This window comes from Schistocerca piceifrons, chromosome 2, assembly GCF_021461385.2.
Source record: "Schistocerca piceifrons isolate TAMUIC-IGC-003096 chromosome 2, iqSchPice1.1, whole genome shotgun sequence".
In the NCBI taxonomy this organism is placed as follows: Eukaryota; Metazoa; Arthropoda; class Insecta; order Orthoptera; family Acrididae; genus Schistocerca; species Schistocerca piceifrons.
Genome location: NC_060139.1, coordinates 942,331,690 through 942,403,778, shown reverse-complemented (window position 1 = coordinate 942,403,778; position 72,089 = coordinate 942,331,690).

Below are 72,089 nucleotides of genomic sequence, written 5' to 3'. Positions count from 1 at the left end.
TCTTTACTACTAGCCGAACATTATCTTCACAATTTCATTCCATTTTTGCCATATTTATAGCTTTTACCGTACCATCCACAATCCCAGAAAAACATGAAATTCTATATCCGTGTAAGAAGACGATGAGTAACAAAATATAACACGCATATATAGTCTAAATTAGTGATTGCAATGAATAGGTCGTAATATTAGTGTTTCAAAATAGAAACCTTCGAGCGCTAGTATGCGACACACAAACTTTTGAAATAAATGTTCTTACTAACAATAATGTTCAGGAAAATTGCCAATACCTTCTATAAGCTGATACAAACAGGACAGAAGGCAGCAATAAATGTGATATATTTTTCACTTGATTAATTTGATATACACTCCTGGAAATTGAAATAAGAACACCGTGAATTTATTGTCCCAGGAAGGGGAAACTTTATTGACACATTCCTGGGGTCAGATACATCACATGATCACACTGACAGAACCGCAGGCACATAGACACAGGCAACAGAGCATGCACAATGTCGGCACTAGTACAGTGTATATCCACCTTTCGCAGCAATGCAGGCTGCTATTCTCCCATGGAGACGATCGTAGAGATGCTGGATGTAGTCCTGTGGAACGGCTTGCCATGCCATTTCCACCTGGCGCCTCAGTTGGACCAGCGTTCGTGCTGGACGTGCAGACCGCGTGAGACGACGCTTCATCCAGTCCCAAACATGCTCAATGGGGGACAGATCCGGAGATCTTGCTGGCCAGGGTAGTTGACTTACACCTTCTAGAGCACGTTGGGTGGCACAGGACGTGCATTGTCCTGTTGGAACAGCAAGTTCCCTTGCCGGTCTAGGAATGGTAGAACGATGGGTTCGATGACGGTTTGGATGTACCGTGCACTATTCAGTGTCCCCTCGACTATCACCAGTGGTGTACGGCCAGTGTAGGAGATCGCTCCCCACACCATGATGCCGGGTGTTGGCCCTGTGTGCCTCGGTCGTATGCAGTCCTGATTGTGGCGCTCACCTGCACGGCGCCAAACACGCATACGACCATCATTGGCACCAAGCAGAAGCGACTCTCATCGCTGAAGACGACACGTCTCCATTCGTCCCTCCATTCACGCCTGTCGCGACACCACTGGAGGCGGGCTGCACGATGTTGGGGCGTGAGCGGAAGACGGCCTAACGGTGTGCGGGACCGTAGCCCAGCTTCATGGAGACGGTTGCGAATGGTCCTCGCCGATACCCCAGGAGCAACAGTGTCCCTAATTTGCTGGGAAGTGGCGGTGCGGTCCCCTACGGCACTGCGTAGGATCCTACGGTCTTGGCGTGCATTCGTGCGTCGCTGCGGTCCGGTCCCAGGTCGACGGGCACGTGCACCTTCCGCCGACCACTGGCGACAACATCGATGTACTGTGGAGACCTCACGCCCCACGTGTTGAGCAATTCGGCGGTACGTCCACCCGGCCTCCCGCATGCCCACTATACGCCCTCGCTCAAAGTCCGTCAGCTGCACATACGGTTCACGTCCACGCTGTCGCGGCATGCTACCAGTGTTAAAGACTGCGATGGAGCTCCGTATGCCACGGCAAACTGGCTGACACTGACGGCGGCGGTGCACAAATGCTGCGCAGCTAGCGCCATTCGACGGCCAACACCGCGGTTGCTGGTGTGTCCGCTGTGCCGTGCGTGTGATCATTGCTTGTACAGCCCTCTCGCAGTGTCCGGAGCAAGTATGGTGGGTCTGACACACCGGTGTCAATGTGTTCTTTTTTCCATTTCCAGGAGTGTATTTTTGACTTGATTATGGCAGCGACAAGAAATCCCAATGTAATGCCTCTCCTCCAGTCATACGTAGTTGCATGAAGCACAAAACGCTACAACAATGTAATACAATATACTATAACGGCAAATTCTGTAAGAAAGGCCGACAATGAATATAGACTTACTTAACTTCTGACACTCTTTAAATAATCTTAAGTCTGCTTCACTATTAAATTATCAAATTTAAAGATTCTAAATTATTCGTTATTTCAGAAAAAGTACAGAACCTTATACTTCTGCGTAGTTAATGGTCAGTCCGCAGCTCGTGGTCGTGCGGTAGCGTTCTCGCTTCCCACGCCCGGGTTCCCAGGTTCGATTCCCGGTGGGGTCAGGGGTTTTCTCTGCCTCGTGATGACTGGGTGTTGTGTGCTGTCCTTAGGTTAGTTAGGTTTAAGTAGTTCTAAGTTCTAGGGGACTGATGACCATAGATGTTGAGTCCCACAGTGCTCAGAGCCATTTGTAGTTACTGGTCATCTATATATATATATATATATATATATATATATATATATATATATATATATATATATATATATATATATATGTATATATATATGTGTGTTTACTTTTTGTGTTATTTTCATTGTAATAAAAAAACAAGTTCGAAGATTGCAGGTTCACTCTCACTCGACCATGAGGCAGCAAACCAGTGTGAGCCACACAAGTTATATAAAATATCATGAAATGTATAGTTCGTATTAAATATTTAGAAAAGTTCAGCGATTACAATGCGGAAACATTTCACCCATTTTAGCAAAATCGTAGTAGCGTGTAGCACGACCCATTGCAATCTCCATTCTTTTCCCTCCTTTTTTTAAATTAGAACTCAAAGAATAGTAGCAGAATCAGAGATATTAACACGCGCTCTTGCGTTATCCACTACCACGACATACAGTTTGACAGAGAAAATGTGAGATATAACGAGACATTACGCAGGTCATAAAAGGCGAGTGAGTTATTCACTAGTTTTCAAACCTAACGGATCTCCTATTTCTAAAGTGAGGAACTGGTTCTCTGGTCGATGTCGATTTAGACATAATAGATCAATGAATAGGGCTTGAGAGGGATAGAGAAACGCGAAACCTCGAGACAGATAGAGAGGGTTGGACGTTTAAAATTCAACGAATGTCTCCGCGTCAACATTTTGAACGGCGGAACTGCACTAAGGGCAACGTTGGGGTGAATGCGACAGAGAAGGAGACAGACTCAGAGAAGGATGAAAAAGTTACAGTGGTGGCGAGATATTTTGTTTCGTCACTTTAAACTCTTCCACCCACACTGTTTAGGGCACATGAAATGTGTCGCCAGTGGATATGCTCACTTCTGGTTGCACAGGGTAAGTGTAGAGACGTGCTCATCAAAGTACTTCTGCGTGGCATTGGAAGCAAGGTACTAGGCTACTTTCGTTTGCGATTCTTTCGTGTTCAGACTACTTTAGTTTTGTGATTATTTCGGGATCGATTACGTTTATTTTAGCTCAGTTATGTTAAGGAAACGTTTCGTGTAGGAATTACGTTTCACAATAGTTATTGGATTTTAAGAGTGTCATAGGCTTTTAGTTCCGTGTTAGGCAATGAAACATCCGTGCTCTGTCACCAGTGTTTTACAACAGTGAACAGTAATAGGTGTATCTGTGAGAAATGCGAGAGTGTAATATATTTTTTTTTTCATTCATTATTCATGGTTACCGTACCTCAGTTCCTTCCCAAAAGACAGCGTCTTTGACATTTTAATCGGCTTTTAAACTATTGTGTGTTAAATACCCACTTGTTCTTGTTGCAATGTTCTGATTGTGACTGTACAATGTGTTCTAAACCAGTTAACTTGTTCTTGAAAAATACAGTACAAGGCGTGATGAACAAGTTAATTTTGTCCTGAAAAATAAAATACTGGCTTTTTTAAGTATGAAAGTACCTCACCATTAATGTGGAGAAATCCCGAGCACTCCCTAGTGTTCACCCACAACACAACTTGAATAATGTGAAAGAGTAGGAGATACCGCTCAGTATTGAGTCATGTCAAAATTAAGTTATGTGCAATGTATAGGAATGTTATATGCACTCCCCCACGTTGTCTTCCGACGCTTGTTTGCTAATTTGTCGTATTCCTTTGCGCGACGTTAGGTTAGTGTATACTGGGTCACGATTTGCTTGTTTCATCCGGATCACTAATGCGATAGGCAAGGAAGCTGACGTGAGGGAGTAAAGAAAAAGCAGAGAGACATTTCCAAATGATGAACAGTTCCCGTACACCGTTAACGTCCTTCGAGATTTATAATTGCAGTCTGCTTTCTGTGCAACTTGTAGACGGTACGTATTCCCTGTCTTTTGTGCCTGCTGCCTTAAGAATTTGAAAGAGTGTCTTCTAGTCAACATTGTGAACAGCTTTCACTAAATCAACAAAGGATATAATCGTTGGCCTGTCTTTCGTCAACCTACCTTCTAAGATAAATCGTAGCATCAGTATTTTCTCTCCCGTTCGTACATTTTTCCGGAATCTTCCCCAAGGTCGGCTTGCACCAGTTTTTCCATTCATCTTTAAATAATTCGTGACAGTACTTTGCAACCATATCTTATTTAATCGGTTGTTGGATGGTGTTCAAATCTGCCAGCGACTGCTTTCATTGGAATTCGAATTATTACATTCTTCCTTAAGTCTGAGGGTATTTATCCTTTCTCGGATTTCTTGCATACCATGTGGCATAGTTTATTCATAGTACGTTCTTTTAAAAGTCTTAATAATTCTGATGGAAGGTCACCTACTTCAGACGACTTGCTTGGGTTTAGCTTTCAGTGCTCTGTCAGATTCTTATAACGGTATTATACGTTTCAACTCACCAATCACTTCCTCTTCCTTTTCCACAAAATTGTTTTTATTTTTATTTCCCCTTGTTTCGATGAGGACTGCTCTTTTAGGACCTTCTTGCTTCGCCCATCATGGTATATTTAGATTCCATTTGTCTGCTACGTGGTCCCTAATCTTCTATCTTTAGTTAATTAATAATCTCACTACCTTGTGTTCCCCCAATTTACTCTCATTCTACCTCAGGTGTGCGCCGAATATACTTATCTTACAATTGTGCTTCGCCGGAAGAAAGACACTTACCCACGCGTTTCGAAGACGTCGGGTCTGGGTATCAGCTATATTCGTTGATTCAGCTGCACGTGTAACGTGTAGTCTTGAAGTTACGTACTTGCAGTTACCAGATACCGTCACAGACCGTCCGGTTTTCCTCATAAGGAAAGTTGTCTGTCAGAACTAGGAGACTGCTCTTTTGCCCCTGCGTTCCTGCAACCTATCTAACGTAGCTGATTCGCTGGTGGCATTTTCTGCCGCTTGCTAGTGACCTTGGTATTTATGAAATCGTCTTGTTCACCAAAACATTTTTTTCAGAAAACCAGGAAAAAAAACTTAGCAGTGAATAAACATTACACAACTGAAGGATTTCGGTCAAACTGATTTCATGGTATGTATCATCTGGAAGCAGAGTAGCCTAAAGTAACATATTCGAATACGCTACAAACCAGCAGCAGGCGATTCAACGTAGTGCCGCGGCTTTCCTCGTGCGCTGCAAGGTCGTGTATATTGTTTCTATGTTACGAACACGTGAGACCGTGGTACTACTTTCAGCTGTTGCGGACGGACGTATCAAGTGACAACCAGCTTGGGCGTTGCGATATTCGGCCCACTTGAAATTTTACACCACCGCCAAGCAGTAGAGCGAAGTGTTTCGTTAATACCATCTGAAAATAAACCTTTTTCGCCTACTTTGTGTTGGACATCTGCTTCCGATTTTAGTTTAAGTAGGTTGTTTTAATAAGCTCAACGCACGCACGAAAAAATCGTTAGCCCTTTACAGATGGCATTGCGATCGAGTCACATGCTTAACCGGGCGCGCACTGTCTCTACGTCATTAACAATCAGGGAGACATTTACGTCTCAAGCGGACATTGTATGGAAACATGGGTAAATGTAAGGACATGAGAGAGTGGCAAAAAAGGGTAGTTGTGTTTGGCCGTGCCTATGGCCATACGGTGTGAGAAGTTGCTGGATTTGTCGGTGTTTGATCGCCGCGGACTGTTGAACGTGTTTACGAGCAGTGGTGTAAAACAATTGGCCACGAAACATGACGTCGAAATTGTGGTCGGAAAAAGATCCTGAGTGGGAGGGTCTGGAGACGCGTTTGCACGTGGAGTCTGAATAAAATAATGTCCAGATCTGATATGAGTTGTTGTAGATAGTGCATGAAGGTCCACACCAACCTGCTAGTAAGACAACGCTCCGACGTGAACTGTATGCAATGAACAAGTCAGTGAACTTCCAAGAGGCGATTGTTCAGACTGGCACATAAAGACGGCAGCAGCAAAGTTCTTCGGTCTGGAAGAATATGTGACCGGTTTTCTGAATACTCCCCCACTCTATTACATCTCGATTGGTCTGCTAAGTCACCTGACTTGAACCCCATAGGAAATCTGTGGAACATGCTGGAACAGTGGTTAAAACGTCGACATCAGTATCCTCGCAAATTGGTGTAACTGTGCGAGCAAAGCCTCAACGAGTGGACGTACCTGCACAGCCCTGTGGACTCACTTCCTAACTGAATCCAGACGGTTATCAATTTCAAATGCGGAATTACAAAGTATTAAATGATACTTATAACGATTTCTCTACGGGTAATTCTTTGTTGTCCGATAATCTCAGGTAAAATGTTTTACTATAACGCGCACGGAAAGTAAGTAAATATTGAAACAAAAACACTGGATAAACAGAAGAATCCTTATGCTTTTCGTAATCACGGTATGGGTTCCTTACGAGATAGGATTGACGAAGGACGTCGAACAAGTTCAAAGAAGGTCAACTCGTTTAGTATTATCGTGAAACAGGAGAGGCAGTACCATGGATATGAGCTGTGAGTGCGGTGGCAATCATTAAAACAAAGGTATTGTTGTTGTAGTGAGATCCTTTCACAAAAGCTCAATCATCTTTCTCCTAAAAATGTGAAAAGCAGCGCGGGGTAGCCGCTCGGTCACAGGCGCCTTGTCACGGTCCGTGCGGCTTCCTCGTCGGAGGCTCGAGTCCTCCCTCGGGCGCGGGTGAGTGTGTTGTCCATAGTATGAGTTAGTTTAAGTTAGATTAAGTAGTGCGTAGGTTTAGGGACCGATGACCTAAGTAGTTTGGTTCCATAAGACCTTACCACATATTTCCAAAAGTGAAAATATGTTATTATTCCCATTTACATAGGGAAAAATAAGACAATAATAAAGTAAGTGATCGTGTTCAGGGATTAATATTGGTGCTTCATTTCTTATTCATCCGTGAGTGTAGGCTATGGCGGACGTTAATTCCCACTTGCTTAACATTATTATTGGTTCAAATGGCTCTGAGCTCTATGAGACTTAACGTCTGAGGTCATCAGTCCCCTAGAACTTAGAACTACTTAAACCTAACTAACCTAAGGACATCACACACATCCATGTCCGAGGCAGGATTCGAACCTGCGACCGTAGCAGTCGCAGAGGTTCCACACTGAAGTGCCTAGAACCGCTCGGCCACCGCGGCCGGCAACATTATTATTACGGGAATTGCGTGGGGTTACCATACGTACTGATTTTCATGCTCTGTGGAATAATACTCCAAGTGTTCCGGTGAAGGACGTCTGTAATCTCGATATTGCACATTCTTGTGGGATTACTCAAGGATAATACAAAGTCAATGAAAAGCTCTCTCGTTTGATCTTCATTCCACGGCTATACATAAATTTACAATGCTTTGAATGTTTTACATGCATACAGCAGGCAGTAAGGCAAGTCAGTGTTGGCGAGTACTTTGACACTCTATTCGGGCTCTGAATATTTTCAGCGTGACTACTTCGTTTCATGTTCAGTTATGAAAAGGCGTTACGCTTACAAAATGGGGGCTTACATCATCATTGCACGTGATCTCCGTACATGACAGGTCACAACTCCAATTAAAGATTTCCCTGAGATATTAGGAGTGATTTAAACTTGCATTCATTTAAAAAAAAAAAAAAAAACGTTTCAAGCCCCGCTTACATTCTTCGTTGAGCCATGGAAGGTTTCCCTACTTCTGAATACATCAAACAAAACAATGTCAGAGCTAGTAAATTTTCAAACTTGGGTCAAAATCTCTTACTTATTTAATATTATTACTGGAGTTGTGTGGGGTTCCCTTATGTGCTGATTTTCATGCTCTGTGGGAATTATACTCCAAGTGGTCCGTCGAATTATACTCCATATATATATATATATATATATATATATATATATATATATATATATATATATATATATATATATATATATATATATAGGGTGTTTCAAAAATGACCGGTATATTTGGAACGGCAATAAAAACTAAACGAGCAGCGATAGAAATACACAGTTTGTTGCAATATGCTTGGGACAACAGTACATTTTCAGGCGGACAAACTTTCGAAATTACAGTAGTTACAATTTTCAACAACAGATGGCGCTGCAAGTGATGTGAAAGATACAGACAACGCAGTCTGTGGGTGCGCCATCCTGTACGTCGTCTTTCTGCTGTAAGCATGTGCTGTTCACAACGGTCAAGTGTGCTGTGGACAACATGGTTTATTCCTTAGAACAGAGGATTTTTCTGGTGTTGGAATTCCACCGCCTAGAACACAGTGTTGTTGCAACAAGACGAAGTTTTCAATGGAGGTTTAATGTAACCAAAGGACCGAAAAGCGATACAATAAAGGATCTGTTTGAAATATTTCAACGGACTGGGAACGTGACGGATGAACGTGCTGGAAAGTTGGGCGACCACGTACGGCAACCACAGAGGGCAACGCGCAGCTAGTGCAGCAGGTGATCCAACAGCGGCCTTGGGTTTCCGTTCGCCGTGTTGCAGCTGCGGTCCAAATGACGCCAACGTCCACGTATCGTCTCATGCGCCAGAGTTTACACCTCTATCCACACAAAATTCAAACGTGGCAACCTCTCAGCGCCGCTACCATTGCTGCACGAGAGACATTCGCTAACGATATAGTGCACAGGATTGATGACGGCGATATGCATGTGGGCAGCATTTGGTTTACGGACGAAGCTTATTTTTACCTGGACGGCTTCGTCAATAAACAGAACTGGCGCATATGGGGAACCGAAAATCCCCATGTTGCAGTCCCATCGTCCCTGCATCCTCAAAAAGTACTGGTCTGGGCCGCCATTTCTTCCAAAGGAATCATTGGCCCATTTTTCAGATCCGAAACGATTACTGCATCACGCTATCTGGACATTCTTCGTGAATTTGTGGGGGTACAAACTGCCTTAGACGATTCTCCGAACACCTCGTGGTTTATGCAAGATGGTGCCCGGCCACATCGCACGGCCGACGTCTTTAATTTCCTGAATGAATATTTCGATGATCGTGTGATTGCTTTGGGCTATCCGAAACATACAGGAGGCGGCGTGGATTGGCCTCCCTATTCGCCAGACATGAACCCCTGTGACTTCTTTCTGTGGGGACACTTGAAAGACCAGGTGTACCGCCAGAATCCAGAAACAATTGAACAGCTGAAGCAGTACATCTCATCTGCATGTGAAGCCATTCCGCCAGACACGTTGTCAAAGGTTTCGGGTAATTTCATTCAGAGACTACGCCATATTATTGCTACGCATGGTGGATATGTGGAAAATATCGTACTATAGAGTTTCCCAGACCGCAGCGCCATCTGTTGTTGAAAATTGTAACTACTGTAATTTCGGAAGTTTGTCTGCCTGAAAATGTACTGTTGTCCCAAGCATATTGCAACAAACGGTGTATTTCTATCGCTGCTCGTTTAGTTTGTATTGCCGTTTCAAATATACCGGTCATTTTTGAAACACCCTGTATATATATATATATATATATATATATATATATATATATATATATATTTATCGCTCTGACATTACATCGCTCTGACATCGTTTCGACTGATGTAATCAGAAGAATATAAGCGGGGCTTGAAACACTCTTTTTCGATGAATACAACTTCATAATCATTCCTAATATCCCAGCGAATGTGTAAGTGTAATTGTGACCTGTCACGTATGAAAATTACGTGCAGTGATGAAGTAAGACCTCATTTTGTAAGCGTAACTCCTATTCACTAAAGAACATGAAATACAGCAGTCACGTTGAACATTTTCAGGATTAGCATAGAGTCTCAAAGTACTCGCCAACATTGACTTGTTTTACTGGCTGCAGCCAATACGCATGCAAAGAACTCAAACCATAATAAATTTTATGAGTGGCTGTCGAATGAAGAAGAAACGAGATTTGATTGACTTGGTGTTATCATTCAGTAATCCCATTATATATATATATATATATATATATATATAATGTGTGTGTATGAGTGCCTATAAAAAATTTACAAATTTCAAGTGGTTAACAGGAAGGAGGAATCCGAGTATGTGGTATCATTGCTTGAAAAACAAAATATTTTGAGTTCGAGCCCCAGTTGGAGATAATCATCCAGCCAGTTTCAAGGTAACACACTACTGTCCATTAAAATTGCTACACCAAGAAGAAATGCAGATGATAAACGGGTATTCATTGGACAAATGTATTATACTAGAACTGACATATGATTACATTTTCACGCAATTTGGGTGCGTAGAACCTGAGAAATCAGTACCCAGAACAACCACCTCTGGCCGTAATAACGGCCTTCATAGGCCTGGGCATTGAGTCAAACAGAGCTTGGATGGCGTGTACATGTACAGTTGCCCATGCAGCTTCAACAGGATACCACAGTTCGTCAAGAGTAGTGACTGGCGTATTGTGACGAGACATCAATAAACACTTCCGGGCTAAGTTGCCGTGGTCGATCTGTAGAACTTCTTCTCCCTGACGTTTCGTTCTCAACTACGGAGAACATCTTCCGAGGTGAGTCAACGACTGGCTGCTAGGAGCTGGGGCCGCCGCTTATATGGATATCGTAGAGGGCGCCACCGCACGTCACGTGGCGTCGATGTGCAGCTATCTCTGGCTCTCGTCTGTTCTCTCGATTGCAGGCAATTGATTGTCACCTGATTGATGCAACGTCGACCGCCATATCTTATCCAATTTTAATCCTTCTTCTTTACGATTAAAATTGTATTGATGTTTGTGGATTTCAATTGCCTCTCTATACATACGTGTATAATAATGCGACGTCCTCGTTAGCACGCTTGTTTCACCAAATTTTATGTCGTGATCTCCATCCTTAAAAACATGTTCCGCTACTGCCGATTTGTCGATATGTCCCAAGCGACAGTTTCTTTTGTGCTCCGTCAACCGTGTATTGATGCTTCTTTTTGTAGTTCCTATGTAAACCCTGTCACAACTGCACGGAATTTTATATACCTCACGTAGAGACCATTTTCAGACCTACTAAGAAAATTAGTGAATGCCTAAGATCAACAAAAGATGCTCGTCACCCCCTAGCCACCCCAGGGGTATATAAAATTCCGTGCAGTTGTGGCAGGGTTTGCATAGGAACTACAAAAAGAAGCATCAATACACGGTTGACGGAGCACAAAAGAAACTGTCGCTTGGGACATATCGACAAATCGGCAGTAGCGGAACATGTTTTTAAGGATGGAGATCACGAAATAAAATTTGGTGAAACAAGCGTGCTAGCGAGGACGACGCATTATTATACACGTATGTATAGAGAGGCAATTGAAATCCACAAACATCAATACAATTTTAATCGTAAAGAAGAAGGATTAAAAATGGATAATATATGGCGGTCGACGTTGCATCAATCAGGTGACAATCGATTGCCTGCAATCGAGAGAACAGACGATAGCCAGAGTTTGCTGCACATCGACGACACGTGACGTGCGGTGGCGCCCTCTACGATATCCATATAAGCGGCGGCCCCAGCTCCTAGAAGCCAGTCGTTGACTCACCTCCGAAGATGTTCTCCGTAGTTGAGAACGAAACGTCAGGGAGAAGAAGATCTACAGATCGACCACGGCAACTTAGCCCGGAAGTGTTTATTGCTGAAGACACCGGCCATGAAAGCCTACATGGAATGTGACGAGACAGTTTCTCTGCCACCATTGACCAGACGTTTTCAATTGGTGTGAGATTTGGAGAATGTGTTGGCCAGGGCAGCAGTCGAACATTTTATGTATCCAGAAAGGCCCGTACAGGACCTGCAATATGCGGTCCTGCATTATCCTGCTGAAATGTAGGGTTTCGCTGGGATCGAATGAAGGGTAGAGCCACGGGTTGTAACGCATCTGAAATGTAACGTCCACTGTTCAAAGTGCCGTCAGTGCCAACAAGAGGTGACCGAGACGTATAACCAATGGCACCCATACCATCACGCCGGGTGATACACCAGTATGGCGATGACGAATACACGCTTCCAATGTGCGTTCACCGCGATGTCGCCAAACACGGATGCGACCATCATGATGCTGTAAACAGAGCCTGCATTCATCCGAAAAAAAGACGTTTTACCATTCGTGCACCCAGGTTCGTCGTTGAGTACACCATCGCAGGCGCTCCTGTCTGTGATGCAGCGTCAAGGGTAACTGCACCCATGATCTCCGATCTGATAATCCATGCTTCTGCACGCGTCGTCGAACCGTTCGTGCAGATGGTCGTTGTCTTGCAAACGTCCACATGTGTTGACTCAGGGATCGAGACGTGGCTGCACGATCTGTTACAGCCATGCGGATAAGATGCCTGTCATCTCGACTGCTAGTGACACGAGACCGTTGGGATCCAGCACGGCGTTCCGTATTATCCTCCTGAACCCACCGATTCCGTATTCTGCTAACAGTCATTGGATCTCGACCAACACGAGCAGGAATGTATATCACAGCATCTTCTTCCTGTCGGTTAAATTTCGAGTCTGTAGCACGTCATCTTCGTGGGGTAGCAATTTTAACGGCTAGTAGTGTATCTGAAATATGGCCCACATATTTACTTGAATGGTGAGCTCCGGATCAGCACAAGTCGACAATGCACCGAACATATGAAAACAGCTGTTCGCTCACAATATGAACGATCTCCCTTCAATAACGTTTGTGAAATCGTCGTTACATTGACTCAGCACTTACGGACGTTTAGCATGACTTTGGCATTTGCGGACCTCGCCCATGCTTAACCGTTAACCGCTCTGCAGAGTGGCTGTGGTCAGGCCTTTCTATATTTTTTCACCGATTTATGGATCACAGAATACTATCGAAAGATCCTACAGCTTCTGATATTACTTTGTATTTCAAATCTATTGTCAGAGCAGTGGCAGACTACATTGACTCAAATTTTTAATTGAGTTCATGCAACAGAAATGATACGAATAAAACTGTATGTAAACAGAGAATTCAGTATCAATAAGATACTGTGTGCCAAAGACTTGGTGTTATTTACCCACAGTCAAGGAATTTAGTATGTCATCATATTTAAGTAATTCCATTTTTCTGAGTGTCAATTTTTTAAAATTATTCTTTCGCTTGGCGCCCCGACTGTTCATGTGTAAGTCTAGTGTACAAAATTACTTTAATAATAACGATATTTGTACCTAAATGTGTTTGAAAATATTTATTCAAGAAACTCATATCCTTTAGCAGAGTGAAGATTTCTTTTCCACCAATTTAAAAAATTATCAGCCTCTTTAAAAGTTTGAATCGGGCTATTTAGCGGCTAAAACGGTCGTGCACCAGTCGTGCACTGTCGTTATACATTTTCTTATTCATCACAAAGAACTTGCTTTCTTACGAAACGAAATACGGTTGTGTTTTAATTATCATTTCATTATATGAGTATTTCAATAGCTTACGCGGTCAGATGCACAAGACAACGACGGGAGCCAACACTGAACATCGGCCTGATTCAAATAACAGTTCGCGATGCAATATTTATTCTTTAAAATCATTTTGAAGTAACTTTTATTCGCAGTTTCCTTTTCTTTTATTCTCAGTTCCATCGCTTTTGAAGTGTAACTTTTTTGTGTGACTACTTGTGAATACAAAAATTTCACGCAAAATATTTTCGTTCTTAACAGTCGAAAAATCATAAATCAATTTTCAGATCAATATAAAATATAGAAGAGAAGGTACGCTTCAACACCGTTATCAAAAATGACTGTACATAAAGCAGTATACGCATACGCAAATCCTGTCATGCACAAATGATGGAAGTACCCATATTTGGAAAGTAGTATTTATATGGGAATACGGAACACACAGTATTAGCATTTTAGGATACATTATCTGAATATTCTGGCCTACGCCTATAAGATGCTGGCATGCGAACATATTCGCGGTTTTTTAGAACAGAACATTCTAAATACTTTTAGCAAAACTATTCCGGGCAGTTCGTATACTTCTGTTGATTCTTTCCTCTGCCCATTTTCTTCGACTGACCAAAATTTTAAAAACCCATCCGTTGTTTTTAATTTGTAGAAATTGCTTTTCGGTGTGTTTATTATACGCTATTTATTATCACTATTATTTTTATTATTATTATTATTAGAAACGATTCTGCGAACATATTCGCGGTTTTTTAGAACAGAACATTCTAAATACTTTTAGCAAAACTATTCCGGGCAGTTCGTATACTTCTGTTGATTCTTTCCTCTGCCCATTTTCTTCGACTGACCAAAATTTTAAAAACCCATCCGTTGTTTTTAATTTGTAGAAATTGCTTTTCGGTGTGTTTATTATACGCTATTTATTATCACTATTATTTTTATTATTATTATTATAAACGATTATCAGGCCTACTCTTACACTTCCTCGACTAATTTTTTCCATACGATCTTAAAATCTATCTGCACTAGAGAAGTGCAGTTTCATAACAGCGCGTACCTGTCACAGAGTGAAGAATCCATTCTGAGAAAAATCAACTCATTAACTAAATCTACAACACGGTGATGAAAGGAAACACATGCACTTGCACACAGGTCATCGGTCCTTAAGCTTACACACTACTTAATCTAAAATAACCTAACCGCGCGGCTACCGCGCGCGGCCCTATGCACTTGTATTTAGATTCAGACGATTCCTGTTGTATTGCAGAAATTTATATGGGTACTGGTGAAGAAAAATGATATTCAATAAAGTATTAATATATTCTTTGTATCAGAATCGTTGCTCTGGTTTATGTAACGGTTAAAAAAAAAATTACTATCAGAGCCGGAGGACATATAACGTTCGAGTTATAACACTTAAGTTGGTGCTTTAAAAAACTAGCATTAACTATGAAGACTATCAAAATCTCTGCGTCATAAATAAAAAGTTTAGGAAACTAACAGAGCATTTTTAAGTCACAAATTAATTTAAGAAACTCTAAACTCAGAAATATTAATTTACCAGCATAATAATCATGACTTGGGCCCTAGAATACACATCTTACTCCTGCTAATTAGCGCTGGGCAAACGATATTCGCATTTGAACGAATCTGAGATCTTCCGGTACGCAGCTGAGTCTGATGCAGTGTCGAGAGGCATTCGAACAATCAAGTGACATCTGACTCACGTGAGAACAAACGATCGCAAGAAACCCAAAAAGTGCCAGAAGAAGGAGCTATAGCTCTGCTTGAATATGACAGTTGCGTCAAACACATATGGAAATGTTAGAAAAACCTACCACCGTACAAACTCCAGATGTATTTGTACTAATTGATAATATGTGTTTTTGTACAGTATTTATGGATGTCGCATATAAACATGTATGGCGATTTTTTATGTAAAGCTAATAGTCAAAGACGAAAGCATTGCCCATCAAAAATATTACTCGACTCTGAACCCAGTATTATATTTTTTTTCGGTTACTGGAAAGCGTAATAAGTTACCAAAAGAGTTGCAAATGAGTGTTTAAATACCTGTTCACATGTTAAAAAAGCATCTAAAACTTAGCAGTTTTCAATTAGCTTTAAATCCAGATCGTAACATCCAGGTCAAACAAGCAAAGAATTAATTGGGAATTGAATGTCTAACGAACAAAATAAATCGTATTATATTCAGTGTGAGAAAGGACAAGTTATTCTCTCACCTATTCTGCGCATACGGAAAAATATTAAATATTTTATTACAACCTGAAGCAACTTGAGCGAGACTCTAGAAAGTTAACGGCCTGAGCAGACATTGATGGAGCCTGGTAGGGCACTAAAAGCATGAGGTATATTTATGGTTCGTATAAATGGCATGTTGGGAGTTGAAAGCAACTGGCAGCGAGCCCATCCCTTAGTAAATCTTGCCGCACAGGCCCACAGCCGTACAGGGCAGACAGGGCAGGCCGTCGTTGAGACAGGCCTCCAGCAGAACAATTCCGAGCTACGTGCCGCGGTGCTAGCAGAAGCCTGGGCTGGGGGCGACAGACTGAAAAACACGTCTACACAGTGGAGCCGTAAACTGGGCATTGTGTGCAGAGCCTTGCATAATAAAAATTCACAAGTTTTCGCGTTCGTTGAAAAGTGCAAATAGGCCAGTAAACAACATAGGCTGGCCACCTCGGTTGTATAAGAAAATCCGGCGTCTGAGAAACGTTTAGAGACAGAATCTTTATTACACCTCATAGGTAGGACTAACAAGCTCCAACGCTCAAGAGATGTAGATAAAGATCTTTAAGATTGTGTCTGTTCGCTTGTCGCCGTGGGAAGCGACACGATTTCGGAGGAAATCTTCTTCCCCTTCTGTGAAAACTTAAAAAAGCCAAGTAATTGGCGGTTTCTTTTTTTTTCAGAGACACAGGTTTCTTAACTCTTGCGCTGATTCGACATGAGTTTATGCTGTCGTGCAGGAGGGGAGATTTCGCGCCTCTAGAGCTCTGTGATTGGCTCGAGACTGGGTGAAGACGGTGTCGTTCGTGCACTTTGCGGGAAAATGGATTTTTTTCTGAGATGATGTGAAGGACTCGGGTGCGGGACTTTGGTCTCTAGGCACTTCTGGTCGAAGCTCTGGCATGTGTGGTTCGTACTTGGGACCTGTCCTGAGGCTGACTTCACTTGCGAGTAGTTTAGACTGGGGAGCCTGTGGTGAAATTCTTACTGTACCGGTAGTGTCACTTCAAACGTCTCGGGCTGCTCGTTTGCCAAGGGCACACTTACTCGTTTTTGGTTTACCAATCTTGACGTTTGGTATTATTGTGCGCTCTGTCGTATAAGTGAGCCTGGCCCTTGGTATGCCCAGTGAACGGGTGTGTCACACACTGAAATCTACCGTGATATCAGGGCTCTGGTAGAGAGTAAATTGCGATCCGTCTGCCTGATCGCTAGACCATGAGATTTTTGCATTTCTTTCGTGGCCGCGATCGTTTCACAGGTGCTGCCTCCACGTCTTACCTCCGCCCCACACATCTCGCCAGCTGCAATTTACATCGCCACACGAAGTCTAAACATTCTGCGTGGTGTCTGTTTGTTCTATATCGTGTCTCTTTACCACTTCCGCGCAACGACGCTCTGAGCGTGTTTTTTAGGGAATTGACTAGTTTGAACCTGGGACCTGTTGCTGGTAAGGAGACGCCAGACCACACATGACATGTAGAATTCAGAAGAGTTCAGTGAGACTAGCGATGATATAACCAAAGACTTAATGATTTCAGCGTCAGCTCCACTGCACTCCCTGTAAAAGAATCTTAATACTAACTAAATTTAGTGGAAGGGGTTCAAGGCTTTCCTGTTTTTAGTTAGCTGGTAAAATAACGTCGAAAAAGCAGTTAAGTTTACCATTGGAAATTTTATTCTACTCAGAAAACATCGTTTATAAATTGCACTATTGATAAAAGGAAATGTTTTGATACAGGATGGTAAAAACCAACTGCGTTCAACAAAAATGTGAACGAATATTCCCTGAGTGGGTTTCCAAGTTCTACAATGGATCGAAGGATGACCTATGCCATATCACATCTATAATCTAGGTTTAAATTAAGTTTCACAAAAGAGAAAACTATCAAAATGGTCTACAGTGACCCTCAATTATCTTTAACTACTTATCTAACTTGTCGTAAATTACAGTGGCTGATGTGGCTTCTCAATAACTATATAACAGAAAACTCATCATGTTTCAGATTTTTACTTCAAGTGGCAAATGTGAACACCATGAGATTTAATTGACGATCGACACTAGTATTACGCAAAAAGGGGATGTAACAGATGAGACTTCTGCAGTTCTGAGTGAAGCCCTATGCGCTCAAAAATGCGGCATCGCGTGCGTTCATTACCTTGTCGGTGTTCGTCGGGGGGCGGCGGCCAGCGCAGCTACGCCCAGCTCTTCCTCTCGGAAACATCTCTCCTCTAACTTCTCCTTACTACAATTTACCGAAGTTGGTTTAAAAAAAAAAACTATCTGGCTGTGTTTTCATCTGACCAGTCAGGGTCTCAGTGTTAACCTTAAGCTCCGCCTACAAAAATTCTGTCTATCCAATGAGAAACGTTATACTTTTCGTGGTGGGGCAATGTTTTTAAAGTTTGCAACGTAACAGAGAAGCGAAAAAGTCTCACACTAAAACTTGCAGCTGGTGTGGTCCTTTTAGCGTTATCGTAAGATCTATACTGTTCTTCTGGAGGGCTCTATCTTTTAACATGGGCTGGGGGGCGGGGGGGGGGGGGGGTGGAGCGGTGGGGGGGGGGGGGGATGGTCCTAACGTAACAGAGACGCGAAAAAGTCTTACGCTAAAACTTGCGGGTGGTGTAGCCCTTTTTGTGTTATCGTAAGATCTATACTGTTTTTCTGGAGGGCTCTAGCTTTTAACCTTGGCTAGGGGGTGGTCTTGACGTAACAGATACGCGAAAAAGTCTCACGCTCAAACTTGCGGGTGGTGTGGTCCTAGCAGTTAGCTGGAGACGTGGGTGTCCATCTGTCCCTTATTGTAGGACCTTCCACCTTGACACGTTTCTGCTCTCGGCTTCTGTTCTCGTTTCTCCCCTCGGAACTGCGTCTGTCTCACGGTGGAAAGGTATGACATGCATTTAGGCATTCTTGTGTTATTCTGTGGTATTCCATTTGCTCATTCGTTACTCGTATTACTTTGGTTAATTTAATCTCACGATTTATTTGGAGCTATGTGACATATTACTGGATTTGATTATCATGTCAGGGTTTTCATGGAGGGTGTTGGATTTGCCTGACACCTTACAGAAGCAAACAGGGTAACGCACTGCCGCTCCAGCATTGTCAGGGTGTACAGATCTCAATCGCAACTTGCTCTCAGTTGCACCTATGTCGAGAAACTACAGTAGATTTGATCAATCAAAGTCTGCTCTGCGTCACATCAATTCAGATTGAGTTATCCACATTTTTAGGGCCAAAGTACTTGATTCACTTCTGCTCCCACGATCCTTGTCCATTGCAGTCTTAAACCACCTGTTACTTGTTTACGGAATTCAATCAATAACTTGTTTAGCATAATTTATGTCTGTTTTTTTCTTTTCAAAAATGAATGTTGTTAGAACATTAACATTATCCCAACGCAATCAATCATTTTATATAGCCCCTACTGGGTTACTTATCAAGTCTAACTGCGCATAAATAACAGTTGTGAGACCTGTTGCGGTGATAGTACCAACAGACGTCACTAGATCGCAGGACAAGCTAAAGCTCGAGAATTGGATTGACACGTAATTATGAACCTTTAGTACATACATTGTGATGACAAAACATGAAAACACGAGAAACACAGTTGCCTAATGCGTCCCACGAAAACCGTCGGCATTCGTAAGCAAACGCACCAGAGAGGCAGTTATGGCGTTTCGGTTAATATTGGAAGCAAGACATGTGGTGTCACCGCCAGACACCACACTTGCTAGGTGGTAGCCTTTAAATCGGCTGCGGTCCGTTAGTATACGTCGGACCCGCGTTTCGCCACTATCAGTGATTGCAGACCGAGAGCCGCCACACGGCAGGTCTAGAGAGACTTCCTAGCACTCGCCCCAGTTGTACAACCGACTTTGCTAGCGATGGTTCACTGACAAAATACGTTCTCATTTGCCAAGACGATAGTTAGCATAGCCTTCAGCTACGTCATTTGCTATGACCTAGGAAGGCGCCATTACCAGTTACTATTGATACTGTGGAAAATATACCGTCAAGAGCGAAGTTCACCATTTATGGATTAAAGTTAAGTATTCCACCAGCTACATCCGTTTTTTCTAAAGCCTAATTTCCTTGTCCTGTTCCAGACCTCACGCCAGCCTGCGTGAGCTAAAACTCGTGCCTTTCGGCTTCGTCTAGTAACACGGTGTTGGCTCTCCTGCCAACCCACAACATTGGCGACGAGGCAAAACCGCGTTCTTCTTTAAACTGCCCTGATTTACTTGTGTAATGGCTTCGCCACAACCTCCAGATATACCGTCCGAATTTTATCGCTTACAGAATCAGCAGACGCAGGCCTTACTGGATGCCATGGACATCTCGTCCAGGGTCAAAGGGCAATGGAAGACGATGCGGCAGCCGCCGCTCCACTGTTAATGAAGCCACAACACGCTGTTGCACCAACTTTTCGACCTTTTGATGCTGCACTGGAAAGCTGAACGGAGTGGTCACGCCAATTTGGATTCCATCTCGCCGCCTACAGAATTCAAGGTAACGAGCGGCAGCCTGTTTTGTTGACCTCAGTAGGGGTGCACGTGCACCGTGTGGTAGTCAAATTATTTCCCCGACGGGACGTAGCAGCTCTGTCCTACGACGAAATATTGTCTGCATTAGATTCATATTTCAAAGAATCAGTCAATGTAGTTGTGAAAAGGTATACCTTTTTTCGTACAAAACGTACGGCAGGTCAGACTAATCGGGAGTGGGTTGCAACCTTGCAAGGCCTTACTAGGGATTGTGCTTTTGAGTGTCAATGTGGACTCCCTTGATGGACATATTGGATCGGCAGGACACACTTGACTTTGCTCGGGAATCATTTGAAACTTCACCAGCCGTGTGTCAGGTTAACCGGCCCACCGGGCGAGCTGCATGGAGCAGTAAACAGCCCTCGCGCCCGGCCGCGCCGCTGCCACCAGTCTCTCAGCCACGTGTGCTGCGTAGGCAGGCAAATGCAGTGCTAAAATCATGCCCGCGGTGTGCTACTAGACATTCGCGTGAGAATTGCCCATCACGCCAGGCTATTTGCTTTTACTGTAATAAAAAAGGACATGTTCAGAGTGTTTGCTAGAAAAAGCTCAGATCGGAAACTGACAACCATTCCAAGCCCTTTGTTTCACGCCGAATTCGAACCAAGGATACTCAGGCTCGTGAAACTTCACCCATGGAAATTCATGTAGTTCATTCCACTCCGCTCAGTGCCACTCTCTCTAACAGTGACTGTGTTCGTCCCACAAATAGTGTGCGTCGACATCACTGGAAATCCCGTCAAGTCCCAAGTGATTATGTGCCAGTGTCAGTTCACGTTGCACGAGACAGTCGCTCTTGTCGTCAGCAGGGCAATAAACTTTTTGTAGACTTGGACATTAACGGCAAAGTGATACCATTCCAGCTCGATACCGGAGCTGCAGTTTCACTGATCAATCAAGACATGTACAAACAGCTGGGCACACCTCCGTTGCGTGCCGCAAATGTTAACTAGTTATTCTGGTCAAGATATCCCTGTGTTAGGACAGTGCAGCCTTCTTACAACATACAAAGGACAAACAAAACTTGTGTCATTTTACGTCCTTCGTTCTTCTTCAGTGGTGAACTTGTTTGGTTTCCATTTATTTCAGTTGTTTAACTTGTCTATCATAAATCAGGTCCTATCAGTGAACCAGACTGTGCTTTCAGACAGTGTTTCTCGTCTATGTGAAGAATTTGCAGACATTTCTGCACCGGGCCTTGGTTGCGCTAAGAACTATAAAGCACATTTGGAAATGAAAGTAAACGCGCAACCGAAATTTTTCAGAGCGCGCAATGTTCCCCACGCATTGCGTGATGAGGTCGCAAAAATAATTACACGATTTGGAATCACAAGGTGTAATTGAACGTGTGCAGGCTTCTCTCTGGGCATCACCCTTAGTAATTTTGCCAAAACCTTCCGGAAAATTGAGACTTTGTGTGGACTTCAAGGCAACAGTGAATCTGCAACTAGTGATTGCAACCTTTCCTTTACCCTGCCCAGGCGATCTTTTTGACAAACTGTGCCCGGGTAAATATTTTTCGAAGTTGGCCTAGCAGATGCGTACTTGCAAATACCGGTGGACGAAGACTCCCAGCGCGTTTTGGTGGTTAACACGCATCTTAGTTTGTATCGATTCAAACGACTGCCATTCGGGTGTGCATCCGCCCCTGCATTGTTTCAGCAATATCTACAAACTGTTCGTGCGTCGGTCCCTACTGCAGCAAACTATCTGGACGATATTGTGATCTCTGGAAAGACGGAAGAAGAACATTTAGCCAATCTCAGAACATTATTTCAGGTCTTGCAACAAAATGGTCACGCTTGTGGAAGGACAAATGTGTTATTTTTGCTCGCTATACGGCACGCTTCTTCCATTTCAGCTCCGCTTCATTGCTTACGCCGTAAAGGTGTTCCGTTCGTCTGGACGACGGAATACGAACGCGCCTTTCGCCAGTTGAAATCGGCGTTGCTTTCCAATACTTGCCTTACGCCATTCGATCGCCGAAAGCCCCTTTTGTTGATGGTGGATGCATCGGATTCAGGGATCGGTGCTGTGCTTGCGCACAAAGATGGATCGCACGATCGCCCTATTGCCTTTGCGTCCAAATTGCTCTCGTCTGCGCAAAGAAATTATTCACAGATCGAGAAACAAGCATTGGCTCTCGTATTTGGTGCTACAAAGTTTCATGATTTCTTGTATGGTCGTCACTTTACCATCATCACAAACCACAAACCTTTGACATCGCTTTTTCATCCGACCAAGCCTGTGCCTCCACGTACAGCGCAGAAATTCATTCGCTGGTCTATTTTCCTCTCGCAGTACCGCTACGATATCTTGTATCGGTCCACTGCTAAGCACGGAAACGCCGATGCGTTGTCCCGTTTGCCTGTTGCTGAGGATAGAGCATTCGATTCCTCCGAACTTGCTTGCACGTTCATTGATTCGGAAACCAATGACGTGGTCGAATCGTTTCCGATTGATTTTCGTCGTGTAGCTACAGCCACAGCTGCCGATCCTGTCCTTGCTACCGTTCTGCGTTTTGTTGCTACGCAATGGCCTTTTCTCAAAGTCACGGATCGGGGAGCCGTTAGTTCGCCGATCTCTTGCTCACCAGGAGAGACTTTTTGTACGACGTGGTGTTTTGCTGTCACGTTCTGATAATGATGATCAGTCCCGGGTCGTGGTACCACGTTCGTTACAGTCCTGTCTTACAGCTTCTCCACCAAGGACATTGGGGTATAGTGAGAACGAAACAACTTGCTCGTCAGCACTGTACTTGGTTCGGAATCGATGCCGCGATTACGAAAATGTGCACTTCTTGCATGGTGTGTGCCGAACAACAATCAGCGCCACCGTGGAAATTCTATGCATGGCCAAAAGCCACTTCCCCTTGGCAACGCTTACACATCGATTTTGCTGGTCCATTCTGAAATGCTCGATGGTTGGTTGTGGTAGATTCATTCAGTAATTTTCCTTTTGTTGTCCAGATGTCTTCCACGACGTCATCTGCCACCATCCAAGCGTTATCTGCTATCTTTTACATTGAAGGTCTTCCACAGACACAGAAAGCGTCGCATTCTCGGGAGGACGCGTTGCTGCTCTTTTTGTCCTCGTATCACTCTCAGCCCCGAGATGGTCGCTCGCCGGCTGAGTTGCTCCACGGTCGTCATCATCGAACCTTGATGTCTTTGCTACATCCGCCGCATCAGGTTCATGTGCAGCGGCAGACACCTGCTTTTGTTCCAGGCGACGTTGTCTACTATGGCCACTATCGAGGTTCACGGCGTTGGCTCTAAGGGCGCATTCTTCGCTGCCTCGGACGCGCTATGTATCTGGTTTTGGGGGCCTCTGGTGAAGTGCGGCGGCATCTCAACCAGCTGCGCCTCTGTCGTCGCATGGGCTCTGCCGCTCGCCGTCTGCTTTCAGTGACGGTGCCGTCCGTTCAGCGCCCTGGGGACCCATCTACTGGCTCGCCTCAGCCCCAGGTATTACCGACGCTGCCTTCCATTTTGCCCCCTGGCGACGCGCCGCCGCCACCGCCGCCGCTGCCGCCTGTTCTCCCGCCGGCGACGCCCGCAGTGGACGCGTCGCTGGAACCGCCAGGCGCCTCCCTGGGTCACGCGCTGCCGATCGCTTCCCGTGACCAGTTGTCCTCCGACATGGAACTCTTGCCAGCTCCGGACCATATGTCGTCTTCGCCCGTCGGGTGCCCCGGCCCGATGGAGGTCGACCCTTCGGCCCCTCCTGTCTCTCTGCGGGCGCATACACCGCATGTTGGCGTGCACCCTGGAGCAGGTTTTCAGGCGTTTCCTAGCTCCCCGCGGTCCGAATGGCAGGGTGCGGGTGGGACAGCCTCGCCTGTTGTTAGGCTCCCCGCCTCGTCGCATACGTCAACATGGGTCCTCCCCACGGCGGGCGGAAGCCTTATGCCACAACCGTACGTCGATTTGCAGTGGAGGAATGTGGTGTCACCGCCAGACACCACACTTGCTAGGTGGTAGCCTTTAAATCGGCTGCGGTCCGTTAGTATACGTCGGATCCGCGTGTCGCCACTATCAGTGATTGCAGACCGAGAGCCGCCACACGGCAGGTCTAGAGAAACTTCCTAGCAATCGCCCCAGTTGTTCAACCGACTTTGCTAGCGATGGTTCACTGACAAAATACGCTCTCATTTGCCAAGACGATAGTTAGCATAGCCTTCAGCTACGTCATTTGCTACGGCCTAGCAAGGCGCCATTACCAGTTACTATTGATACTGTGAAAAATGTACCGTCAAGAGCGACGTTCACCATTTATGGATTAAAGTTAAGTATTCCACCAGCTACGTCCGTTTTTTCTAAAGTCTAATTTCCTTGTCCTGTTCCAGACCTCACGCCAGCCTGCGTGAGCTAAAACGCGTGCCTTTCGGCTTCTTCTAGTAACACGGTGTTGGCTCTCCTGCCAACCCACAACAAGACACATGCATAATCCGCCACTGACAACGCTTAGTGTTGAGGAACGACTGGATTTAAAGCTATCTCTCCACAGGACTGGAAACGTTGAGTCTGTGGCAAATCAAGGTCCGCAGTGCCGGTTGAAGAATTGTCGGAGAGAGCACAGGTGATGTACGAAACCCCATTATTAGCAGGTTGTAAAGACTTCCATCGCTGGAAAGTTAAAACGTGGGGCTGAGTGTGTTATGGTTGCCGTGCGACGGAGTGACGAAATTTTCACTGTTTAAAGTAATAGGACGGAAAGTCCCAAGTTTTATTTCAGTGTTGCATGATCAGCAGAATCAATAATCTTGAAAAGACTATCCCAGCAGCAAATGACGTTCCTACTCGTTGATGAGTGTGACTCACATCGTAATAAACAGTGACTGCCGTTCTTTCCTTCGGATAACAGACTGGATGGATCAGTCAACTTTGTTCAGCGTTTTTTGAAAAGCAAACATCTGCAACATACCTCTGGCTTTAAAGCCGAGTCCAAGGCAGGAATCTACGAATTCAGCGACACTGTGACCTTCTCAACTGGGCCTGCTTAGAACTGCTCCCCGTGGGTAACAGTCCTCATTGCATCGTGTTGTCACACACCAGTGGCCACGACTGGTGACAGACCACAAGAGTTATTTGAATCAAATAGCTTTTAATGCCAGCAGATGAGCGTGTTAAGTTGTTAGGAATCTGTAAAAGCTGTAACTGTGTAAGTGCTGCTTTTACTTTATTGCCTTATGTGATGTATCCTTTCCCTGCAGTACGGACATCAGTTATTTTAAATTTATGTTCGAGAGTAAACCGTTGCTACCAGCAAGAAAAGATAAAATGTAGTTACAAAATTTGAAAGAAGGTTTCCTTACGGCATAAAGTAGTTCTGTAAGACAGAGGCTGATTTCATTTTCATAGAATAGTTCACTGCAGGCCAACATGTCGTTGGTGGAACGCAGCGATCTTGGTGACTCAAAACTGTGTTATTGTTAACTCTCAATGGTAAGAAATAGTTCACATAATAATAATAATAATAATAATCACTCTTGGACTTTGTTAAAAACATAGAGTTCAGGTTCGACTTACAAATACTGATCGCCTACGATCACTGCATCACTAAACTAACTACTGCCAACCAATTTGCAGGACAAGAATTAAACAAAACAAACTTATTTAGTGTGGGAATACATGTTTTCATACTGTGCTAGCCAAATAAAGTGGAAATAATCCAAATAACCTTAGTATTTAGGTCACAACCCAAGTTATAGGATTGATGCCACCTTCCGCTACCGGTGCTCAATGGAGGGGAGCAGCGAAGAATTTGTAGATGTTTCTCTCACAAATGTTTAAGGTACAAAAACTAACTTCTTTCACCCACTACTTACCTTCCGCAACGTGCATATAAGACTAACACATACACACATCTTTCCACACCAGAGCACTCTATATGAATAACACACTGTAAACGTTTTGTGAAATCCATAATGCAGTCCAATAAATGAATCAAATATTCTGCGAATTTGATCTAAATAAATAATTTTGTATTCGCTACTTTAGAGAAAGTAGCAGAAGCATAACTTCAATCGGGCGACTGCAGCACGCCCACGGGACCCATAGCACAAGGATCCGCTGGACGCCGAAGAAAGAACCGACAAAAAACATGGAAACTTTGGTAAAATGGATCATCTGTTGCAACCTCTCCTTATATTAAAATAATCAAAGTTGGTTTTCGATGTCATTTTGGCGTAAAGATATGCGAATCATTTCGCCAACTTTAGTAGGCCATGCTCTGTTCAGTGCTTCTGCGCACTCATAACGAAAATAGAGGCAACAATCGGAATTAACGATCACAGAAAAGTTATGTTATTGAATTTAAAATGACTTAAATTTATCGACACGTTCACTGAAGATGCGCTTTGCACACAATATTGAAAACTAACCGAATATCAATTCCAAGTCATATATAGATTTTCGATTTTTTCTATGGAAACATCTACACTCGCCAGCCACTGCCTCGAAAAACTTCTCAGAGCGAACTATTAAAACTTGTTGTGTTGTGTCAGTGGGTGTCCAATGGCATAAAAGTTCATCTGCAAATGTTATGTTTGCAAATTACTATCACCAAAATGAAACATAGCATTAAACAATGCCGACTGTAAGTATCAGTACCATTTAATCACGAAAGTCGACAGCGGGATAAGCAGACATATTAACAGGTCGAATTCTAGCGACCTACCGATTCAGTGCTAGCTATCGTAGCTCATTGAGTACTGCTGGGACATCACAATCGCATTCACCATGGAGCTGTATTTCGAATCGTCGTCATGCTACTTTTACCCGGTACGGTAGCTCAGCGTGTCGATTAGATGGCTGGCTGTCCTCTGTGTGTCATTTCACGTCTGTCGAGACCAAGTACGTAGAACAATGACGAGCAAACTGAGGTGAAAAAAAAGCTTTAAAATGCTTGACTCACGGAATCGAATCTCTGTCTGACCTTGGATTTTTCAGGTTGAGTTTTAACCTTGCCTTCACCTCTCAACGATGTTAGCAGGTGCCAGAAGCGACACGTGGTTCGGATTCCACGTTAAACTGCAGTTTCCCTTTACCCGGTTGGTTATGAAAACGCAAGTCGCTGAAGTGGCGTCTTATAGAAAGACTTGCACCACGTCAGCGACCCACCCTAAATTATAATAGTAATAATAATTTCTAGAGAGACGAGAAGCTAGGTAACTATGGGCTGTGGTGTTCTGCTGCGACTGGGGGAACAAACTGCAGAGGCACAAAGATAAAAGGTGAACCACCTTATTTAATTATACATAAGCAGAATCAGCAATTTCAAATCGCATTTCATTCCTTGGATAAGATTTAAAAGATAAATTAGTTTCTGACAAAGCTACAACTTAATGTTTGAAATACATCTATAATTGTAAGAAATTCTTAGTGGTATTATTTCTAGCCATATGTGTTTGGAAAATGCGTGTTTCGGACACCATGGTGATACACTCGACTTCTCGAATAATGTCTATACGCGGGAATACAGAGATCACTTGGCACGGAAAATTCATAACCGAATGTATAATTTGCAGTATTCCTATTTCTGTGATTACAGGGCTTATAAAAATTCACACTCCTTCAGCAAAAACTTCCTTAGGACACTGCCGAACAATCAGGATGACTGATGTGGAAAATCAAATCACTCTGAATATAGCTGCTGTGTTGAATATCTCCGTACACACTACAAATACATACCTGTGTGATTTTACGCAGTCGATTTTAGGCCTGTGTTCTGGATGTGACCGTTTGACGGAACTCAGATGTTTGCCGATAGCGTACCTTCGGACTTCTACCGCTGCTCCGAATTCTTACTACACTTCGCGGTTTACGAGAGATTTTGCTGACGGATACATTAACATTGCTCGTCAATCGCCTCGTCTCAGACTGATGCTGAGCAACGGCTGAAGAGACCCTCTTATTGTTGAAAACTGCGTCACGTCGCGGTATGTTGTTCATCCTAAGAAAGTCACCGCACAATTAAGACTATTATCTGGCGATAATAGTAAATAGTCCAGGACTGCCGACTAGTCTGCGAATGTTTGTTTCATATGCAACTTGGAACGCTATATGCACGTGCAGTAATCGCTCCTAGGTATCTAATGATGGCTAAATACCGAAATGCGTCATATGAGTAATAAACTCATTCCTCGCCTGGTGTTTGACTTTTACTCTCGCGATCTAGTCAGTCTGAATGCAGAACTACTGACTGTTTTAATTTTAAGTTTGACGTAGGATTATAAATGACAAAAGAATATTTTTTTCATGTGATATAATTAAAAATTAATAGATTTAGGATTTTTTCCTTTATTTGTACTGTGAAACCTTGCTTCCTGTCAAATTACATTTTTCTAGCTCAACAGGAAGTATCCCATAGGATTTGCTTCAAAAATGGTTCAAGTGGCTCTGAGCAAATGGTTCAAATGGCTCTGAGCACTATGGGACTTAAAGTCTGAGGTCATCAATCCCCTAGAACTTAGAACTACTTAAACCTAACTAAACTAAGGACATCACACACATCCATGCCCGAAGCAAGACTGAAGCGCCTAGAACTGCTCGGCCACACCGGCTGGCTAGGATTTGGTGAGTGAGTTTGCGAGTATCAAAATACGTGATATAAATGGCCGTATCTTTTGATTGAGATGACTTAGAAGCTTTCGTTTATTATCGAGCTTAGTATATGACATAAATTTGAACTAGTTACGTCCATCCGTTCCTGAGAAGAAGGGGTGTTAGCTAACGGACCAAGAGACAAACAGTGAGATAGGAAATAACAAAAAATTCGTTCTTGTTATATAATTTCAAATTTACAGTTTTCAGATTTTCTTTTCTTTGGTTGCACTGTGAAACCTTACTTCTTGGCAAATCTCACGATTCTAGTCCAACGGGAAGTACCCTATAGGTTTTCACGACTGAATTTGCGAGTATCAAAATACGAGTACGTGACATAGACGGCTGTGTCTTCCGACTGCATTGACTTAGAACCATCAGTGTGTTACGTCACCAAGGGACCGATGACCTCAGCATGTGACAAAAATTTCAACGTGATACGTCTGTAGTTTCCGAGAAAAGGTTTTTCACATTCAGACAGACAGACAGACGGACAACAAAGTGATGTTATAACGTTTCCATTTTTACCGACTGAGGTACGGAACCCTAAATATGAAAATGGGAAGGAAAAGTGGACAATGTAGTAAAATCGATCGGTCACGAAAAGTGTTTCACTTGATAAAATAATGGACGACTGTTTTGGGAATTATTCTGACGACATTTTATGCGATACACTTATCACTCTTATCCGAATCATAGATCAACCTGCATTAGTGTACGAACATCACTTAACTGAAAGCGTAAAACGAAAGAGACTGCTTGTGAGCAGGTGTTTCGGACAAGTCTACGACGGAATATCCGCCTTGAGTATCGTATATTATGGTTCAAATGGCTCTGAGCACTATGGGACTCAACTGCTGTGGTCATAAGTCCCCTAGAACTTAGAACTACTTAAACCTAACTAACCTAAGGACAGCACACAACACCCAGCCATCACGAGGCAGAGAAAATCTCTGACCCCGCCGGGAATCGAACCCGGGAACCCGGGCGTGGGAAGCGAGAACGCTACCGCACGACCACGAGATGCGGGCAATCGTATATTATGATGTGCAAAAAAGAATGAAGTCACAACTTAAATTTAGCCTTTAAAGGCTCTGTGAATGTTAAGAGGGTAATCAAGAATCAGACCTCTATTTCGAAACAGATGAGAACACCTACATTTTTTTTGCTCATAGCGTGCTACAGTGGTACGATTTAAAAACTTGTTCCGTGAGTACTTTCAAGGTAAGGCTAAAGAAATGAAACCCAACGCGTTGGGCTGGCAGATGAGAAACCTTCTATACACATAAAGAGAGGCCCACAAGCAAAAGAAATGTAAAAAACGAAGTGGGGCAATACGTCTTAAAAACATAATCTTACCCTTACGTATTAAGTCCAAAACGCTGCTTCTATTTTCAGATGTTTATTTAATCACGACAGGCCTGTTTCAGCACTATTTCCATTATCAGGGGATCTGAAAGCAGCGGTTTTATTATATACTGTTTTCTAGGGAAGATGGTAGCCTACTTGCCATATATGAGATCGACAACCACACATTTATGGAATTCTTAACTTACCTATAACATCGCTGGTTAGTCACTCAAGCGTTTTTCTTACGCCTTTTAAAGGTATTTTATGGCGTGGCTTTCATAGGCTATATTTGTTGGAAGTTACAGCCTGAATTTTATTTATTGTGTGTGACAAATTTTTTGTTTGACGTTTAACCAACGATGTTATAAGTTAGCATCAGAGCAGTCACTTTTCGATTTCGTTTAGTTACCGTGTTGTTTATTTTTATCTGTGAATAAAACCAATGGGTCAATTCTAGTGTCCGATACCTCTCGTCGGCTTTGACCAATGACGTAATGTGTGAAGTTATTTTGTTTGTGCGGAAAATTGCTGTCGATGAACGTTAAATAATTTCTCTGGATTTCCTCGTTACGCGCGTATATTAAAAATTCGATGTAGATTGTTTTGTTTTCATCTCGTCATTTGTTTTCGGCATCTTTTGTTAATGAAAGTAGTCGTGATTTATAAGTAGTTGTGATTTATAAGGTCTTGATTTCTGACGCTGTTCGTTATGGATGAGTCAGTTGCGTTTACTGCGAAAATTCTGCTTCAGAAAATGAGTGACCGTAAATCAACTATAAAGTTTTTGCAATCATTGGGCGTCATTTGCTGAATTTTGCAAGTGCAGTGTCTGTGGAAATTATATGGTTTTGACGAAGATTGCGTCATCACGAACTTGCGACTAATTCATATGGAGGTGCATAAAAAACAACATACGCAAGGGGACGTGGTTCGAAAGATCGACGCTGAATTTAGAAGTAATTATCATGCTAACCTACTATTTTTGCTATGAATATTCTTCCAAATCTGTCATGCACGAAGCAGGGGTTTCAGGTGGCACTGTATTCGACTGGTTCTCGTTTTGTAGAGAATTCTGCGGGGAATTTATAAAGAATAGGGAGACATTGGGGGGGGGGGGGGAGTAGGGGTTAGAGTTGAAGTAGATGAGTCACATTTTGGAAAGTGAAAGTACGAAAGGGGGCGCGACGCTGTTGGGCTTCGGATTTTTGGAGTAGTGGTTTCTGTAGGAGATTGTGCTGATGTTGTATTTAGGGTTGTACCAAATCGGACAAAGAAAGTCGTGACATCTTTAATAGAAGAATATGTGGAATAAGGTTCTGTAGTTATGTCGGGTGGGTTTGCTTCGTACAAAGGGTTGGGTGTAAGGGGTTATCATCATTTGCTCGTGAATCACAATATTCAGTTTAAACATTATAAGAAGGGGACATGTACTAATACTATCGACAGGTATTGGGTGGCTGCAAAATCTGTTGTCTGGCGCGAAAAGAGAAGAATTTCTGTGTTGTAAGGCCATTTCGATGGATACTGTTGGAGGAAGAGTATTCCTGAAGGTTATTGTTTATTTCTTGCATTTATGAAAGTAGTCAGCATAATGTACAAGCCTCGTTTTGTTAGTTAGGTGCTGGTGGGTCTGATACTTTTACTTGTTTTAAAAAAAATGGTTCAAATGGCTCTGAGCACTATGGGACTCAACTGCTGTGGTCATAAGTCCCCTAGAACTTAGAACTACTTAAACCTAACTAACCTAAGGACATCACACACATCCATGCCCGAGGCAGGATTCGAACCTGCGACCGTAGCGGTCGTGCGGTTCCAGACTGTAGCGCCTTTAACCGCTCGGCCACTCCGGTCGGCGTTACTTGTTTTATGTTGCGTTTTTTTACGTTACTGTAGGCTATTGTACCAGTGCTACTTTCTGGTTTCTCTCGAGGGAGGTTTTTCTGTCGTTTTCATATTTTCTGTTTACAATGGTGGGCCGAGGTGTATTGCTGTGTCTTTGCCGGAGGGTTTATGTTATTGACTCACGGTTTCATTTGTTTTTACTATTTTAAAATTTTGCTTCTTATTGAGGACGGGTGGTAGGGAAAGGAAGCACTGATTTGGATGGTACCTCATTCGTGCCTGGCAGTTTGTGTTTCTTATTATTTTTTCATTAGTTATTCTGGATTTTGCTTTCGTTACAGTTTGACCTAACATTATTATTTCTTGTTATGTCCTTATTGCATTCTTGTCAGCCTCGGTCTTTGACTCCTTTGGAAGTTCATATGCGGTAAGTTTCTTTTTATGTAGGCACTTTTATGTTTTCCTTTTCCATGTTTCTGCTACGCTTCCCTTATTTTTACTGTCAATCCTGGTGTATCAGTTTCACTGAGTGTTATTTGGAGCTACTGTAGCTGGTGTGACTTTCGTGTAGGAAGTACAGTTATCGGGGTTTGGTCATTTTCGCGTTTTATTTCTATGCGTGTGCAGTAATGTGTGTAAAGATTTTCATCGTTTGAAAGTCTTGTCGTATTCTGTAGTTTTCTAACAAGATAATTTGTTAAGCATGTTTCTGATATGTTATAAGATTTTTGCGCAACAAACAGTAATATTGGAATCGGTAACTAGAAGTGATCTCCTACATAGTTTGCTTGTAGTTACCGATTCCAACTACTCGACGGTTCATTTTTAGATCATTTTCGCAGTACGTGTGGAAAACAGAATATATGCACTCGTAACTGCTCTCGTGTTCTTATTTATTTTAGTCATCTTCAACTCGTGTAAATGAAATTTGCGCGGAAATAATAGTCGCGTTAAATGTATTATCTTATGGCACGCTACGTTCGTTTAAGAGTATGATCCCTTCCATTCATAGATGGTCCATTGCAGCATCTTTGCCTTACGTATGACGTCATTGGTCATAGCCGACGAGTGGTATCGGACACTAGAATTTATCCAAACCAATGACACAGTCACAGATAAACATAAACAATACGGTAACTAAAGGAAATCGAAAAGTAACTGCTCTGATGCTAACTTATAACATCGTTGGTTAAACGTCAAACAAAAAATTTGTCACACACAGCAAATAAAATTTAGGCTGTAACTTCCAACAAATATAGCCTATGAAAGCCACGTCATAAAGTAACTTTAAAAAACGTAAGAAAAACGCTTGAGTGACTAACCAGCGATGTTATAGGTAAGTTAAGAATTCCATAAATGTATGGTTGTCGATCTCATATATGACAAGTAGGCGACCATCTACCCTAGAAAATAGTATATAATAAAACCATTACTTTCAGATCGCCTGATGATGGCAGTAGTGCTGAAACAGGCCTGTTAGTGCTGAAGCAGGCCTGTCGTGATTAAATAACATCTGAAAATAGAAGCAGCTTTTTTGGACTTAATTCATAATGTCTTTACATGACTTATATCGAGCTGCGGGCCCATTGGAAACAAAATAATCTCACCCTTTTCACTCAACCAAGACACTCTAAAAAATAAAAATAAAAAATAAAGAAAAATGGACGCACCACGAGGGAAGTATCCGAATAGAACGGAAATCGATAAGCGTGATATACATGTATCGACAAACAAACGATTGCAATTGAGTAAAAAACGGGTCACTTGTTCAAGTGAAAGATCTTCACAAATTGAACAATTCAGTAATGCATTGGTCCATCTCTGACCGTTACGCAAGCAATTATTCCGGTTGGCACTGATTAACAGAGTTGTTGGATGTTCTCCTGAGGGATACAGTGCCAAATTCTGTTCAACTGCCATGTTAGATCGCAAAATCCCGAGCTGGTTGCAGTACACTGCACATAATGCTCCAATGTTCTCAATTGGGGAGCGATCTGACGACCTTTAAGTAGTAGAATCTCTCGCTTAAATGTAAGCCCTGGATGGGTTGCTACGAAGGGCAACAAAACGGGTGTAGAAAATCGACGACGTACCCCTGTGGTGTAAGGGTGACGTGGATGACCACCAAAGTGGTCCTTCTATGGAAAGCAATGGCACCCAAGACTATCACTCCCGGTTGTCGAGCAGTACGGCGGGTGACAGTCAGGTTGGAGTCCCACTACTGTCCGGGTTAAAATTAAATTAGAAACACAGTTTTGCAGGTATTTTCACACAGATTAATATGACCACAGTGTATCTTATTTGTTTTAAAAACTACTTTAAATATTCTCGTTTGAGTAATGAAGTACAGGGTGCTTCACAAATAATGTTACACATTTCTAGGCGTTGTAGAGGGGATACAGCAGATCATGTTTTGAATTGGAACTCATGTGCAGAAACGTCATTCAACGACACTACAGAGCGTCAAAGATACATGCGCCGGCGTCTACCTTGATGGAGAAAGATTATTGTATCAGTTTGAGGTAAGGGTCACTGTGCAGGAAACGAACGAGTCGAAAATTAAACGTGAAAACCGTTCTGATACCTCTGATAGTGCAATACATGTACTGGTACTGTTGTTGCTAAGATTGTAGAGCAGGCAGCTTTCAGAGGTGTTGTACGGACCAACGAAAGGAAAAACGTCCAGTAAACATGGGCTTCAAAAAGGTATCTTTAGAGAAATGAGCACTTTTTCAACTTCGCTACTGTGATACACATCTCTTCTATCGAACAAGTGCTCATAGCTCTAAAGATATGCGTTTTAGAGTCCATGTTTAGCAGATATTTTTTTCCTTGTCTTGGTCCATACTACAACTTCTGAAAGTTTCCTATCCTACAGTCTTAGGTATCAGAAAGAGTTTCACTTGTAACTTTCGACTCCTTCGTTTCCGGTAGAGGGACCTCACTTCAAATTAACACAATAATCCTTTTCCTTCATCCTAGAAAGTATGTAACATCATGACGAACTTGATCTACTTAGTCTCCTCTAGAACGTCTAGAAGGTTGTGACATTAATTGTGTGGTCCCGGCGAGGTTCGTGTCCTCCATCGGGCATGGGTGTGTGTGTTTGTCCTTAGGATAACTTAGGTTAAGTAGTGTGTAAGCTTAGGGACTGGTTACCTTAGCAGTTAAGTCCCATATGATTTCACACACATTTTTTTGAACGTGAATTGTGAAACATCCTGTATATTAATACATTTTTTACTGCTGAAATAATAATCGCTACGTGTCTTTAGATGGCACTTGGGAATCGCTGTTAACCGACAGAACGATATTGTGTATCAAAATATTTATTTAGACATCGGTATTAACGAACCATATCGATAACAGCAGTCACTGAGTAATCAACACTTATTATAAAAATGAATAAATATATATATTCCTCATTTTCTTCTAAACTAGTGGGCAAATTCCAACCAAACTCAGTACGCTTATCACGTACTGTCTGGAAAGAATCGCTGTAGGCGTAAGAACCTCTTACCTATCAAAGCGGTGAGGATGGGTTAAAAAAGCAGCGTAGGCCTCTACGTTAGAATACACATTCTTTAGTCATCTAGTATTTCAAAATGAGAGCACTTAATGATCAGCTACAAATTTCTCGCTGACCACCCCCGCAAAACGACGAAAGGAAGAAAGTTTATCGCTCACTAAATTTCTGCTATTCATGCGGTAAAACGGCCGCATGGAGCATGACGATTTCATTCATTACGATTTTACTACCAACTGTACTCGCGACACATTTTGCAGTCAGTTTTCACATATACCACTGAATGTACGAGCAAAATTATATCATTGTACGACACGTAGTTCTAGAGGTATGACGTCATAAACAGTGGTTGTGAGATACATGAGGAACTGTCGCATCATGAAAGACGTTTAAATTTATTACTTCGGTGTACTAACTGTATTCGCATTATGTTTGGCAGACAGTATCCATACAAACCTCTGAATATACCTACAAAAACATATCATTGTATGACCCACAGTTTAGGAGATGTGCCATCAAATACTGATATGTGTGAAAAACTACTACGTTATGCGTGACGTTTTGATTTATTGCTTCTTTAGTGCTAATTCTATTCGCAATGAATTACACTGACAGTATCTACACATGGCGCTGAATGTACATACAAAACTACAGCGTTGTGCGACACATAACTCAGGAGGTAAGACGTAAAATACTGACATGCGTGAAAAACTGCGGCTTCATGTATGATGTTTTAATTTATTACTTCTTTACTACTAACTTTCTTCACAACATTCGTTACAAACAGTAGCTACCTATACCATTGGATGTACCTGCAAAATTATGTCGTTGTACAGCACATAGTACAGGAGATACTGCAGTATGCGATCAAAAGTATCCATACACATCCAAAAACACTTTTTTCATATTAAGCGCATTGTGATGGCACCTGCTGCCAGGTACTCGATATCAGCGACCTCAGTAGTCATTAGACATCGTGGGGCGCTCCGCAGAACTCGCGGACTTCGAACGTGGTCAGGTGATTGGGTATTACTTGTGTCATACGTCTGCACCCGAGATTTCCACACTCCTGGACATCTCTAGGTCCACTGTTTCCGATATAATAGTAAAGTGGAAACGTGCAGGGACACGTACAGCACAAAAGCCCACAGGCTGTCCTCATCTGTTGACAGATAGAGACCGCCGACAGTTGAAGAGGGTCGTAAGGTGTAATAGGCAGACATCTATCCAGGCCATCACACAGGAATTCCAAATTGCATCAGGATCCATTGCAAGTACTAGGGCAGCTAGACGGGAGGTGAGAAACCTTGAATTTCATGGTAGAGCGGCTGTTCATAAGCCACACATCAAGCCGGTAAATGCCAAATGACGGCTCGCTTGATGTAAGTAGCATAAACATTGGACTAATGAACAGTGGAAAAACGTTGTGTGGAGTGACGAATCACGGTACACAATGTGGCGATCCGATGGCAGCGTGTGGGTATGGCGAATGCCTGGTGGAACTTCATCTGCCAGTGTGTGTAGTGCCAACAGTAAAATTCGGAGGCGATTGTGTTATGCTGTGGTCGTGTTTTTCATGGAGGGTGTGTGCATCCCTTATTGTTTTGCGTGGCATTGTCACAGCACAGGCTTGCATTGATATTTTAGCACCTTATTGCTTCCCACTGTTGAAGAGCAATTCGGGATGGCGATCTTTCAATCGCGATCGAGGACCTGTTCATAATGCACAGTTTGTAGTGGAGTGGTTACATGACGCAATAACATCCCTGTAATGGACTGGCCTGCACAAAGTTCTGGCGTGAATCCTACAGAACACCTTTGGTATGTTTTGGAGCGCCAACTTCATGCCAGGCTTCACCGACCGACTCGATACCCCTCCTCAGTGCAGAACTCTGTGAAGAAGGGGCTGTCATTCCATAAGAAACCTTCAAGCACCTGATTGAACGTATGCCTGCGTGATTGGAAGCTGCCATCAAGGCTAAGGGTGGGCCAACACCATATTGAATTCCAGCATTACCGATGAAGGGCACCACAAACTTGAAAGTCATTTTCAGCCAGGTGGCCGGATACTTTTGATCACATAGTGTACGTCATGAGCATTGAGCCGCGTGAAAATGAAACTGCAGGGCAAAATTCGCAAGGGACACAGGCGAATTGAGTGTGAAACATGTTTAACTTTTTTGTAACATATTTTGCATTTATGTACGTGGGCAAATTCGCTGGTAGAAAGCAGTTTTTAAAGTCCTGGAATAATTTCAATTAAGTTTGTTTTACATTTTAGCAACGATCTGGAAAGAAATAGGGTGGGTGTAAGAACCACCAGCAGTGAGTGAGTATGAAAATGTGGAGTGAGAAGAGGGAAACTGGAGATGGACATAAATAGAGCAATAGAATGATTGCAAAATAATCTCCCTGCAGAACATAGTTACTCAGAATTGCCATTAATTTCTAGATAATAATAGGGCAAAGGAGCAGACGGATAGAAGGGGAGGAGCAAATAGGACAGAGATATTGGGGAGGACGAGATGGGCAGAGAGAGAGGGGCGGGAGCAATTGGAGAGACAGTGGGGACTCGTGGGTTTGAGGTGGAAGATAGAGTGGGAATGTAGTAGCCGAACATAGAGAGGGTGAAGGAGGAGATGGACAGAGAGAGGGGAAAGGAGGAGATGAACTAATAGAAGTTTAAAATAAAAACAAACCCAGGCAATGCCGGTTACTCAGCTAGGGTTAACATAAAAATAGTAACGCACCAGAGTATTCAGTTAGGCTATCCTTTTCCTTATGTTATTCATTCTATTCTTACCACATACTTGTGAACGTGTGCAGTTCTTTCATCGTCTTTAGACTTGCTTCCGTGATAAATTTATTTCTTATTCTGATATTTCAGCTGATATCCGTGCCTATGGGCATCTTCAAGACGAGTGAGGGACAGAATTCAAAAACATATGATGCCGTGACGTTGTCCACAGGAGATTTAATTTAGTCACCGTCTCATCTTAAGATGGTAACACTGCTATCAGACGAATTATCCGAAGAAAAATATTATTTTATTCCAAATCACGAGCGAAAGTTGAAAAAACAACTTATCTGCCGGGGAAAAGTCGAGAAACACATGTGCTGTTTTGTTTGTGTTAACGCTCACTATCCTATTTTAATAACCAAGTAGCAAACGATGTAAAATAATGCAATTTAAGAGATCCAGACCACAGGTACTGAAGTTGAAGTGTAAAATGATGAAATATAAGTATTTGTAGTATCATTCCGGTAAGAGCTATAGTTAATGACACAATTTGTGCATAATCGTAAACATGAAATTTGTTATTTCATGGACAAGAATTTATAGTACTATGGCAGGTTTCGTATCAGAAATGCTTAGCGCATTAGTGCACATCTAACGAAGTTTTATTTGGTTTTCATCTCCTTATTGGTTTGTGAGTTACGAATTTCAATTAATTTAAAGTGACTGGCATCACAAATGGTTTTACGGCTCGGAGGAGAGCAATGGAAGTTGCAATCTAAATCTACATCTATATTACTACTCCGAAATTGGCATCCATGTGCTTGGCGGCGGTTCACATAATCATTTTCAGGCTATTGTGCAACCGTTCCTCTCTCGAACAGCACGTGGGAAAACTAAATACCTAGATCTTTCCGTGTGAGCTCAAATATTTGTTATTTTGTTACGATGGTCACTTCTCTGTATGTAAGAGAACTTTTTTGCATCTTAGCTGAATCGGCAACCTTTAAATTTATGTTGTTTATCCTGTAACCGATACTGAATGGATTTTTTTGAGTATTCAAGATAGAACTTCACGCGTTTTATTGTTCAGGGTCAAATTACACTCTTCGCACCATAGAGATATCTTACCTATATATACACTAAGATGGTATCTGTTCTTTCGGATACCATCGGTGACCATGCAGCTCGTTAGAATGAAATTACAATGGAATGAACACCCGTAGCTGCTTACAGGCGTTGACATACGCCATCGGGGACAGATGAAAATGTGTGCCCCGACAGGGACTCGAACCCGGGATCTCCTTTTCACATGGCAGACGCTCTATCCATCTGAGCCACCGAGGACACAGAGGATAGCGCGACTGCAGGGATTTATCTCTGGCACGCCTCCCGCGAAACCTACGTTCTCAGCGTATTGTCCTGCACTACATTCGTAGTGCCCCCGCCCATTATACTCATACTCGCGGCGCGTTGTCGATTCCCGTAAGAGTTCTGGCACTGTTTGTGCATTCGCACAGAAGAAGAAGATAGTCAAGTGGCCGGTGAGCCTTAGCTATATATATACTAAGATGGTATGGGCGGGGGCACTACGAATGTAGTGCGGAACAATACGATGAGAATGTGGGTTTCGCGGGAGGCGTGTCAGAGATAAATCCCTACAGTCGCGCTATCCTCTGTGTCTTTGGTGGCTCAGATGGATAGAGCGTCTGCCATGTAAACAGGAGATCCCGGTTTCGAGTCCCGATCGGGGCACACATTTTCATCTGTCCCCGTTGACGTATTTCAACGCCTGTAAGCAGCTAAGAGTGTTCATTTCATTGCGATATCTTACCTAAATCATTTTGTAAACTGTAGTGATTTTCTGATGTCATTACACGAGGCTAAATGACAGCATCATCAGCAAACAGTCTAACATGGCTTTTCACATTGATACCCAAATCGTTTGTATAGACGAGAAGCACCAGAGACAACCTGCAAAACTTCTTTGAGGAGCGCCGGATATCAAGTCCGTTTCATTCGGTGACATCCCATAAGTTACCACGTACTGTTTTCTTTCTGATAGGGAATTACGCCTCCAGTCGCACAACTGATTCGATACCCCACAGGCACGCAACTTGATTTGATTCAACAAGAAAGAGAGCTCTTAGACTTCGTGTTAGGGTAGGGGGTGGAGTTCTTTTAGGAACACGGCAAAGATGGGCGTTAATTTGGGGATGCGGTGAAGATAGTGGTCTTGTTTTGATAACAGGAAGGAAAGGACTTGCCTCTAGCTGGTGGTACAGTGCAGACGGATTGGACTTAACTTTCGTGGGGGACGCACTGCCGCATGTGCTCGCAGTTGCACTACTCGCAAATTACCATAATGAAGCCGAGTTAGCCGGCCGAAGTGGCCGTGCGGTTAAAGGCGCTGCAGTCTGGAACCGCAAGACCGCTACGGTCGCAGGTTCGAATCCTGCCTCGGGCATGGATGTTTGTGATGTCCTTAGGTTAGTTAGGTTTAACTAGTTCTAAGTTCTAGGGGACTAATGACCTCAGCAGTTGAGTCCCATAGTGCTCAGAGCCATTTGAACCATTTTTGAAGCCGAGTTAAGATCTCCGTGACATAATGTAAAGTAGCTTAGCAATGAACTTTAATCGTGAATTGTAATAAGAGAACATTTGAGCTCTCACTTAATTGTTGCAACTACCGATTAACAAACCCGTTATTTACTTCCTGTGAAATATATTTTGATTAATAAGTAATTCGAGTTCAAATGTAAGAACTGTAATTTAAAACCACATCTACTACAATTTCATTATTTTATGCAGTTCATATCCTGGAGTGAACTTCATAAACTACACCACTGGCCATTAAAATTTCTACACCACGAATATGACGTGCGACAGACGCGAAATTTAACTGACAGGAAGAAGATGCTGTGATATGCAAATGATAAGCTTTTCAGAACATTCACACAAGGTTGGCGCCTGTGGCGACACCTACAACGTGCTCACATGAGGAAAGTTTCCAATCGATTTCTCATACACAAACAGCAGTTGGCCGGCGTTGCCTGGTGAAACGTTATTGTGATGCCTCGTGTAAGGAGGAGAAATGCGTACCATCAAGTTTCAGACTTTGATAAAGGTCGGATTATAGGATATCGCGATTGCAGTTTATCGTATCGCGACGTTGCTGCTCGCGTTGGTCGAGATCCAATGACTGTTAGCAGAATATGGAATCGGTGAGTTCAGGAGGGTAATACGGAACGCCGTCCTGGATCCCAACGGCCTCGTATCACTAGCAGTCGAGATGACAGGCATCTTAGCCGCATGGCTGTAACGGATCGTGCAGCCACTTCTCGGTCCCTGAGTCAACAGATGGGGACGTTTGCAAGACAACAACCATCTGCATGAAAATTTCGACGACGTTTTGCAGCAGCATGGACTATCAGCTCGGAGACCATGGCTACGGTTACCCTTGTCGCTGCATCACAGACAGGAGTGCCTGCGATGGTGTACTCAGCGACGAACCTGGGTGCACGAATGGCAAAACGTCATTTTTTCGGATGAATCCAGGTTCTGTTTACAGCATCATGATGGTTGCATCCGTGTTTGGCGACATCGCGGTGAACGCACATTGGAAACGTGTACTCGTCATCACCATACTGGCGTATCACCCGGCGTGACGGTATGGGGTGCCATTGATTACACATCTCGGTCACCTCTTGTTCGCATTGACGTCACTTTGAACAGTGGACGTTACATTTCAGATGTGTTACGACCCGTGGCCATACCCTTCATTCGATCCCTGCGAAACCCTACATTTCAGTAGGATATTGCACGACCGCATATTGCAGGTCCTGTACGGGCCTTTCTGGATACAGAAAATGTTCGACTGCTGGCCTGGCCAGTACATTCTCCAAATCTCTCACCAATTGAAAATGTCTGGTCAATGGTGGCCAAGCAAATGGCTCGTCATAATACGCCAGTCACTACTCTTAATGAACTGTGGTATTGTGTTGAAGCTCCATGGGTAGCTATACCTGTACACGCCATCCAAGCTCTGTTTGACTCAATGCCCAGGCGTATCAAGGCCTTTATCACGGCCAGAGGTGGTTGTTCTGGGTACTGATTTCTCGGGATCTATGCACCCAAATTGCGTGAAAATGTAATCACATGTCAGTTCTAGTATAATATATTTGTTCAATGAATACCCGTTTATCATCTGCATTTTTTCTTGGTGTAGCAATTTTAATGGCCAGTAGTGTATTATTACAATGGGACTACTTTGCATCCATGTGCGGTCATACGTAGAGTAGTCGACCGAGAGGCGAAATATTTACGACAACCGTTCGTACGTTCTGTTCCACACCCTCCAGCACACAAGCAGGCAGTAGATGGTTTTTAAAGGAGTAGGAAGTAACAAAGTGCAGCTACATATACTGTAAATGAGCAAGCCTCTAGGCACTGTGTGGTTCCTGGCGTAGAGTACTAGGAGATGCCGCCTGTCGTCAGAATTAGCGTTGTCAGCGCCTGGCAGTATGAAAGGACCCATGACGTGGGCCTCCATCCGGCCGGCTGGTCGAATCGTACAATATCTACTTTTGTGGGGCAATCGCATTTGATAGTGGCCCGATGTAGGTCTGTATGGCAACCTAAGGGCGGACGTACTTGTCATCAAGATTGCGGCTAATAAGTCTGACCACCACAAAGGAGGATCCCCGAACGTGCACCAAGCACATCGTAACACCTCCACATCTGCACCTACCATCCGAGAGCAAGTAATATACTCCATTCAACATTCTGTGTCGTCCCATAGCATTGGTTGGAAAATAGGAGCCAGAGTATGGAATTACCGTGCACTGTGCAGGCTGTGTTAGTACCACAACACAGACCATTGTATTTGGATTGAAACCGTTATCGGGAAGCCTGGACTGGTAACAACTGGCGTCACAATATTTTCAACGATGAATCAGGTTTCTGCACTATCCTGGAAGACCATTGTTTGGGAGTATGGCGGCGACCTGAGGAGAGGCCCTTTTATTCAAATGTTTTGGAGAGGCACAGTTGTGTTAGTACTGCCATTAAGGTATGAGGAACAATAGACTTTTACTTCAGATTATGGCTAGTAATGACTGCGGGGAACTATGACGACACACCAATGCGCCACTGACATCTCATAAAGCACGTCAACACATAGTACGGGCGACTATGAATGTTCTGTTTCACGTTGAAGTCCTCCCCTTGGCCAGTAAGATCCCAAGATCTGTCCCTGATAGAACATGTGCGGGTCCAGTTGCAATATCAGCGCCGTAGAAGTTCAAGTATCAAAAATATCAAAGAACAGTTGTAGGCTAGCTTGCCTCAGGAGGGGTTAAAACGGATTTATGGCATGTTTCCCAGGCGAATCAGTCCACGCATCCGGGCCAAAGAATCATAACGTCAAACTGATAAGTAGCATCATGCAGCCGAGTTCTACGTAAATTTGACTCTATTTCGTAATCGCTGAAATAACATCACACACCCTCTGAGTCTTTGAAGTTTCATTTCGTTTCCTCCTGCCATCCTGGGTGCTTCTCTTTCTTTGTTAGGTATGGTATATTAAACTTGTTGGCGGCAAACGGCACTGATAAGGGAACGTTCCCAGGTACAAAGGTAATCTGGAATACTAGGTTTAATGGAGAAGATCTTCGAAACGATTATACATAAAATAAGCCATGACGTCCTCCTGCGGTGTTTGTTGGAGTAGCACCACTCAGAGAAACTGTGTGGCGTAGGGTCAGAGAGCGCCACGTACCCACCGGTGTTCAGTAACCGTGGAAGTGAAGAAGTCCATGAAAACACATTATTACGAGGTTGTACTCGAATCTGAATGTGTCATATTTGTACCACTGATATCATTAAATGCAAGGTAGCATTTGTGTAGGGCTTTTGCTATATAATATTGTTAAGAAACAAATCCAGTCATTGCGCGGACTTCCAGGGTTCAGTACCTACACGGATTCACTACATTGCAGGTGGTCAAGCGAACTGGATCAAAGAAGTTCATATCAATTCCACAGTTTTCAGAGTAGTTAGATGGTAAGCTCAGCCACTGAATTTTAACTTGTATGCACTATCAATGTTTATCAGCTGAGTGTCGCAAAAGTTCGTTCATAGCTGAAGACTCACTATAGTCTCGGGGAAACCACTTATGTTTCTTTCACGTAAAGAAATGTACTCAGGTCATTCGATTCAAAAAAGGAAATAGTTCTGCATTTAATGGATTAAGGAGTGTTGTTTCTTTTGGTATGGTGATGCGGTAGCAGAAGATGGCTCCTAAATAATGCCTTGCCCTTGAACCGATGGATTAGCTGAATTTATTCGTGTTTCTTGAATTTGAAAAAACTCTGCAGTTATACGTTCACTGAACAGTCTCGAACCAGATTATGCTGACAGCTAATGGCAGTATTACACAACCTGCAGATGCTCTTGCCTCTGCAATACCCTTCTGCTACACGAAGATGAGCGTTGTCTTACTCACACACTAAATAGCTGAACGATGAGTGCTCTCTACCCTGCGCAAAGCATTATGCAGGCAAATCACTTCCATGAAAACAGAATGCCACGGCGTTTCTTTTGATGCAGCTGGTTTTGTCTTGGGTATTATAATTTCGTCAGATTTTAATTTGTGAACAACCATCTGAATGAACAAAAAATACAGGAAGTAACGCAAATAATCGGAGATATTTCTATTGTTAACTGAGGATGGTATACTGAACAGCATTATATTAGTATTTACTTCATTTGCAGACTAATAGTCGTAGCTATTACAAGGTGTATGTTTTTCGACTGGTTAGTACCTTCAAGTACATGAGGCAAGAGGAAGCTATTACTGCTTATTTTTCCCTGCGCAGCATTTTAGATGTTGAACTGTACACATACGTATGCAAAGTGGTTAGTCTATACTGACAGGCATAGTCTGTTTACAATTATTGGTGCAGTAATGACCATGCAGAAAACATCAGGTTGGAAAGTTTTTGAAATCCCAAATGTCCTTGTGGCGGCATCGAAGTCTGGGAAGCAAGCGTCTGACTAGGTCAAAAGACATTTTAAAGATGTTTTCTCTCCCCCTGAGGGAGAAAAATCTGTATTACTGTTAGAGTCTTTGGAAGATCGATGTGAAAGAACCGTATGGACTGTCACACCTGAGGACAATGAACTTGTTCATCTTGTGATCCCAAAGGTTGACGGAATAGGTACAGTCATGGGACGTATTCATTTTTCGAGGCTGGAAGAACTTTGTGAGAAGGTTTTTAGATCTAGTTTTGTGGAATGGTTATGATGACAGTCTTCATTTGAGAAACAATTTTGCCGGCCGGAGTAGACGAGCGGTTCTAGGTGCTACAGTCAAAACCGCGCGACCGCTACGGTCGCAGGTTCGAATCCTTCCTCGGGCATGGATGTCTGTGATGTCCTTAAGTTAGTTAGGTTTAAGTAGTTTTAAGTTCTAGGGGTCTTATGACCACAGCAGTTCCATAGTGCTCAGAGCCATTTGAACCATTTGAGAAACAATCTAATCAAGAGGTAGTCACTAGTGCATAATCAATTCTCTTCGCCAAGGCTTACCAATGTACTAAAATATACCTGATACAAATCAGGATATTTAGAGGATCATCCGCTACACTTCGTAATACTGTTGAATTTTGTTTTATATTATGTTCTCTGTCGTGTATACTCTGTGAAGAAATTGGATTGGTGTAAAAAACATTATATTTTTACCATTTCTTTACAGATTATCATTATTGTAATGATTCTGTTTCATAGTAATGAGTTGCTCATTATTTTCAATTAAAAAATACAGGTATGTGAAGTTGTAAATAAAATAAAAGAAATCCAAGAATGTAAAATGTAAAATAACCCTATTACACATAAAACAAAAATAAGTAAAGTAAATAATTGGTTAAATAACGAACGTTTTAACAGGATATGTTGAAAATACTCCGACAGCACACTGTGTACTGTTTATTTTCAAAAAATGTTATTTTCAGAAACCAGTTTACTTATACATGAATGTATATGGCTTGAAAACCTCTTTAATTTACGTTGTAGCAAAAGATTTCATATTCACTCTTAACTAGTGGGGATGTAGTACTTTGCAAAATTTGGAATTATTACTTAAGATGATTATAGAGTTTTCAAAAACGGTAACAACATATTAACTTTTATATGAAAAGCAATTTTATATATCATCGTTTCGAAGATATTCCGTCTAAAACAAATATACCAAATTCCTTTCAGGGTGTGTTTTAACCCGTAAAAATGAAATTGGCTAGAAATAAAAAACTTCGTATTGCACTATTTTGCGCCCTCTACACACCAGCCAAGTTTCATCAAGATCGTTTCGTTACACTTGGGTATGTTCCCTTGTGAGTGACAAACAATAGTACAAGCCATCCGGCACAATGCAATGTGAGTAAGGTTGTCAAGAGAACAGCTGGCGTGGAATCTGGAACAACGTTGGGTTCTCTTCATAGGCGAGTGCAAGTCTAATGGTACCTGGTTATAGTTATAGAACAGTGCCGAGGAGGTCAGCTACGAAAGCATACTCAGCCGTACAGTCCAACGAATTCAGAACGGATGTTGGTCAGTAGCGTTTTGGGTTGTCTCGTGTAAAGGTGTCCGAGCCTCGAAGGTAATTTGAGCGTTTTGCAATATCGGGCCAAGGATCCTGCAATCTACTGTGCATCCCTGCAGTCGGTGATGAGTTCACCTTTCAAGACGACGCACTACCACGTCCTGCTCTCCTTGTGAATACCTTACTTCAGGAGGCAGGACTCAACGGAATGGAATTGCCTACTGTATATTATGGCATGAACACGACTGAGCATGCTTCGAACCACTTGAATGTTGCCTCTTTCCTCAGGCACTGTGTGACCTCAGGGGGCCACCGATCAAGGTGGAAGAGCCTTGAGCAACAAACTCTCGACCACCTTGTGGAGGGAATACGCCAAGAGCGACCCAAACGTGTTACACAGAGCGGTCCAAAGCAACACGCCACTGAATGTTAACCAGCAGTAGATTTTGATTTCACGGATGTGCGAACATGTGCACTTTCGATTGAATTGTACTTATCTTGTTTATTGTTTTATTTTTATTTTCCAGTAAAGTTATCTTTAGTTTTATAAGGCTTATTCTTGCATCGCCTGCTCCCATCTATATTACGGTTGGCCAGTCACGCGAACCGAATCGCAGGTCGACAATCTAACGACTTTCAGTATAAAAAAATTGAGTTTTAGGCATTTCATATAGGGGTAATTATTGACAGAATTTAAAAATTAAAAATGCTGTCATAATCTACTCATTAAGAGGTACAATCTTAGGCTAAATGTTTCACATAGTAAGTCAAGTACTGAAATTATAAACTATGTATATTTAATGAGGCAGCGTAACTCATAGCATGTAAAATTATCCAGACTATAATCATTCAGTATTAAAGAATGGGAGCACCCAGCAACTTCAAATAAATTTCCCACACAATTATTTTCTCGCTAACATACCCAGCAAAATATTGAAAGGGAAAAAAGTTATCGTTTACTACACTTTGCTATTCATGCAGTAAAACATCAGACTATGTCACATACCCAGGGGTGACGTGGAACGTGAAGAAGTCCGTGGAAACACTACACTGCGGACTATACTCGAATCTGAAATATCAGAGACTACCCTAACACAATTTGCTACATTCGTACCACTGATATCGCTAAATGGTTATTCAAAGTAGCACTTTTGTTGGTTTCTGCTATATCATATTGTTAAGAAACAAATTCAGTCGTTATACGGATTTCCAGATCTTAGTAGCTCCAGCGATTCACTACAGTGCAGGTGGACAAGCAAACTGGAACAACAAAGTTCATCCCAAATCCGCAGTTTTCAGATTTGTTTGATGGTAAGCTCAGTAACTAAATTTCAGCCGTTGTACGCTAATACCAACCAGGGGGCGAAAAATAATGTTTGCCAATTGAGTGAAGCAAACATTCGATGATACATGTAGACTAATTATAGCTTGGCAGAAACGACTTACATTTCTTTCATGTAAGAAATGTACTTAGGTCATTCAGTTCGAAAAAGGAAATAGTTCTACATTTAATGGACTGAGGAGTGTTATTTCGTGTTGTATGGTGATGTGATATCATAAGATGGCTTCGCAACAATGCCTTGACATCGAATCATGGATTCGCTGAATTTCTTCGTGTTCCTTGAATTTGATAAATTGTGAAATTTTATGTTCACTCAACAGTTGCAAACCGCTTTATAATGACAGCTAAATGCAGCATTACACAAAGTACAGATGCTCTTGCTACCTCAATACCCTCCCGTTACTTGACGACACGCACTTTTTCACTCATATACAAGACAGCTGAAAGGCGAACGGACTCGTTTGCTACGCAGAGCATTATGTATTCAAATCAATTTCATGAAATTCGAATGCCTCGGCGTTTATTTTGATGCAGCTAGTTTTACCTTCGGTATCACAATTTCGGCGGACTGTAATTTGTAAAGAACCTTCAAAACTTAAAAAAAATAATACGTGATTAAAAGAATTCTGCGAATATTCTAATCTTTTTACATTTGTGTTCGGTTGCCAATAATATCCTGAAAAAAATTATACTCCCTCATAAGAGCCGTCAGGCGCTTTCTGTGTAATGTTTTACAATTTTGCAGTTTCGTTTCTGTAGTGGGTAGCAGGGGTCAGTCCAAACTAACACTGCTCATCACACCTTTTACATGAAGCTCTGTGGCCTGTCCAAGATAAGTCTTGTGTGATATTCGTTTTATCGACATGTATTAACAGAGACAGTAAAACACGAAATTAATCGGTATTCCAGCCGCGACTGAGCTGGTCGTTGTTATGTCAATGAGCTTCCATGGTCCTGCCGAGCATAAGAGACGGTACTATTGACTGAAAAAGACACCAACGATAAGATAATATCAAAGGTGGGCAGTCTTCCTTTTGATGTCGTTTAGTTAGGAGCGTGGAAATTTAATTTTAATGATAACACTATTATTTCGAGAGAACAGTTGTTTTGCACGCATAACGCAAATACAGTGAACTAAATATCGAGAAATGTGGCATTTTCCCAGATCTCGAGTAAAACGATCTCGATCAGAGGCAACAGTTTAAGAGTGACCTTCTGATCATGTCAGTCACTGTCTGATAATATTTCTCAAAAGTTACTGAATGTTAGTGTCAGGGCAGCCAGTAATTTTGCTGAGCAGAAAACACTAAAGTTAGACGCTATATGAGGATGTCCTAACTGTTAATAATTGGTAATCTCTGTTCGCAGCCAACACTTCCGGGTCAGAAAAAGAAGCCATCACCAAATAAATGAAGCCAGTCCACCAGCGATGCAAGCCGGTCACTATCTGAACGGTAGTCTTAAACTTGTTTCATTGAATGAGATGTAATTTAAACTTCAACTGTACTTCCCTATAGCTTAAAACGCCTCGTTCAGACTCACCATCAATGAAATGGGACGTTTACCGACGTTTACATATCCACCGCCCAAGTGATCACAAAACCCTGCTCGACCAATTGTCAGTCACGCTAACTTCGCTGTTCAATTGTTTATGCCTCTGCTTGGCCAGAAATTGCTGAAAGCTTTGACACAGCAAATGAACCGAGAATTTTTTATGCATTAGGTAAGTCAATTTACGACTAGGAAGAGGAAAAGTAGCTGGGGATGGGATGTTTTTACAATGAGCACTGGATTTACGTGGATATAGTTTCCATATCCCGTATTTAAATACAATTCTCAAAAACAGCAAAATGAGAAAAAAATAAACAAAAAGGAAAGGAAATGTGAGAAAACAGCACAGCACCAAAACCAGAAAAAAGAGACTCTTTTGTCACAAAATATTCATTTTTCGTTATTCTTGATTGCATTTCACGAAACAGTCAAAAATTATTTTCAGTATTTCCTAGATTTTATTTCGTCGATAGCTACATAAGCTTTAAGCAAGCCATTTTTATCTCTCCTCTCGTGTGTATGGGAAACTCTAAATAGTTACTGACTGAAACAGAACATTTATCTGTGATTCAGGCAGAGATGCTGAAGCACAAATGACCCATGTCAGAGCTCACGATACATACGAGGAAAGGAGTTTTCACTTCACATGCCGGTTGATTTACTTTAACGTAGTGTGGTGGCCTAGTGGCAAAACGTACACCTTGAGACCAAGAGGTAGTGAATTCGAATCCCGGCTGAACCACAGCAATTTTCTGTCTGCTTTTAACACAGCCTTCACCCCTCAATGATTTAAGACGTCAAGGGATCGACTATTCGTTCGCATTCCACGTTAAACTGTTGGTCACTTTTCCCTGGTTGGGTAGCTTGGGAAGGTAAAGGACACGCAAGTAACCGATATGGCGTCCAATTGAAATAGTTACATTCTACCATTGGAAAAAAGGCAGTTATTGTCCTGTAGCCGAGATTGCAGACTTCGGTGTTACTAGCTAGGATGTCTTTGTCATGATGTTATGTTGTCCAGTCATGTGCTAGTTGGATCAATTTCACAGTGAACAAATTACATTTAATCCACAGTATGTTGTTAAAGGAAAAGAGGACACGAAAGCGCTAACTCCGCCTTACACTGAGGTGACTATAGTCTGGGGGTCTCTCCTAAAGTTGCGTCGGACCTCCTTTTGCTCGGCATAGTCCAGCAGCTCGACTAGACATGAACTCAACAAATAGTTGAAAGTCCCCTGCAGAAATATTGAGCCATGCTGCCTCCATAGCCGTCCATAACCATGAAAGTGTTGCCGGTGCAGGGTTTTGCACGCGAACTGATATCTCGATTATATCCCTTAAATGTTGGATGGGATTCATGTCGGGCGATTAGGGTGACCAAATCATTTGCCCGAATGGTCCAGAATGTTCTAGAAACCAATCGTGAACAATTGTGGCCCAGTGACATGGCGCATTGTCATCCATAAAAATTCCATCGTTGTTTGGCAACATGGAATGGCTGCAAATGCTCTCGTAGTAAGCGAACAAAATCATTTCCAGTCAATGATGGATTCAGTTGGACCAATCCACGTAAACGCAGCCCACTCCATTACGTAGCCACCTACCAGCAGCTTGCACAATACCTTGTTGACAGCTTGGGTACTTGGCTTTGTGGGATCTGCGCCACTGTCGAACCGTACCATCAGCTCTTACCAACTGAAATGGGAACTCATCTGACAAGCCCACGGTTTTCCAGTCGTCTAGTGTCCAACCGATATGGTCACGGACACAGGAAACGTGCTGTATGCATTATGGTGCTGTTACCAGAGGTACTTATGTCGGTCGTCTGCTGCCATTGCCCATCAGCGCCACTTTTGCGGAAGTGTCCTAATGTATACATTCGCTGTTCGTACCACATTGATTCCTGCAGTTATTTCACGCAGTGTTGCTGGACTGTTAGCATTGACAACTGTATGCAAAAGCTGCTGCTGTCAGTCGTTAAGTGAAGGCCGTTGGCCGTTGGCCACTCCGTGGTGAGAGGTAATGCCTGGAAAATGGTATTCTCGGCACATTCTTAACACTGTTGGTTTCGGAATACTGAATTCCTTAAGGATTTTCGTAATGGAATGTCCCTTGCGTCTAGCTCCACTACCATTCTCCGTTCAAAGTCCCATCATGCGGCCATAGTTACCTGGGACCTGGGAAACCTTTTCACATGATTCATCTGTGTACAAAAGATAGCTCCGTTAATGCACTGCCCTCTTATACCTTGTGCAAACGATACTACCGCCATATGATTATGTCCATATCGCTGTCCTATGACTTTCGTCACTTCAGTGTGTTTTATTATGGGTCAAGATATAAATCTCGCGGTTTTCCTTGATATTTGGCGGAATGATTACATAATGCTTCACAACTCACATTTTCTGCATTTTAGTATTTAGAATTTTCAGAAGACGTTTGTCTGCAACGTTGCGCTCTATACACCGTGACGAATATTTGTAATATGTTAGAATTTGTAAGAGGCCGAAGTTCTAGTCCCAGTCTCATATATAGTTTTGACGCGGTGACAAAGATTAAGTTTAATTTATGACTGTATTCTGTTTTCTATTTTGCATTGATAATTAGTGTCATAGAACATAATTCCTGAGGAGAAACATCAGTTTTCCGAAACTATCCGAGTGGGTATAAGGAGATCACTGCTTGTAGGTATACGCATAATGTATGCCGATCTGATTATTATCGTCGAGAGTTGTAGGCCTTGATCTCTGCCAACCTGAGTTGCCTCTGAGCAGAGCCGAGGCTCCGTTATGCGGGTGGAGCACGTAAACTCGAATGTAGCGCTGGGTTGCCGGCTTGGTAGGCGATCGGTCCATAATACTGGCGTCTGCTCCGTACTAGAAAATGTTGCTTCCAACGGCTGATTATGACTCAGAAATCACGTCTAATGCAATTTGCATATTCATATTTACTTTTCCGCTTTCTTTTTACATGCTCAGGAAATCAACTGATGTTTATCAGCTGCACCAATATTAAACGCTACTGCTGGTCTTCGACCGAAGTGGGATCACATAGGATAATCTAACTATAATCCTTTTTTTCAGTATGGGCATATCATCGTAAGGATAAAGCTTTATATTCCTACCGTGATACAATAATGAACAGAAGAGTGCTCGGATTAGAGAGGACATATTGCAGGAATACAGTTGTTCTCCCTATTTTTCAAGCAGTACCCGAACAACCAATGACAGAAACAAGAAAAGGCTCAGGAGTTTAATTAAGGTTCACCCTGAAAGGATCTTTTTTTTTTTTTAGTCATCAGTCTTCTGACACATTTGATGCGGTCCGCCACAAATTCCTCTTCTATGCCAACCTCTTCACCTCAAAGTAGAACTTCCAACCTACGTCCTCAATTATTTGCTGGATGTATTCCAATCTCTGCCTTCCTCTTTAGTAGCACGGAAGTCATTCTCTTAACAGACGTCCTATCATCGAGTTCTTATTCTTGTCAGTGTTTTCCACATATTCCTTTCGTCTTCAGTTCTGCGCAGAACCTCCTGATTCCATACGTTATAAGTCCGCCTAATTTTCAACATTCGTCTGCAGCACTACATCTCAAATGCTTCGATTCTCTTTTATGCCGGTTTTCCCACAGTCCATGTTTCACTACCATACAATGCTGTACTCCAGACGTACGTTCTCAGAAGCTTATTCCTCAAATTAGGGCCGATATTTGATTTTAGTAGACTTCTCCTGGCCAGAAATGCCCTTTTTGCCAGAGCTTGTCTGCTTTGATGTCCTCCTTGCTACGTCCGTCATTGGTTATTTTACTGCCTAGGTATCAGAATTCCTTAACTTCATCTATTTTATGATCATCAATCCTGACGTTAAGTGTCTCGCTGTTCTCATTTCTACTTATTCTCATTACCTTCATCTTTCTTGGATTTACTCTCGCTACCATACAATATCATGCACTACCATAAAATGCTGTGATGGGATATGGCATTATTACAGTCGTTGAAAGTGAGGATGAATTGCAGGTCCTATTGAATGAAATGGTCTACTGAGAACAGAATATGGATTAGAGCAGGGCTTCCCAACGTGTGGTCCGCGGACCCCTTAGGGGTCCGCCGGCTCTTTCTAGGGGGTCCGCGGCCACCTTTCACCAAATCCTCTAAAAAAATGAGTAAAATTATTGAATAAAAATGTGAAAATCAAATTCATCACTATTTTTTGTGTGTGAAAAATATGTGTACTTTTACTTCAGGTCGTATTCCCAAGCAGCCTTCGCGGTTCCTAAGTGAGAACGCATACACAGTTTAGTGCCGGAGAATGCGGCTTCTCTGATCGACTGTTTCTCAACAGTACGGGGGTCGTTTGTGCGCCGGCTCACGGCGCTAGATGCGCTGAACCTTTTACGCATGCGCGGAGCGAGCTTTGTCGTCCAATCACAGCACTCTCTGGCACGTATGTGGCCCCAGGCACCATTAAATGTTAAACTTGCTTCGTCAGTGCACTACCTATTCATAAGTCGATTTTTGACCTCCAAGTTGTTTTCATTCATATCTAAACCAAAGACTATTGATACTTCGGGGGGGGGGGGGGGAGGAGGGGGGATAATTGGGAACATGGCACTTGCATTAAGAAGCTTTCAGTTCCCATGGGTTTCGCTCTGAAATTTAAAGTTACTGTGCTGTTGACTGACTAGGGGTCCGCCGTGGATTTTCGACTGAAGAAGGGGTCCGCCAGCTGAAAAGGTTGGGAAGCCCTGGGTTAGAGGAAAACCAGAAAGGCCAATGAGGAGTGGCAGAAAAAAGTTTGGTGATAAACTTAACATGAAAATTGGTTACCACGTAGTAAGAGAAGTAAAGGAATTGTTCGCCGAGTAACATCGGGCGAAGGAAGGATAATACAAGAGGCAAAGCAGTGTTATCTCTGGTATCTGATGTTTATTAACGCAGCATTGCTCAAAAACGGTAAGTTATACATTACTACTGTCCTTAACATACAAATTTGATTTGAAAGTAACGAATAAAAACATCGTAATCTTAGGATCGTTGTCATTTTTAATAGACACTTAATCAATATCTTACTTACGCATGACTGCGTGGACAAATGTGCTATTGTTTGTCTCATAATTACGACATCGTACCATTAGTAATGAATTTTACATTCGATACTTATTGAGTGGTAGAGGAGAGTGCCCGATTATTGGATACTTTTATTTATGATTACATTTACGTACTTTATTTCAGGCTATGTTAAAATAAAATACACATTCACATGCCACAAGCATCCCAATAAAATATTTGTGACCAAGGTTTTCACTATTGATATTATTTTGGTCACAAATTGTACATTATCTGATTTATGAGTATTTGGCTTTTTTAAATTTGGGTTCCTATTATCGTATAGTAGTCAAGATTAAGTACAGTTTGATATAAGAATAAACATACTTTATCGTTTAAGTACTTTAATAGATGATATACAAAAACTTTACACAACATAAAGACGTTATTCATTCGTTTGCCGTGCATTACTTGCTTAATTTATTACAATGATCACATACTAATGTTTTCCATCCCTTCTTGGCAACGCCAGAACACAATTCATGCGCCCAATGAAGATATTTTGTGCAACAGATCCACTGTTCGCCACTTGTGTCTAATCTGTAAGCGTGCTTGCACTATAGGCACTTCTCATCCGCACTGACTTCGTCATCAGTGGAGACGAGAGGAGCACAATCATCCTCAGATGACGAGGAAGATGAGTAACGCTGCCTTTTGTTTCCTTTTTTCTGTCCTGTTGCAGGCGTTCTTGATGCTGCTGCTGCTTACCTTTCTGAAGATGAACGTTCTGATAGGGCTCTGACTGATTTTGTGTTTGATGGACCTGGTTTAGGCCTAGACTTACCTGTAATTGCAACTTTTCTTGAAGCGATTTCTTGAATGGCGAGCTAGTGATTGTAGCGGCTATACCAGTGGGATGTGCTGTGGTATTTGTTTGACTGACTGTTGGACGTGGACGCACATGGAAAGGCGAAACATGTTTTTTGTTTGGCTGGGCTCCAGAAGTTCAGGATCATTGTCAGGATTATTTTCGTGGCCATCGCCCAGTTGGATAAAGTCCAATTCCGAAAAAAACATTCCTGTTGAAGGGGACTATGCCTCATTTTTTGAAACCACTCATCGCAATTTAAGGATTTGCGCACTTTGCATACGCCTTCCCCATCAATTCCCCGACTTTATTTGCTGTAAATGCCATAAAGGGATGGTTAGACATCCAGTATTCTATTTCTTGGCTGCAGTATGTTTTGAATGGTCCCATGAAGGCTACATCTAATGTCTGGAGTTCGTGTGTTGTGTGTGGTGGTAGACACGATTATTACACCATGTTTCCGAGCTAGTTCAATTCCGTCGATGTTCCTCGTGTGGGAGAAATGCCAGTCCAATATCAATATAACTGGGCTGTCGGTAGATGGTTTTTGAACTGTAAGAAGTGCTTGAACCGTTCTGCAAAAATATGGGGCTAAATCCATCTTGAGGGGTGACGGCTTGCAATTGTTCCTGGAGGACAAGCGTTAAACAATTCCGCTTTCGTATTTTTACGAGGAAAGACAATCAGCGGTGGAACAAACATGCCAGCTGCACTCATGTAAGTTACCAATGTCGTCAGGGATCCTCTTTCTTGTGATGACAAACTTCCTACCTGTTTTTTACCTTTGTACGTCGATTTTGAACAACGGCTATTCCCGTTTCATCTACGTTAAACACTTTGGCAGTAGTGAAACCGTTCTTTTCTAGCTCAGGTTCCAGAAGGTCGAAAAAGGAATCAACGTTTTTCAGTGAAAAACCTTTAGCCCTAGCCAAAGAAACGGACACTGGTCTTCTCAAACTAAGACAAGGATGATGCTTTATAAAATTTCTGAGTCCTTTTGAAAGCGCGAACTGTTAATTGGAAAGCAAGTTGCCTTACATCACATGACCAGAACCCAAAATACCTACTTTCCATTACTTTACAATAACGTACCAATTTTTCTTCCAAGTCATTTCCTAACACACAAGATTTTCCTGGTTTTTTGTTAACCAAACTTTCAACATTTTCAGTTTTGTTCTTTACATCGTCTTCTACGCTTGATTTGGGAACGAGGTAAATTTTTGCTGCTTTCAAATACCCACATTTCTTCTATCTAACGGCATCCACTGCTTCTAACATTGCTTGCGGGTCCCTTTGTTTCCTTTTTTTGATTGTTTTCGACAGTGATATCTAAAAAAGAAATATAACGTAAGTGAAAAAACGCTAAGCCAACCATCGGATATGAGATAATTAGAACGCTCCTACTATTGGAAAAATAGAACCCACGCTTGAAAGGAAAGACCAGCGTATAACAAAGACGGTATTTAAGCAACACATTATTTCAAACTATTGTGCAGAATTTGAAACTATAAGCTTTTCCAATACATACAACCGTGTACACTTAATTTAGTCGATGTCTGCTCGTATAGTGAACTATGCAGAATATTTCCAAACTTCGAATTCACTCAGGCAACCACTTCACCAGAAAGCATGCTTCGTACTGCGGCAAAACTCAAAATGGCGTCTCAGTGGACCAATACTTAACAGTTCCTGCCACCTCCGACAGAGTGCAGCCGTTACTTGATTCGAAACCTTACTACGGGATGATTGGGAACTATCCGATAATCGGGCACTCTCCTCTAGATGAAAAGTTCCTTAGGGTCCCAAATCAGTTAAATCTAAAGATGTTAATACCTTCCTAACAAACATTGTGACAGATGAACAATCATATCACACTGTGTAAAACCTGTGTTAAAGAGAACTTGATGAAATTTCATCCCCTACAGAAATATGTAGAAAATTATGCTGTGACAAGTAAGTACACTCCTATAAGTAAAATTTCCTGCTACATATATCTTGCCTAATACGAACTTGAACAATGACAAGTGAAGTGTACCTTCTGTGATTTTAAAAAACGAAATAACAATTGTTAATTTGAAATGAGTAGCCTTGGGGAGATATTAATAACAAAAGTAGTGCATTTCAGACAACAAAAATTCCGATCGGATAATGTCGCACATGGCAGTTTTCTGTTTCAAAGAAGTGTGAGAGCAATACACTGTGTTAATGCATTACAAGGTTTCATTCTATTACAAAAATTCACTTTCACCGCATGGTTGGGCATGTTCTTTTAATGTGAGGGAATTCCGGTAATTTTAATCCATGAAAAAACAAATCAGATAATGCTAAGACTACGTAAATGATGGAAATGTGTGGATGCATTCTGCGTTTGAATTTCATAGGGAAAACATGCACCATTGTTTCGAACGCAATCTTCATAGTTATAAAAACGGAAGATGGGCTCGGTAAACGTAGTTACTAGTCTCAGAATGACTCATTTACATAGTAAGGAAATGGAAATTTTTGCCATATTAACACTACGTTCCTGGCCGCATTCGAATGTCAAAACTTGCATTCGTACTGTCATCTTACCGCTCTCTATCCTGGCACTACATTGAGCATTGCCAGCGAAAGGCGAAGTTTCATGTTCGGCCTCTGGTTTACTACATGTTTTAATCTATCAGGAAGATTGACTGCTATTATTGCCTGAATATGTGAAAGATGCACTAAATCGATGTCGATCTTTATGTTATTTCAATTAAATTTATTTAAACTATTGCTTTCTTGTTTAATCTAGAATTGAGTCAGTAAATGACTTGGTTTCGATTAACCCGTTCCGTATCATTCTGTATTTTGTATCGCGCTCCTGAAAACTGAAGGGTAGGCCGAATGTAGGAAGTGAGAAGGAGCAGGAAAAGGTGAAATGCTTGGTACTGCAATTAGGTTATAACTCTTTTACTTAACTTTACGTACAGATGAGCACGTAGATGCGAAGCCGTTCATCCATCAAATCTAACAGCTACTAGTAGTTGGACAAACTACCATTGAAGTAACTGAAGTAACACAGTCTGTAATTGCTAGCCCTCTATGAAGTAGAAACAATGTTGCTAGCTCGTCTCCTCGGAATCAAATGGGCTGAATCTGGAGCGGAGCTCGTAGATCTGCACAGCGCCGGCTAGAGGGCGCTGTCGTCGGTGTCGGTGTCGTAGTGCCAACCTAAGAACTTGCATCTACGCCGTGGCATCGTAGCTATCGATACCACACTATATATGTTCACTGACGAGGTTAAACATTATGACCACAGCCCACTGCGAAGACGAATTACAAAAGCTCACACTGCAGGTACGTGACGCCGTAAGGAAAGTATTTAAGGAGAGAATAATTCTAGCGGCAATACAGGCTGCAAACGGGGAAACCTACTGACATGAGTGACTTTGACAGAGGGCAGAATGTTATGGCCCGGTGCGCGGGAACAAGAATCTCCGAAACCGTGAATCTGATCGGCTCTGCGAATACTATCGTCGTGAAAATCTTTGGAAAGTTGTTGAAGGATGGTAAAATCATGAGTAGGCGACGGGTAGGTTGGCGTCCACGCCTCATCACAGACGTGGATGTCAGGAGCTTGATCGTTGTGTAAAGCAGGACAGGCAGCAATCTCTGACAGGTCTGAAGAGAGAGTACAAAGCTGGCGCACAAGTGCTTCGGAGCACACCATTTGGCGTAAATTGTTACTTGTATAGCGCCGCCGCAGACGACCCCTAAGTGTTCCCACGTGGTTCCGACGGCATCTGCGGACACGGAATCATCGAGATTGGACCGTGGATCGATGGAAACGCGTCACCTGACCGAATGAATGACTCCTGTTACACCAGGTCGTTGGTCGTGCCCCTATCCTCCGACGTCCAGACGAACGGCTCCTAGAAACATGAACTGCGCCACGGTTACAGGCCGGAGAGGGGGGGGGGGGAGGGGGAGAGACTGTATTATGCTATGAGCGTCCTTCATCTAGGCTTTCATTGATGCTGAGGTAGTAATCGAAGGGACGACGAAAACTGTGTACTACGTGGACATTATTACGGACCAACTATATTCGTTCATGTTACATATCTTCTTTGAAGGCATGGTATGTTCCAGCAGGAAAACTCGTCGTTTCCAAACGCCAGAATCGTTGCTGTACTGCGTTCCAGAGTTGGCCCAATGCATTGTTACGCAGGCGATCATAATGTATTGGCTCATTCAAACTTCAGACAGATAAAGCAAAGACGCCGACAGTACCATCAACTTTCAGGGGCACAGAAGGCACGATTACAAGGAGCTGGATATGTTCACGAAGTGCCTGGTGAACAAGCTTTCCTTGGAGACGAAAAGACGAATGAACAGCAACATCACACAGACTTAGAAAGACTAATGAATGACACCTACACAAATGGCCCAGTAACTGTCCCATTTGCCCAAGAAGATGTACGAGGGTTGAATGAAAAGTAATGCCTGCACCTTCGTTAATTGGATTTGGACAGGAATATTTTAATGAATCAAACTCAGAAATAATCCTTAGAATGGGATCTTTAATTGCCAATATTCACATTTTCACATAATCATCAGCCTATGGGATACATTTCTGCCAACGATGAAGAAGTTTTCTGAAGCCGTCACAGAAGCCGGCACTCTGTTTCCGCAACCGCAGTCTCACAGTTCTCTCAACGTCTTCATCAGAAGCATAATGGTGTCCCCGCAGATCGTCTTTCGTTATCGGAAACAGATGAAAGTGAGAGGGTGCTCAATCTGGACTGTATGGAGGATGCCGTACGGTGGTGAGATTACGTCTCTGAAGTTCTGCTGTGGTGGCACGTTAAGTGTGTAGTTTGGCATTGTCATGCTACAGGACAACATTTCCCTTTTCCATTTGGATCCCTGTTAGCCGTCGTTTCAGAGTTCTCAGCGTTGCGATGTAACGCTCTGAATTTATTGTTGTTCCACGATCAAGAAAATCAACATGAATAACACCATCTGCGTCACAGAACACCGTGGCCATGATTTTTCCAGCTGGTGGCTGCGTCTTGAATTTCTTTTCCTGGGGCGAGTCTTTGTGCCGATATTCTATAGACTGACGTTTCGTCTCCTGGTCGTAATGGTGTACCCGCGTTTCGTCTCCTACCACAGTTGGATGGAGAAAGGCGTCACCTTCATTCTCGTAATGCGAGAGGAGTTCCTGGCAAATTTCAGGTCTGTGCGCTTTCATTTCAGGAGTCAGCATCCGGGGTACCCATCGTACACAGATCTTCCAATAGCCAAGCAAAGCAATAATGTGACCCACACGTTCTTGTGAAATGCCGATTGTGCTTGCAGTTCCTCTCTGAGTGGTACGACGATCGTCCTGAAACAGCCTGTCAACATTTTGCTTGTGAAACTCGGTGGTTGCTGTCGGGACGTCCAACTCTTTGTTTGTCTCGCAGGTCAGGTGTTCCCGCCCCAATATCTTTAAACTTACTCGCTCAACGACCAACACAATCACCATAAACTGCTTTCATTCTCTGATGAATCTACTTTGAGGTTACACCTGCTGCTGTCAAGAATTCAGTGACTGCGCATTGCTTAAATCGCATTGACCGACCGTCTGCGCAGGGTTCCATACTTTACACTGCAACAAAACAACCGTTCAGTGCTAAGGCTTCCCGACAACTGGAGCTGTAGAGAATAGGCTACGGAAAAAGCCAGTACCTGCCGCATACGAATGCTGCCAATTGTTGAAGAGTTACGAAGGTGGAGGAATTACTTTTCAGTCAACCGTCGTAGCTTTAGCAATTAAACAATTAAAGAATAAGAAGACTCAGAAACACTAAAAAATACAGTTGCGCAGCTCACCCTTGTTAACAGAGTTACTGAATGAAGGTTTGCTGCAAAGTAGGAAAAAACTGGGACGTAATAATCATAAAAAATCAGAGCATCGGGACTCAGAACCAAAGATTTCTAGGCCCATTTACCTCTTGAACTTTTACCTAGGGTACAGACCTACGTAATCGACTACGGTCACAGAGAAAGCTTTTCAGCCTTAGCCCACATCAGTACGGCTTTAGACCCAAAAGCTCAATAGACAATGCAGTTAACGGCGCGCTGAAAATAATATAGGGCGCACAAGAAAAATACACAGTCGTCATAGTAACAAACATAGCTGGCACCTTCGAAAATCTGTGGTAGTCCGCCTTGTTTGCAAGAATACGAGGGATGCAGACACCGACAGTCCAATACAATAGCTTACTCGACGTTTGCAAAGATAAGGTGTCCCAGTGGCAATCAGGAACACGAACTGATGTCCAGAAAAGAACCAAAGGTTGCCCACAAGTCTGAATCTGCGGGCCAGTTTTCTAGGACATTGCCATAGAACCTCTTCTAAACAGTCTGGACGAAGGTGATAGGGTACAGCGCGTAGCAGCCAATGCTGACGATTTGCTAGTAGTAATAACCGTAAACTCAAGGCGCAACTCGAAAACAAGGCTGCACAAGTCCTTGTAAAAGTAAGTGACCGTGGCAGCCATAACAAGCTCACGATTGCTGCAAACAGAACAGTATGTTTACTGGTCGAAGGAGCACAGCAGGGAGGCCTTACCTAACACCATACAATTAAGATTGTCGCCGTCCACCTGCTCCCTTCCTTGACTACACACGTCTTCGGTAAACATCCGGCTGAGAACATCCGCCAAGACTTTTTCAGAAACTTTAACATGTTTAACTTCGAACTGAAATGCCGAAATATGCACTGCCCACCTGGCAATACGGCCAGTCTTACGCGGCCTCGCCAGTACCCAACTCAACGCTTGATTGTCGGTTTCCAATTAGAAAACCCGATGCTCAAGGTAGAACCGATAATTCTCTAATGCAAACAAAACGGCCAAGGCCTCGCACTGATAGACAGAGTACTTAAGTTCGGCATTTGTTAACCGCCGAGACGCGTAAGCTAATGGTTGTCTCTGCCCCTCAAATTCATGGAGAAGAACAGCTGAAATATCGGCATTAGTAGCATGAGTCTTGTACGATAAACCATTTGCTAAAATCGGGTACCCCAAGAACCAGCGGGTTGGTTGTCGCTGTCTCAATATGCTCAAAGACAGCCTCATGGGCAGGTCCCCATTCAAAACCCGTAACTGATTTAAGGGTGCCGCCAACTGAGCAAAATTGGTAACAAAACGCCTAAAGTAATTTGTCATGCCTATAAATCTAGCGATTCCCCGCTTATCAACAGGAGGAGGCAATGCCTGCAGCCCTTTCGTACGCCCTTGTTAAATGCAAATACTCTGACCCGAGACTATATGGCCTAAGAAAGATACCTCCCGCCTAGATAGCGTAATTTTACTAGGTTGAACAGTTAGACAAGCTCGCTGTAACCTCAAAAGAACTTGCCGGATATGCTCCAAGTGATCCTCAAACGAACGACTATAGATAACCAAGCCGTCCAAATAATTATAGACATAGACTAACTTCAAGTTTAAGGGGAAATTTTAAGAATAAGGCTTTAAGCGGCTGAAGGCCCACGGTTGGTTTTCCAAAAATTCAAAAAATACCTTAACCTTTAAGTTTTAAGTGGCCGAAAGCACTAAAAGAAAAGATAGCACAACAACAGTAACTTTCAGCAAAATATCCACATGCCAGAATTCAAACTTACTTACAAGGGCTGAGGGCTCTTGATTTACATAAAACACAGTAAAAAAAATCTTTTATAGCATTGGCTATAAGAGATTAGCAACCATGAAATGGACAGTATTTAAAATCGGACTCAGACGCCTCCAAGGGGGATGTGGGGTGAAGGGATGGACCTGCCCTCGAAACATTGACGTTCACTTAGGTGAGACAGGTGCTCGGTTCAACTACACTTGATCCATCGGTAACCCAACCAAGAGACAGTCACGGACCGTCCGACCAAACGACTTGCTAGCCGCCAATCGGTACATGAAAATTCAAAGACCAAACTGTTACGGACGTGATTATCCACAATGAAATATGTATTAAGCTGTCAAACTGCACACCATGTTGGACAGTGACAACAGGTGAGAAAAGGACACTGCCTAAAATTACGTTAGTGGTCAGGGCAGGTAACCGGAACACTAACGACCACAAGGCAGAAAATTCCGCTGGTACACTTGAATTTGAAATAAGGTAATATAGTTAACTCCACCAAAAAGGAACACTGCCTGAATTTACGTCAGTGGTCAGGGCAGGTAACCAGAACACTAACAGCCACCAAGGCAGAAAATTCGGCTGGTGCACTTGAATTGTCGTGAACCAATATAGTAAATTACACCGCGCCGGCCGGAGAGGCCGAGCGGTTCTAGGCGCTACAGTGTGGAGCCGCGCGACCGCTACAGTCGCAGGTTCGAATCCAGCCTCGGGCATGGATGTGTGTGATGTCTTTAGGTTAGTTAGGTTTAAGCAGTTCTAAGTTCTAGGGGACTGATGACCTCAGATGTTAAGTCCCATAGTGCTCAGAGCCATTTGAACCAATTCCACCGCACAGTGGCTCGATTTCACCACTACAACCACTCGGTGTTGCTCACAGAAAGAGCTCCCCAACAGCGAACCACCAAAACAAACGACACGACATGAACGGTCATGGCTTGGCAACTTAAGACACTACTCAACTTTGACGTCCTGGGTCGGTAAGCCACGAAGCTCATAGCGATCGGACAGCTCCACACAAGCTCCGACACTGCACAGGGACCTCCAGCGGACCCAGCTCTGGAACGCACCAACTGACCGAGTGCCCGAACACACTGTAGCCGGAGCTATATGGACAAGACCGAAGATGGCACACGGTGCAAATATCGATACACAGCGCTGCTGCCACACGTAGGAGGAGGAAGAACCACTGCATAACCGCAACAACGGCGGGAAACCAAACGCAGATAGACAGCCAAGTTCAAGGAAACGCATAGTTCGAAGTGAGCACGGCCCATTACCCATTAACATAACCATTAGACACAGAGCAGCAGCACACTTACTCAAAACGGGAAGACCGGACAAAGGTACAAGAAATAAAAGGGGAGCATATTACAGAAAAAAGTCAATTAGATCTTGGAAGGTTGAGACGTGGAAAAAAGAATGGGAAGCATCTGACAATGGCTGTAGGGTCTTCTCCTTCTTCCAGAATTTTCAGGAACGGTTGGGGCTCAGATACGTCAAGGCGGTGAGTCACTAAATCATATCGATAAAACGAATATCACAGTAGATTAATTTGGAACCCCTATATCGAATGGGCAAGCAATAGTGCACTTCAAAAATAATTTTGTTTGTAACGGGAAACAAACCGATGCTTCCCGCGGACACTGAGTGCCATACAGAGGACAAGATGAGCATTGTATGTTTTGACAGACTGCAGTTACACATTGCAAAACCAAAATTGCAAATATCTGGCGAAACACCAGACAAAATTGGCCTGACGAGTCTTAGTAGGGATACCTAGAAAGTGTGTTTTTTGTACAGACATACACCGTTGTAAATGGAACAATGCCAAAGTAGAAAATTTTCAAATTTGTGTGAAATCTTATGGGACTTAACTGCTAAGGTCATCAGTCCTTAAGCTTACACACTACTTAACCTAAATTATCATAAGGACAAACACACACACCCATGCCCGAGGGAGGACTCGAACCTCCGCCGGGACCAGCCGCGCAGTCCTTGACTGCAGTGCCATAGACCGCTCGGCTAATCCCGCGCGGCAGACTAAAAGTAGGATAAATTAGAATGTCAGTGGTGTTCGTTTGCAGGATTCCTGTGCGAGTCGTTTACGAGATATTTTATTTTGAGAAGTTTCCATATTGACACTTCTTTGTACTATTCAACCTGCTTAGCTGTTAGGTATGTAGTTGTTATGTTTGCTTACGGCGTGCCTGTGTGTTGATTCAAATGGCTCTGAGCACTATGGGACTTAACATCTGAGGTCATCAGTCCCCTAGAACTTAGAACTACTTAAACCAGGTCCACTCGAGGAGCAGTCTCAGGTCGCACCTGATGAAGGTTACGAGCTACGTGACCGAAATATCGTGCAAGTACGACGCTGATATCCAGAGAACACCCGACAACCCAAGATGTCATTAGATCGCCGGGAAAGCCTGAAGAGTTACTTAAACCTAACTAACCTAAGGACATCACACACATCCATGCCCGAGGCAGGATTCGAACCTGCGACCGTAACAGTCGCGCGGCTCCGGACTGCAGCACCTAGAACCGCTCGGCCACCGCGGCCGGCGCCTGTGTGTTCCTTCAGTACACTGCGACTTAGTAGTCAGTTAGTACGTGGCAGTCCAAGCAGTAGGTGGTGAGTGGACGACGGGATTTACCAATGCAGGAAAAGCCGACATGCTCATTGTGTATGGAGAGAGTGGTAAGAATGCAGTTCGCCCTTGTACGGTGTAAGTGACGAAATATCCCAATAGACGTCAAGCATCTCTGCAAATATTTATCAAGGTCTTCAACTAATTACGAGAAAGTGGTAGTTTAACTCATAGACAACATAACAGAAGGAAACAAGTGACAACAGAAGAGGGAGAAATTAAAGTTCTTGTAAGTTTTACAGTTGATTCGCACTTTAGCTCCCGCGCAGTCGCACGAGGAAGTGGCGTGAGTGTGGCAAATGTACTACGCATTCTCCATTGACATAGGTACCATCCCTATTACATATCTCTCCACCAAGAACTGCATGGAAACAATTATGGGAATCGTGTTAACTTCTGTACATGGGCACTAAAACAGGAGACTCCAGATGTATCTTGTTTAGTGATGAAGCCACATTTACGAAAAACCTCTGGAACAAGCACTATTTGTCTGTCGAGAGTCCTCGTTGGCTTTGTCAGGTGGAACGTCAGCGTCTATGGACTGGAGGAGGAGGAGATTAGTGTTTAACGTCCAGTCGACAACGAGGTCATTGGAGCATAGGCTCGGATTAGGGAAGGATGGAGAAGGAAATCGGCCGTCCCCTCGCAAAGGAACCATCCCGGCATTTTCCTGAGGCAATCTAGGGAAATCACGGAAAACCTAAATCAGGATGGCCGGACGCGGGATTGAACCGAAGTCCTCCCGAATGCGAGTCCAATGTGATAGCCACTGGGCCACCTCGCTTGATATGCATTGTAAACGTGTGGTGTGGGGTAGTGAATCATCAGTTCATAGGACCGTTTTCATAGACAGAACACTGAAAGTGCACAAGTATCGTAGCCACCGAATAGAGCATCTTCACCGGTGCTAGAAGACGTTCCTTTGGAAACTATATACAATGGTGCACGAAGTGCTACACCATATCTTCACGAATTGTTTCCAAATCGTTGAACAGGACGCAAAGGACTATCCTGGCAGGCCCTTTGGCCGGATTCGAAGCCTGTAAACTTTTTTTCTGAGGGGAAAGCTGAAAGTCGCTGTCTACAAGCTCATAACAACTACACCCGATGATATGCAAAGACGTATTACTGAAGTCGCTAAAATGCTAGCATGTGTGCAACAGTCGTTCCGTACCAGACTGGTCACTTTAAACACAACCTGTGGTGGTCTATTGTCTCGTTACTGGTCAGAATCCACTTAACTAGTGTATGCACTCGCGTCGTTCTTTAGTGTGTGCTACCACAGGTATTGTCGACGTGGAAACTTTTCCAAATCCCGGCGGAGGTTCGAGTCCTCCCTCGGGCATGGGTGTGTGTGTTTGTCCTTAGGATAATTTAGGTTAAGTAGTGTGTAAGATTAGGGACTGATGACCTTAGCTGTTAAGTCCCATAAGATTTCACACACATTTGAACATTTTTTGAACTTCTCCAAATACAATATCTCGTAAACGACTCGCACCACAATCCTGGAACTCCACTGACATTCTAATTTACCATACTTTTAGATTGTTACAATTAATAAGGTGCGTGCACAAAAAATACATTTATCATGTATTATTACAATCTGTTGTTTGGCTAACAACACAAGCCCCTGACTACCTATCCATTTTGTAATAACGACACGTCAATAGCACTTTCCATTTCCGCAATATTTGTGGTGGAAGTTTAAGGTGAATCGCCCTGTGTATGTTCATGACATATAATATTTCTGACGACTCTTACGAGGGACTCCATGTGTACATATACAGGAGGTCCCTCATAACAGCCGCCAGGCCAATTTTCTCCGGTGTTTCAGCAATTATTTAGATTTTCATTTTTGCAAATGGTTCAAATGGCTCTGAGCACTATGGGACTTAACATCTGAGGTCATCAGTCCACAGACTTAGAACTACTTAAATCTAACCAACCCATGGGCATCACACACATCCATGCCCGAGGCAGTATTCAAACCTCCGACCGTAGCAGACGCGCGGTTCCGGAATTAAGCGCCTAAAACCGCTCTCTCATAGCGGCCGGCTCATTTTTGCAATATGCAGCCGGAGACAGCCCATAGACGTACTGTTTTTTATATTTGCATACAGTACTTGATTTGTAAAGGTACGAAGCGGAAGTCTAAAGTTCAAATACGTACCTCCGAAAGGTCACAGTCCCGGAACCCATTTTTTAAGGATCAAGAACTATACAGTGAGATGACAAAAGTCACGGTAATTGTCCCAGTATTGACTCGGACCTCCTTTTTCCGCCGAAGCGCACCAAATAGACGTGGCATAGACGCAACAAGTCGTTAAAAGTCCACTGGAGAAATATTGAGCCATGGCCCTCCATAACCGCTAAAATGCTGCCCGTACATGATGTTTTGCACCAACAGGCCTCTAGATTATTTCTCATTAATGTTCGAGGGGATCGATATCGGGCGATATGAGTGGCCAAATCATTCGTTCGAATTGTCCAGAATGGAAGCGAACAATTGTGCCCCGACGACATGGTGCATTGTCATCCATAAAAATTCCATCGTTTTTTGGGAACATGAATTGCATGAAGGGCTGCATATGGTCTCCAAGAAGCCAAACATAGCCGTTTCTACTGAATGATCAGTCATGTGAACACAGCCAACACCATTATGGAGCCACCACAGCTTGCACAGTGCCTTGTTCACAACTTGGGTCCATGGTTTCGTGGGGTCTGCACCATACTCAGATCCTACCATCAGTTCTTACCAACAGAAATCGGGACTCATCTGACCAGGCCACGGTTTTCCAGTCGTCTAGGGTCCAACCGATATGGTCACGATCCCAGGAGAGGCGCTACGGGTGATGTTGTATTGTTACTAAAGGCAACAGCGTTGGTCGTCTGCTGCCATAAACCATCAACACCAAATTTCGCCGTACTTTCCAAAAGGATACATTCGTCGTTCGTCTACATTGCTTCTTGGGGTTACTTCACGCAGTGTTGCTTGTGTGTTAACACTGCGAACTCTACGCAAACGCCGCAGCCTACTACGTTGTCGGTGGTGGGAGGTAATGCCTAAAATTTAGGGTTCCTGGCACTGTCTTAACAGTGTTTACCTGGGAATATTGAATTCCATAACGATTTCCACGTTGGTATGTCCCATGCTTCTAGCTTCAATTTCCAGTTCGCGTTCAAAGCCTGTCAATTCCCGTCGTGAGGCCACAGTCACGTCGGAAACCTTATCACACTTATCACCTGAGCACAAGTGACAGCTCCTCCTTTTTTTTTTTTTTTGGATGGGGCCCCTCCACGCCCACACCAACGTGGTGACCAAACCAAAAGTTCTACTGTCACCTCCGTAAACATGTTAGTTTTTGAATCAGGCGTCACAGGATGCAGGCTGTGATGTTGTCCATGCGTCTGGGTAAGATTCCTCATTAACATGGTCCATCAGGAGATAGAAGTGGTCGAAAACGATTGAAAGGTAGCGGTTGTAAGGGCAGAGGAAAAAAAAGTACCAAGGCAAGAACCAAGGGAAAAAAACATCTGCGACAGTAGGACGGGTAGTAAGAGCAGTAGCGGCTTGCTATCTGCGACAGTGCATGCAAGGTGTGGTTGTGTTAGTTCGAGGTATCGTGCATCGTTACCTTTGTCGTTGTTGGAGCTTGTTGCGGCGCTTGCTGCAGTTGCTGCGTCCCTGCAACAGTTCAAGGTCGTTGTGGATTAGTGGGCGATCGGTCATAGATCGGCTCACAGACGGTGTAGGGGGTGTGTGTGGCTGGTTTGTGTGCTGTGTACAGTACGGTTTCCCTGCGGTTGCCTGTTTTTCGGCTAGTCGCACATCTGGGTTTCCAGTAATAACTGTGTTGCAGGGGCTCGCCAGAACTGTCGTGTTAGCGCTCTATACACCATAGATGTTCAGTTCCTAGCCAGTAATGTCTTTCGTCTGTTATGCTTCCATCTATGGTTGTGGTCGTAGTTACCCAGAGAAAGAATAAACGGGTTGCGCGAGTGTCTCGTGTTATTGTACAGTCGTGTGGAGAGTTTTTGGAATACCTGCAAGATAGTATCTAGCCGATATTCCCGGTGAAGGTCCGCGATACGTGTGTAGCGCGGAGCGTTGCTTATGATTTTGAGTACTTTGTTCTGTATGAGCTGCAGACGGCGCAGGCGAGTTGGCGCAGCGTATCCCCAAACAGGGACTGCGTACGTCATCTGGGGTCTAATAAGTGTCATGTACATGGACCTAGACACCCTCCCATTCAGTGTGCTACGCCTGTTAAGCATAGGGTAGAGTTGTTTGAGCCTCGCGTTAGCTTTGTTAGTTACGTGTTGAATGTGGTCCCCCCTGTCCAGCCAGACACCGAGGTATTTGACCTTCTCGCGGAAACGTATTGGGCGTGTGTGTAGTGTTATTGGGTTGCAGTGCTGATGTTTGCGCAGTTGCTTCGGTCTTCTAGTGAACAGAACGGCCTCGCACTTGTCGACGTTTACTCTAACACGCCATTTCACCAGCCAAGGCTCCGCCGTTCTGACTGCGGTCTGTAGTCGTGAGTTAATGTTAGACGGCTTCCAATCTTGCGCAAGGATGGCAGTGTCATCCGCGTAGATTGCTACCGTCGTGTTATGTGTAGCTGGGAGGTCGTTAATGTAGAGGTTAAACAGTAAGGGCCCTAGGATACTTCCTTGGGGTACTCCTGCCTGTATACCATGTCGTGTCGATTGTTTGCCCTGCACGTCAGTGTTGAAACTCCTGTCCGTGAGATATGAGTGTATGATACGTACGAGCCCGTCGGGGAACCCTGCGTCACTAAGTTTGGGTATTAGGCCGTTGTGCCATATACGATCGAAAGCCTTTTCGATGTCCAGGAACACCGCCCCAGTTGCCTTGCTTGTGTTGTATCCGTGTGTTATGTATTCAACGACGCGGAGGAGTTGTGTTGTTGAGTGGTGATTCCTGAAACCGAATTGCTCCGGTCTCAGGGTGTCGTTTGTGATACAGTGCCTGGTGAATCGTTTTAATATTACCTTCTCAACGATCTTGCTGAGCGCGCTCAGCAGACTGATGGGCCGGTAATTTTGTGGGAGGGAGTGGTCTTTCCCCGGCTTCCTGAACATCAGGACCTTGCCCGTCTTTCAAAAGGCGGGGAAGTGTTGGTGCTTGAGTATGGCATTCGCAATGTGTGTTAGGTAGTCTACAGCTTTGTCCGTGAACTCCTGGAGGACACGGTTTTGAATGCCATCGTGACCAGGGGCCTTCCTAGCGGTGGTATGCATGATGGCTCCTCCAATGCAATGCCCTTTTATATCTTACGTACGCGGCGCTACAGCTTTATAAGTGCATACCGCTATGCCATGACTTTTGCCTCTTCAGTGTACATACCGGATGGTCCACTTAAACGTTACAGCGCAGATATCTCTGGAACAGCAACACATACTTAAAAACGACTCTCTCGGGAGGCAATCTAAAACGTAGGCACATATTTTTAAATGGACACATCATATTCTTTCTCACGCAACCAGTAACATGAAAAATCACAAAAAAAGAATGGCTTGGTTTGCATCGGAATACGTCAATTACATCCCGAGAAATTGCAAAGTGAAGTTGAATCGTGAAACAAAAGCAACGCGCGAGTATTGCACATCTTGAGATGCACGCGCGAACCGCACGTTGCTCGTAATTGCGCAGTGATTGACGTACTACGATGCTGCAGATATTGCTATTTATACTGTACTGTACTGGAAACAATGCAGATGTCCAGTCACACACAAAGAAAAATAAGGAAGGGATTTGCTCGTTTGTGCTTTATTGAACATTACTACAGTACTAGAATTGACATAACGGAGCCGCAAACCCAAAATGACCGGCCAGAGTAAACATAATTAATGGCTGACCAAGTATCTAACCAGGGTGCAGTTGTGTGTCGTTGTTCG